At 41.0% G+C, this 72,089-nt stretch overlaps 1 protein-coding gene across 2 annotated transcripts; it reads left to right on the forward strand.

Annotated features, from left to right (window-relative positions):
• Positions 1-7,988: 7,988 nt before the first annotated feature.
• Positions 7,989-46,583, forward strand: ISOC1 (isochorismatase domain containing 1). Of its 2 annotated transcripts, none has more exons than XM_063454160.1 (5): positions 7,989-8,511; positions 28,982-29,101; positions 29,213-29,416; positions 30,697-30,813; positions 46,328-46,583. In XM_063454160.1, exons 1-5 carry the CDS (start codon positions 8,161-8,163, stop codon positions 46,472-46,474), a joined length of 939 nt encoding a protein of 312 aa, XP_063310230.1. In that variant the 5' UTR covers positions 7,989-8,160; the 3' UTR covers positions 46,475-46,583. The 2 variants fall into 2 exon arrangements, with proteins under 2 accessions (XP_063310230.1, XP_063310231.1); XM_063454161.1 differs by lacking the exon at positions 7,989-8,511 and adding an exon at positions 10,837-11,397.
• Positions 46,584-72,089: the final 25,506 nt, after the last annotated feature.

Here is a 72,089-nt window from a genome sequence, read left to right on the forward strand (position 1 = left end):
GAATGCGTGGAGTCACAAACGAGATTGTTGTGCGCAAACTCTGCCCAAGGAATCAAACCGACCCAATCGTCCTGGTGTTCGGAAACAAAACAACGTAAGTATTGCTCAATCTTCTGGTTAGTTCGTTCAGCAGCTCCGTTAGACTGAGGATGATAGGCGGACGAAAAATTCAATTTGATGCCTAATTGAGAACAGAACGACCTCCAAAAACGTGAAACAAATTGGGAGCCTCTATCAGAAGTGATCTCCGAAGGAATCCCATGCAAACGAAAAATCTCTTTAGCAAAGACCTCCGCCAATTCAGGAGAAGTCGGGAGTTTAGGCAAAGGTACGAAATGTGCCATCCTGGTAAACCTATCGACTACGGTGAGGATAACAGTGTGCTTTTTAGAAACCGGCAGATCCACAATAAAGTCCATTGCCACACAGGACCAAGGTTTGTCAGGAATCTCCAGCGGTTGTAGAAGGCCACAAGGAAGCGTATGCGGTAGTTTGGTTTTAGTACAGACCACACAAACCCCGATAAAATCCTTAATATCCTTCCGTAACGACGGCCACCAGAAATCCTTGGAGATCAAAGAATACGTCTTGCGAACACCCGGATGACCAGCCACCTTACTCTCGTGAAGACACTGTAAGAGCTCCAATTGAAGTTCAGGGGGAACGAAAAGTCTGGAAGCCGGAGTCAGTCTAGGTGCCAGATGCTGCAAGTTCCTTATCTGATCAAGTAGCGGGGAATGAACTTTGAGAGTAGTGTTAGCGATAATGTTACACTTGGGTACTATAGAGGACAAAACCGGCTCAGATACGGCAGCAGGTTCATATTGGCGAGATAAGGCGTCGGCTTTAGAATTCTTAGAACCTGGCCTATATGTGAGTACGTAGTTGAAGTGAGTGAGAAATATGGACCAACGAACCTGTCTAGATGATAGTCGTTTAGCCTCCCCAATATAGGATAAGTTTTTATGATCTGTCAAAATAGTAACAGGATGCAAAGTACCCTCCAATAAATGTCTCCACTCCTTCAAGGCCATTATAACCGCTAGTAGTTCCCTGTCACCAATGTCATATCTGCTTTCAGTACCGGACAATTTTTTGGAAAAGTATCCACAAGGATGTAATGGTTTATCTACCCCCAACCTTTGGGACAGAACAGCACCTATACCTGTCTCAGAAGCGTCAACTTCGAGTAGGAAAGGTAGAGTAGTATCAGGGTGAACTAAAATTGGTGCGGAAGCAAACAGCTCTTTGAGTGTCTCAAAAGCCCGAAGAGCTTCAGTAGACCAATTCTTAGTCTCAGCCCCTTGTTTGGTCATGTTGGTGATGGGAGCAATGATAGAGGAGTATCCCTTAATGAAACGTCTGTAGTAATTAGAGAAACCAATGAATCTCTGGATAGCCTTGAGACCCTGAGGTAAAGGCCAGTCTAATATGGATTGGAGCTTCTCCGGATCCATTTCAAACCCTTCCCCAGAAATCACATAACCAAGAAACGTAGTTTGGGATTGGTCAAAGCTGCATTTCTCTAGTTTGCAGTACAAGCCATGCTGAAGAAGTTTGTGTAAAACCCTCCTGACTTGTCTGTGGTGAGTCTCAATATCCCTGGAATGTATAAGAATATCATCAAGGTATACAATTACACAGTCATCTTGAAACTCCCTAAGAACCTCATTAATAAGGTCCTGAAATACTGCCGGAGCATTGCAGAGACCAAAAGGCATTACAGTATACTCATAGTGCCCATATCGAGTATTGAATGCAGTTTTCCACTCGTCACCGTCGTGGATTCTCACCAAATTATAAGCACCTCTAAGGTCTAACTTAGTGAAAATTTTAGAACTTTTTAATCGGTCAAAAAGCTCGGTGATCAAGGGAATCGGATAAACATTTCTGATGGTTATCTTGTTAAGACCCCGGTAGTCAATGCAAGGTCTTAAAGAACCATCCTTCTTTTTAACAAAAAAGAATCCAGCCCCAGCAGGGGAGGAGGATCTTCTAATGAACCCCTTGTCTAGGTTTTCACGAATATACTCTTCTAGAACTAAGTTTTCATTCGTGGACAAAGGGTATACATGACCCCTGGGGGGCATGGTACCAGAAAGTAAATTAATTTTGCAATCAAAAGGCCTATGTGGTGGTAAGGTATCAGCCTTTCTTTTGTCAAAAACTGCCTTTAAATCTTGATACAAGGACGGTATCTGTACTTTGGTAGAGTCAGTAGCGTTATTAAGTGAGTTGACACTACAAAGAGGTGACACTTTCTTTAAACAACTCTCTTGACAATTCTGGCCCCATGAAACTATTTCCCCTGATCTCCAATCTATAACGGGGTTATGTTTCTTAAGCCAGGAGTATCCCAGGACTATGGGAACAGAAGGGGATGAAATGAGTAGTAGGGATATTTCCTCCTTGTGTAGAATACCAGTAGTTAAGTAAAGAGGTGTGGTCTCCCGGGAAATCACAGGCTCAACTAAAGGTCTACCATCAATGGCTTCAACAGCCAAGGGTGTCTTCCTTAACTGGGATGGGATAGTGTGTTTGGTGAGAAACTTTTGGTCGATAAAACTCTCAGCAGCGCCGGAGTCTATCAATGCCATAGTTTCTAAAGTTCCCTTCTCCCAAGTTAAAGAGACCGGTAATAGGAGTCTATGTTCTTTGTAGTTATGAGTAGAGGACAAAATCGAAACACCCAAGGTCTGTCCTCTAGAGAAACTTAGGTGCGAGCGTTTCCCGGACGGCTGGGACAGCTCAAACGTACATGACCTCTGAACCCACAATACATACAAAGTCCCTCTCTTCTCCTGTACTGTCTCTCCTCCTCTGAGAGACGAGTAAGGCCCAACTGCATAGGTTCTGAAACCTGTGGATCTTTGGTTTCAGAAACTTGAAATGATGGTACTAGTCTAGAGAAAGATTTAGCGGTTCTATCTCGAGTATTCTGTCTCTCCCTTAGACGTTCGTCAATACGAGAGATAAAGGAAATTAAGTCCTCCAGATTCTCGGGAAGTTCTCTTGTCGCTACCTCATCAAGTATTACATCAGATAATCCATTTAAGAATACGTCTATATAGGCCTGTTCATTCCATTTTACCTCTGCCGCCAAAGACCTGAACTCTAGTGCATAATCCACAAGTGTTTGGTTGTCTTGTCTAAGGCGCAACAGTAATCTGGCTGCATTGGCCTTCCTGCCAGGAGGGTCAAAAGTTCTTTTAAAAGCAGCTACAAAGGAATTATAGTTATAGACTAATGGATTATCATTCTCCCACAACGGATTCGCCCATCTCAGAGCTTTCTCAATGAGTAAGGTAATAATAAATCCCACCTTTGCCCTATCAGTAGGGTATGAACGGGGCTGTAGCTCGAAATGAATACTGATCTGGTTCAAAAAGCCACGACACCTCTCAGGAGAACCAGCATAACGTACAGGTGGGGTAACTTGGGAAGAAGCACCTACAGTAGCTACCTCTAACCCCGAACCCACAGAAGAAGCAGAAGTGTTACGGCTCTCCTCAGGTGGATTAATAGGGCGAGACAGCAGCGCCTGTAGTGCTAGAGCCATCTGATCCATCCTATGATCCATGGCGTCAAACCTAGGATCAGGAGAACCAAGCTGACAATTTGTACCTGCAGAATCCATGGCCCTGTCGTAATGTCAGGATCGGGTCAGGGATCCAACACGCAGAGTACAAAGAGTAGCTGATACGTATACCGGTCCTTAGAATGGCCGGACTAACGTAGAACTACAATAGAATGGTCAGAGACAAGCCGAGGTCGAGGATAACAGAGGACAGGTAAGCGAGAGACAAGCCGGGTCAAGGATAACAGAAAGGCAGGAGAGTAAACAACAAAGCCGGGTCAGAACCAAAAGACAAGTGAATCACAAAGCACTGTGTGACTAGGCGGACTAGAACCACGACAGGGCAATGAGTGAATGAGAGAACCACCGTTAAGTATCCTGGCTAGGGAGAGGGGACACGCCTCCGGCGAGTCCTGATTCGTCTCCCGAGATTTGAGTGGCAGGATGTTTCGGGTTAGCGTCATGACGTCTACCTCCGGTCCTTCTGTTATAAAAGGAAGTGACTCCCTCGCGGCCGGCGTTAGCAAGACCGAGTGAACCGCGGGAGACCGAGGAGACATGGCGTCCGGACGGATAACCTTCTAAGTCTCTACCTCTCTCAGAGGTAGAGACTCCAGGTACCCTGACAATTGCTTAGGAACCCGGGGGTGGTAGTGGGTACTTTGTAGATCGCACCTTTCTCCTGCAATGTGCGAACTTCTTCTGATACTAGGGTTCTGTCTTGTGGTGAAAATATAATCCGATGTGGCGCGTAGTGTTGGATTGGGTGTTGTGTGAGTTCTATGCGATAACCTAGAACGGTCTCTAGTACCCAGGCATCTGAGGTTATTTTGTGCCAGACATCGTGAAAATGCAACAGTCTGCCCCCCACCAGTGATAAGGAATGGGTACGTACTGGGAAATGACTCACAATTAGGCCGACGGCCATAGGAGGATCCCCTGGGTCCACGTGGGTGCCATGACCTGCCCCTGGTTGGAAAGAATGGCGACTGTGTCCTGGGTTCGGGAGGGTGGAGCCTCTGTATCCCCGGTATGATGGCCGGGAAGTGCGGCCGGACAGACGGCCCCGCTGTCTGCCGGCCCCACCAAAAACCTTTTGTGAGAACACTCGCTTCATATTATGCTGTGCTTTGTCCAGTGCCATGAAGGTGCTGACATACGTACCCAGGGTCTTAACAAAGTCGTCTCCGAATAGGAGACCTTTTGCCTGTGTGCCAGGCTCTGAGATTGCAAAATGAATCAATGTTGGCTCAATTTTCATTAAAATGGCTTTACGCCGTTCCGTAGCCAATGCAGTATTGGCGTTTCCAACTAGGCAAATGCCTCTCTGGATCCACCCCCTGATGGCCAGCAAATCAATCGGGGTCCCTTCAGTAAGGGCCGTTTCGACCATGTCGAAAATTTTAGCTATAGGCCCGAGAATGTCAAGGACCTTGTCCTGGCAGTGTTTGAGGGAGTAGTCCAATCCCTTCTTGGCCTTCCATCCCGACTTGCCCAAGAACTGGGCGATCTTGGGATCTACCTCGGGAGTTACGCAGGCCATGTCTGGGACCATGGGGCGTGGGCATTACGCCCTCAGTTTACTCCTGGTGGCCTTATCAAGGGGTTTTCGCACCCTGGTTGCGATATAAATGGCCACATGAGATGTGGGATACCATTCTGCTGAGCGCGGATTATGCAACGTGTCAGGGTCGAAGAGGGGTTCCCCTTGGGGGTCTAGAACAGCGGATACATCCGCTTCTTGCTCAGCGTCTATCGCTGGATGTGCAGTCTCGCTGCGTTCAGGGGATGAATTATCTGAATACATCAGGTCGATTGCTTCGGACCCATCTGAAGCCTCCTCTGAGTCCGAATCCGAGTCGGACGAATCAGGTAGGGCTTTTGCCCTCTTCCAACTCCGGGGGGCTCTCTTACGTGGGGGAACCACGTCCTCAGTTTCAACAGGGCGCAACCTGTCCGTCATATCAGTTTTGGAGGCGACCCCTGTTAGGTGGTGTGATTTGCACGTAGCCTTGCGGCCGCTAGGGACCTTTGGCTTATTGTCAGTTGGTATAGGGGGTGCTGAACCGGGGGTTCTGCCGGATGCCATAATGGCGGTGGAAATTGTATGTGACAGGGTATCCGACATCACTCCCATGGCATTAAATATAGCCTGCGTCACTGACTTGTTCATTGTAGCATCCAGAAGCGCCTGGAACTCTTCCGAGTTCACGTGGTCCTGGGATGCTTCCTCACCACCTCTAATGGCCGCAATGCCTGTAAGCAGAGCTGTTAAAATCTGCTTGCTAGGGGTAGCAGAGGTCTTGGGGGCAGAAGTCTGTTTGTCAGTTTGAGACTGCATACTGATTTGAACTACAGAGCTTACTTTGGGAACAAAACCCAGGTACTCCACAGTGTGGTGGGAAAGGCACAGTGTAACTGACACTTTTTAAAATGAGTACTGATTTATGGCACTACTGAACACCAAAAACGCTGTCTGCACATCAACAAAAAGAACTTTGGTAACAGGCAGACTATAAGGCACTCTATAGGCACTGAACAGCAGATATGCACAAATAATATGGCAGCTTACCAAGTGTTCCCTCAGGAATGACACCTGGGGGGCACCGGTAAGCTGCCCAGCAACTCCCTCAACCAATGAGCTCGCGCCCCTCCCTTAACGAGTGACGCGAGCGCCGGGTGAAAACGGCGGCAAATCCGCCAATCACAAGATGGCCGCCACGATGCGCGGGAACGCACTGCGCATGCGCGGGCGGCCGAATCACCGGAATTATTGGACGCGATCCGTCGGGCGGCTAGCTTGCTCGTTAAGAGCAACGAAGTGGAGGGGAAAGTGGAGGAAGGTGGGGAGGTGAGGAGGAGCTGACAGAGAACCGGGTTATAAACAACCCGTGCGGCAGTGCCGAGTGGAGGCTTGCCGCAGGGGAGGGGCAAGTACTCAGCACTGAATGAACAGATAAAAACAAACAGTTTAAAATCACAACATAACAAACATCAGTAATAATTACGAAATAAATGAAACACTTCAATATATATCAAATTTTTGTCAGAGTAGAAAAATATGGTGGTACTTAGCTGAGGCAGCAGCAAAGAAAGAGGGAGTGGCTTAGGTCACATGAGGGGACATAGTATAAGGAATGATCCCATTGGCTAAGATATCTGGAATGTTATATGGTTAACCCTAAAGGGTACTTTTTGTTTTGTTATTGCTATATTAAAATACCAATATCCTTTCTTTGCTGCTGAGGAATAAAAGAAAGAGATAAGCCTAATACTCGCCTCCGTGTCCTTTAATAAAATTAATAGCTGTGTGGTGCTGCAAAGTGTCCCTGGAATTTTTTTTCAAATGTTGGGAACTATGCACCAGCCTAAATATAGGTGTCTCTCCATACCCTATATGCTCTACTCTCTCTGATTAATCAAAACAGTAGAACTAACAGAAACCCAGTGTTTAGTCACTAAAAAAAACGAATTTGGGATACCTAAAATTTAAAAATTGATTGCTTTAAAAAAAAAAAAAAAAAACTCAGGACAATGTTTGCTATTTGTTTTTTTCCCTTTTAGGTGAAAATCTACCATTTTAACTCTTGGCTCATAGAGAATAATGAAAGTTACTACTGAGCATGTGTAGCGGCCATCTTGGTACACCCCAAACGGAGAGAATTTCCGAACCTAGCCCCCAGCATTCCCCCAGAGGTTATATCTGTAGCTACAGAAAAGATAACACGTTAATTCGGCTCTCCTGGCACTCATGCCCCCAAACGGCATTTGTGCTCCAGAAAATGCTCCAAGAACGATTCGTTTTATGAATAACAGCTTTTCTAATATTAGACTGACAGATTAGCCCATTTCTTCCCCCTTCAGTGAAGTGGTTGATTGCTGTCTTCTACAGTTACCAGAGAGACATAACTCTTACTGGGGAGCTATATACTGAACATTCTATATGATGGCTCATAAGATTAAAAATAAATGTTATGTTAAACATAGATCTGTCACTAGACTGCAAACTTAGGGGGGGGAGGGGGGCACAGGATCAAAGGAAGAGAAGTCCTATAAACCACCCTAATAATATAAATAATTACCTATCCTCTTCTGATTGGGCAGAGTTAACCCTTTAGTAATTTCTCTAATGGATAGATCAGGAAAACACATTGTTAGCTATGCAGTTAAATTAAATGTTTACATTTTTATTTATTTCGTTTTCTTTCTATTTTTTTGGATACCTAATATATGAAACAACAAGTATACAAGCAAAATGCCTTGCTTCCAATCAGGGATGGCTTCTCAGTTACTAATCACAGAAAAGCTCCCTTATCCAATCTGTTGCTGGCAGGAGGAGGAGAGACAGAGGGAGGGGGTGGTCTAGTCTAGTGAGTGCTCCCTGTGAAAGGGATAGGGGCTGTCACCGTAACCTGCCCTCCCTTCGACATCTTTCTGTCCACCTCCTCTGGAGGAGGTGACAGCAGGGGGAGGGGCAGCAACACTATGAAACAGGATTTTTGCTAAAAGAAAGAAGGGGGAGTGAAAAACAACCAAGGAAAAAACACATTTTTTTTTCTTATTCTGCAGATCAGTTGGTGAACATGGCTGAGCAGCCAGTGTGTACAGGTCAGGGGAACAGCTGCCCAGGCAGTAAGAGCAACAACAACTGTATCGGTGCCCTGGGGGGAATTGGTGGTATTGGCGGCAGCAGCAGCAGTGTGCCAGTGCTCTTCTGCTTCTCAGTGTTTGCCCGGCCGTCCTCGGTGCCCCACGGTTCGGGAAATGAGGTCCTGATTCAGAAGTTCCTCAGCCTGTACGGAGACCAGATAGACATGCACCGCAAGTTCGTGGTGCAGCTCTTCGCAGAGGAGTGGGGTCAGTACATTGACCTGCCCAAGGGTTTCGTGGTGAGCGACAGGTGCAAAGTCAGGCTGGTGCCCCTTCAAATACAGGTCAGTGCTGGTTTATGGGTAATCAATGGGCAGCACAAGCATGGCATGAGACACATACCAACAAACGTTCCTGGCACTCCAGCATTTGCTCAGCGTAGCAATGACCAAGTGCATAACTAGGATCTACTTGGACACTGTACAAAAATGAAGGAAGGGCACCCTTCATTGCACCACATAATGCAATGCACCTGAGTAGAATTTGTATGGTGTGTGGGGGGATGGCTAAATATGATTGTGATTGTGGAGATGGCTGAATGAGTTATTGTGTGTGAGGGCTGGCTAAGTGTGATTGTTTGTGGAGTTGTGTGGGATTGAATAAGTGTGGAGTTTGATTATGTGTGTGGCTAAATTAATGTGACTTTTGATAGGTAGCTGAGTGTGATTGTGTGTGGAGTTGACTAATGTATACAGGACAAATGCAACACATTCTATATATGATACATTGTACAAAAGATAAATTGTATACCAGACACATTGTATACATGATACATTTTATACAGCCTTCCTGTTTCCACAACTCCACTGTGTTGATTGGCTAACGTTTGGCACTTTTTGTAAACTGCATTTCACATAATTATTCAGCCTGTCATTGGAACTACCAGAGTTCTAAAGGTCGCTTTTATGACTAGGCTGTGAAATTTCGCCTGTCAATGGGTCAAAGGCCAGAGGGGCCATTAGAAAACTGTTGTTTAGTATATTTCCAATTCGACAAAATACCTAATAAATTACAATAGCGGGAACTTTAAGCACACCCTCGCTGTTCCAGTGCTCAGTGGATGAGTCAGAGCGCTGCCCCGGGTTATCGTGGCAATGCTCCGACTTATTGCGCAAGAGCCGGACCGGAAGATTTCTGCATCTGCTGGATGTGCGGACCACATGCTCCCTAGCTGGGCCTAGATTTGCTGCAAACTATATATATATATATCTCTGGATGTCATACAAAACTATTGGAATTTAGACAATTACTAGACACTGAATGGAGTCCAATTTTTAAAAAAATATATATAATATATATATTTTTTTTAACCCCTTAAGGACACATGACATATGTGACATGTCATGATTCCCTTTTATTCCAGAAGTTTGGTCCTTAAGGGGTTAAACAAATTGGACTCCATTCAGTGTCTAGTAATTGTCTAAATTCCAATAGTTTTGTATGACATCCAGATATTTCAGGGCTGATTTTATTTGAAGACACCAGTATGCTCCAAATTGTATCTGCACTGTATTTTGGAAGTAAAATCTGAACATGCCTTAAAAGCACTTTTTAAATTAGGGTTGCATCATTATTATTATTATTATTATTATTATTATTATTATTATTATTATTATTATTATTATTTATATAGCGCCAGAAAATTCAGTAGCGCTGTACAATGGTTGGACTAACAGACAAGTAATTGTAACCCAAAAAATGGACGCACAGGAACAGAGGGGTTGAGGGCCCTGCTCAATGAGCTTACATGCTAGAGGCAGTGGGGAATCGTGACACAAAGGGTATAAGTAGGGGTAATAAAATCGGTTGCTAGAAAAGTATTCACTGGGAACTTGGAAGGTTATTTTTGACAGTTGCAGGATAGGGGTGGGGGGGAATGAAAATCTGCTAACAGTTCAAATGATATGTTTTCCTGAAGAAGTGTGTTTTCAAAGATTTTTTGAAGGAGTGGAGACTGGGTGAAAGTCTAACGGAGAAGATCCACCGTGATTTACACTGCACATATAAATTCATTACGCTAATGGCAACACATGAAAATTGCTGACCTGCAGTAATGTACTATATAGACTGCAAAATCCCTTATTGACAATATTCATATATGAGAGAGAGTCTGATATATCAAGTTCAAAGAACAGATAAAAAAAAAAAAAAAAAGTAATCATGACGCTAATCATGGAAAAAAAAAATGTTAGAAGCCTCAACATAAACACATTGTACTATTCACAAGATAAGATAAAGACAAAACTATTTTTAAGTGGTCTCTCAGCACCCTGAGTAATCTCCATTCTCCAGTGCTTAAAGAAAAAAAAACAAGAACTAGTTGGAGGAACATGCTGACCGATAACAGCGTGTTAGATATAATGGCTTGCCCTGTGAATGCAATCTGTTGTCCGCAGTGAATTTATATGAAGTATTTTCATTTTTATTTATTTATTTTCTTGATAGCTAATATATCATAAAGCAAGAGCACAAGCCAAAAACCTTCCAATCGGAAATGGCTTCTCAGTTACTAATCACAGACAAGCTCCCTTATCCAATCTGCTGCTGGCAGGAGGAGGAAAGCGAGGAGAGGGAGGGGGGACGGTCTAGTCTAGTGAGTGCTCCCTGTGAAAGGGATAGGGCTGTCACCGTTGGCCTGCCTTCCTTTCCACATCTTTCTGTCTGGCCTCCTGTGGGAGAGGTGACAGCAGGGGGAGGGGCAGCAACACTATAAAACAGGATTTTTGCTAAAAGCAAGAAGGGGTTAAATAAAAAGGCTAAGAGAAAGACACGCCCTTTTTCATTTTATTTTTTCTTCTTCTTGATCAGATCAGCTGGTGAACATGGCTGAGCAGCCAGTGTGTACAGGTCAGGGAAACAGCTGCCCAGGCAGTCAGAGCAACAGCTGCGTCGGTGCCCTGGGGGTAATTGGTGGTATTGGCGGCAGCAGCAGCAGTGTGCCAGTGCTCTTCTGCTTTTCAGTGTTTGCCCGGCCATCCTCAGTGCCCCACGGTTCGGGAAATGAGGTCCTGATTCAGAAGTTCCTCAGCCTGTACGGAGACCAGATAGACATGCACCGCAAGTTCGTGGTGCAGCTCTTCGTGGAGGAATGGGGTCAGTACATTGACCTACCCAAGGGTTTCGTGGTGAGCGACAGGTGCAAAGTCAGACTGGTGCCCCTTCAAATACAGGTCAGTGTTGGTAATCAATGGGCAGCACAAGCATGGAATGAGACACTTAGGGACAAACCTTCCTTTGCCTCTGCTGGACTGAGTTTCCCAGATTGGCAATGGCCAGGGGAGTAAGTAAGAACTACTGGGTCCATCTTATTTTGCGGGGTTTGGTTGAGTGGGATTATACATATGGAGCTGACTTAGTGTCATTGTGTGTGGAGATGCCAGGGTGTGATTGAGTAGTTGCCTGACTATGTGAGTTTGACTGAGTGTGATTGTAGGGCTGGCTGATTTGTGAGTGTGTCTGGAATTGTTTAAATTATGATTGTGTGTGGATTTGGTGAGTGTGGAGATTTTGTGTTTAATATGAAAAATAAAATGTTCTTTGAACTCTGCACCTTTTTTATGAACCCATTTTGGCTCTTAAAGCTTAAATGTTTGGCACTTTCAATTATGCTTTTTTCCCCAAAAAAGTTAGGTTAAACCCTCTAGTCTAAACAAATGCTATTCATTCTGCAAAAAAATAAAATACTTAAATGCAATGCAAACAAAATGTCTGGCACTTCCTTGACAGGTGAAAATTCAGGGCTGTCTCAATAGCGACCTTTCTGATCCTGTTGTTAACCATTGTTATTGCATGCTAGGTTATACCTTATTTATTTTTTTAATTTTGTTTTTAGTAACACTTTAGGCACAATAACAGCTTAATCTAAGTAGAATTGTTATGGTGCCAGGAGGCTTCTGGTGCACTCTTACCTCAAGGGGTTAAACTGTTTTCTAACGGTTTAACCACAAAGTTGCCTCCAGCTTCGATCTCCACTCTGCCCCCCTACTCCAGACGGCATAATGCTTTTGAAATTTCATTTTCAGAAAACACAGAGTGGCGGTGGTAAGGGGTGCTGCTGATTAGCTGAGAGTGGTCAGCTGACGCTCTTAGTGATTTATTGACTTCACATTCACAAAACTGGCTTGCAAAATATAAGTTTATTTTGTTTCTTTTTGTTATGCTGCCTTAAGTTGACTAAAATGTCCCTTTAACCACTTCATATGTTTAATTAGGTTGGATTAACAGGTAGTGGTGAAACTACCAGGATTGCAAAGGTCGCTATTGTGAGTTACACTTGATCTTCAGGCCAAATAGGCACCACTCCTTTTGAACACCATCATTTAACATATTGCCAATTTGGAAATACACTAAGTAAATAACTGCAGGGAACACTTTTAATGCTCCCTGTATTAGAGCGCTGTCTCTAGGTTACCATAATATTCTGACTAATTGCATATACGCCCGAGTTGAAGAGCATGCATATGGTAGAACCACAGGGATCACCATCAATCATACTCCTTTTGGAAAACAAAAAAGGGGGGGGGGAAGGGGGGAGGAGGCTCTCTCTTCCTCCCCATATCTTTTTTTTCCATGGCAAGACAAACCGGTCCACAGGTGTACCACAGATCAGTAGAAGCGAGGATCTACCACACCAGGCAAGACCCAAGGTGCAAACTGTGCATAGAGGCCTCTAAGACAATCCAACACATAGTATCTGTGTGCAATATGTTAGCAGGGGCAGCATACACTGAGAGGCACAACCAATTTACTGGGATTGTGTACCGAAATATCTGCATACAATATGGGTTGGATCTGTCCAGGCCAAGATGGTAGATACCATAAAGGGTAGTTGAGAATGACTAAGAGCCTGTGGAACTTTCAGATCCAGACAGACAAGCAAGTAGTGGCCAACCAACCTGACATTGAGGTGGTAGACAAGGAATGGAAGACTGCAGTGGTGGTGGATGTGGCATTACCATGTGATTAGAACATCAGGGAGAAGGAACATGAAAAGATGGACTGAAAGAAGAATTAGAAAGGATGTGAAAGGTGAAGGCAGTGGAAGTTCCAATTGTGATAGGAGCACTCGGGGCTGTTACTCCTAAGCTGGGGGAGTGTCTTCAACAGATTCCAGGTGGATCATCTGAGATCGCTGTCCAAAAGAGTGCAGTTTTAGGAGCAGCTAAGATACTGCGCAGAACCTTCAGACTCCCAGGTCTCTGGAAGAGGACCCATGAATAAGAAATAAATATACCACTCAGGAGGGGTGAGAAAATAATTTATTTATTTATAAAAATATATCTCATGCCATTTAATTAATCTAGATACATTTCTTGATAGCAGATAGTTAAAAGTATATATCTAGTTTAGCAAAAGTCAATTTCTCAGTTATATCAATTATATATATTTGTAAATAAAATTCAAATTTAATTTTTTTGTGCATTATTTAGTTGTGAATATGTTTGTAAGTTAACTTTTTTGGCCCTCCCATGGTTTACCCTAGCTTTGTGGCGGCAGCCATTTCTAATCCTCTTTGGTTGAAAGCACCAAATATCCGCTTGGACTATATGCAAAATAAAAGTCTGAAATCATCCACAATTATGTATTTTTACATGACCGCTGATTGCACATGTTCTCAGGACTGTTTAACACACACCAGCAATTTCCTCTGCAAAAGTTAATTACTTCAATATCCTCATAACCTTACTCTCCCGCGAACCCAAACGACAATTTCACACATTTTACTCTCTTCTTCGCCCTGCTGTTCCTCCTCCACCTAGTAACTTGACCGCCTCAGACTTTGCAACTCACTTCGCTGACAAGATCTCTACAATCAGAGAAGAGATCTCTCATCTTTCTTCTTCCCCTAACTTCACTCCCTCTGCTGTTCTATGTTCATTCGCACACGCTACATTGGAAGAGGTTTCTGCTCTGCTCCAGTCCTCCCGCCCCACCACCTGCTCCCTAGTTCCAATTCCCTCACATCTCATCCGTACTCTGTCTTCTTCTCTCTTCTTCTTCTTCTCTCTTCTTCTTCTTCTCTCTTCTTCTTCTTCTCTCTTCTTCTTCTTCTCTCTTCTTCTTCTTCTCTCTTCTTCTTCTTCTCTCTTCTTCTTCTTCTCTCTTCTTCTTCTTCTCTCTCTTCTTCTTCTTCTCCTTCTTCTCCTTCTTCTCCTTCTTCTCCTTCTTCTCCTTCTTCCCCTTCTTCCCCTTCTTCCCCTTCTTCCCCTTCTTCCCCTTCTTCCCCTTCTTCCCCTTCTTCCCCTTCTTCCCCTTCTTCCCCTTCTTCCCCTTCTTCCCCTTCTTCCCCTTCTTCCCCTTCTTCCCCTTCTTCCCCTTCTTCCCCTTCTTCCCCTTCTTCCCCTTCTTCCCCTTCTTCCCCTTCTTCCCCTTCTTCCCCTTCTTCCCCTTCTTCCCCTTCTTCCCCTTCTTCCCCTTCTTCCCCTTCTTCCCCTTCTTCCCCTTCTTCCCCTTCTTCCCCTTCTTCCCCTTCTTCCCCTTCTTCCCCTTCTTCCCCTTCTTCCCCTTCTTCCCCTTCTTCCCCTTCTTCCCCTTCTTCCCCTTCTTCCCCTTCTTCCCCTTCTTCCCCTTCTTCCCCTTCTTCCCCTTCTTCCCCTTCTTCCCCTTCTTCCCCTTCTTCCCCTTCTTCCCCTTCTTCCCCTTCTTCCCCTTCTTCCCCTTCTTCCCCTTCTTCCCCTTCTTCCCCTTCTTCCCCTTCTTCCCCTTCTTCCCCTTCTTCCCCTTCTTCCCCTTCTTCCCCTTCTTCCCCTTCTTCCCCCTTCTTCTCCCTTCTTCTCCCTTCTTCCCCCTTCTTCTCCCTTCTTCTCCCTTCTTCTCCCTTCTCCCTCCTTTCTTCTCCCTTCTCCCTCCTTTCTTCTCCCTTCTCCCTCCTTTCTTCTCCCTTCTCCCTCCTTTCTTCTCCCTTCTCCCTCCTTTCTTCTCCCTTCTCCCTCCTTTCTTCTCCCTTCTCCCTCCTTTCTTCTCCCTTCTCCCTCCTTTCTTCTCCCTTCTCCCTCCTTTCTTCTCCCTTCTCCCTCCTTTCTTCTCCCTTCTCCCTCCTTTCTTCTCCCTTCTCCCTCCTTTCTTCTCCCTTCTCCCTCCTTTCTTCTCCCTTCTCCCTCCTTTCTTCTCCCTTCTCCCTCCTTTCTTCTCCCTTCTCCCTCCTTTCTTCTCCCTTCTCCCTCCTTTCTTCTCCCTTCTCCCTCCTTTCTTCTCCCTTCTCCCTCCTTTCTTCTCCCTTCTCCCTCCTTTCTTCTCCCTTCTCCCTCCTTTCTTCTCCCTTCTCCCTCCTTTCTTCTCCCTTCTCCCTCCTTTCTTCTCCCTTCTCCCTCCTTTCTTCTCCCTTCTCCCTCCTTTCTTCTCCCTTCTCCCTCCTTTCTTCTCCCTTCTCCCTCCTTTCTTCTCCCTTCTCCCTCCTTTCTTCTCCCTTCTCCCTCCTTTCTTCTCCCTTCTCCCTCCTTTCTTCTCCCTTCTCCCTCCTTTCTTCTCCCTTCTCCCTCCTTTCTTCTCCCTTCTCCCTCCTTTCTTCTCCCTTCTCCCTCCTTTCTTCTCCCTTCTCCCTCCTTTCTTCTCCCTTCTCCCTCCTTTCTTCTCCCTTCTCCCTCCTTTCTTCTCCCTTCTCCCTCCTTTCTTCTCCCTTCTCCCTCCTTTCTTCTCCCTTCTCCCTCCTTTCTTCTCTCTTCTCCCTCCTTTCTTCTCTCTTCTCCCTCCTTTCTTCTCTCTTCTCCCTCCTTTCTTCTCTCTTCTCCCTCCTTTCTTCTCTCTTCTCCCTCCTTTCTTCTCTCTTCTCCCTCCTTTCTTCTCTCTTCTCCCTCCTTTCTTCTCTCTTCTCCCTCCTTTCTTCTCTCTTCTCCCTCCTTTCTTCTCTCTTCTCCCTCCTTTCTTCTCTCTTCTCCCTCCTTTCTTCTCTCTTCTCCCTCCTTTCTTCTCTCTTCTCCCTCCTTTCTTCTCTCTTCTCCCTCCTTTCTTCTCTCTTCTCCCTCCTTTCTTCTCTCTTCTCCCTCCTTTCTTCTCTCTTCTCCCTCCTTTCTTCTCTCTTCTCCCTCCTTTCTTCTCTCTTCTCCCTCCTTTCTTCTCTCTTCTCCCTCCTTTCTTCTCTCTTCTCCCTCCTTTCTTCTCTCTTCTCCCTCCTTTCTTCTCTCTTCTCCCTCCTTTCTTCTCTCTTCTCCCTCCTTTCTTCTCTCTTCTCCCTCCTTTCTTCTCTCTTCTCCCTCCTTTCTTCTCCCTTCTTTCTTCTTTCCCCCCACCTGGTATATTTCCATTGCCCTTCAAACATGCAACTGTAACCCCAATTCTAAAGAAGCCCAATCTTGACCCTAACTCCCCATCCAACTATCGTCCTATCTCGCTACTGCCTTTTGCATCCAAGATCCTTGAAAGAATTGTGTATGCGAGATTGACAGACTTCCTCGAGTCCAACTCTCTGCTAGACCCGCTTCAGTCTGGTTTCCGCACTAAGCACTCTGTGGAAACGGCACTGACCAAAGTATCCAATGATCTACTCGCTGCAAAATCTCGTGGTCACTACTCTATCCTAATTCTCCTTGACACTGTTGATCATCAACAACTTCTTCTCATCCTCTGCAGTTTTGGTCTACAAGATATTGCTCTCTCTCCTGGTGCTCCTCCTACCTCACCCAGCACTCTTTTAGTGTCTCTTTCTCAGGCTCTGCCTCTTCCTCCCAACCTTTCTCTGTGGTCCCCCAAGGTTCAGTCCTTGGTCCCCTACTGTTTTCGATCTATACTGCCTCCCTTGGTAAACTAATCAACTCCTTTGGCTTCCAATATCACTTCTATGCAGATGACATGCAAATCTATTTGTCCTCCCCTGATATCTCCCAGTCCCTCTTGACTAGTGTCTCTGACTGCCTCTCTGCTATTTCTAACTGGATGGCTGCCCACTTCCTTAAACTAAACTTGACCAAAACTGAAATTCTGGTCTTTCCTCCCTCAAGTGTTGTTACTCCTGTGTCTGCCTCCCTCCAAGTCAATGGTGCTACCATCAGCTCCACCACGTAGGCTCGCTGCGTAGGTGTTCTCTTTGACTCCGACTGCTCCTTCAAACCTCATGTTCAATCGATCGCCAAATCCTGTCATTCCCATCTCAAAAACATTCCACGGTCCTTTCTCGCCTTGACTACTGTAATCTGCTTCTCAGTGGTTTTTCGTGCTCCCAACTGGCGCCGTTACAGTCCATAATGAATGCAGCGGCGAGGCTCATCTTCCTGTCCGCCCGCACCTCCCATGTCTCACTCTTCTGTCAGTCCCTACAATGACTTCCTATAAAATATAGAGCTCAATTTAAAATTCTGGTTCTTGCTTTCAAATCTCTACATATTGCTGCTCCCACCTATCTATCCTACGGCGGCGAGGCTCATCTTCCTGTCCGCCCGCACCTCCCATGCCTCACCCTTCTGTCAGTCCCTACAATGGCTTCATATAAAATATAGAGCTCAATTAAAAATTCTGGTTCTTGCTTTCAAATCTCTACATATTGCTGCTCCCACCTATCTATCCTCCCTTATACATAAGTATGTCCCATCTAGGCCCTTACGATCTGCTGAAGACTTCCGTCTATCTTCTGTCTGTACTCCCATCTCTGATGCTCGCCTTCAAGATTTCTCGAGGGCTGCACTGTTCCTGTGGAACTTGCTTACCTCCTCCGTTAGATGCTCCCCCAGTCTCCACTCCTTCAAAAAATCGTTAAAAACCCACTTCTTCTTAAAAGCGTATCAATTAAACTGTTAATAGCTCCTGACTGATTCCTCTTCTGTAACTGTCACTAGTCTAATACTATCCTTACCTTTTGTGTCATTTTACCCCACTCCCTCTAGCATGTAAGCTCATTGAGCAGGGCCCTCAACCCATCTGTTCCTGTGTGTCCAACTTGTATGGTTATAACTACATGTCTGTTCGTCCACCCATTGTAAAGCGCTGCGGAATTTGATGGTGCTATATAAATACCATAATAATAATAATAATTACCAACAAGATTTTTGGTCAAATGAGCAGTACTTCCACCTGCATGGGACATAAAGATTGGCTGCCCCTATCGAGTAAGGGTAAGGCAAGAGATGCACAGAAAAAGAGGTATAAACTTAGAGGGACACTATAGTCACCAGAACCACTACAGATAAATGTAGTTATTGTGTCTGCAGCCTATCCCTTCAGGCTTTTTATGTAAAACACTGCCTATTCAGGGAAAAGGCAGTGTCTACATTGCTGCCTAGTGGCAGTCACTCAGACAGCCACTGAATGTGACACTAAAGGTGCTTCCTGTGTCACTGCTGGTGTTCACCGACTCCTCGCTCTGCATGGAGATGCTGAACATTCCCCATAGAGATGCGTTGATTCACTGTATCTCTAGGAGGAGATGCTGATTGGCGCAGATCTATGGGAAAGCATTGGATTGTCTGAGATTTTCCCTAGAGAAGGCGGGGCCAGTTGTGTTGAGATCTGCGTGGTGTGGGTGAAAATGTAAGTAAATTCACCTTTTTGCTACAAAGTGAGTTATTTTACCACTATTGTGTCAGGAATACTATAGTGTTCCTTTTAAGTAATTAATGAGACTATAACTGTACTGTCTGCAATAATGACTTGAATTCTTTACTATACTGACAGCAACAAGCGTTGGAAAAATAAAATGTATAATATCTACTGCTATAAATTTTGCTTTAAACTGTGGGCAAACAGATTTGTATTCCTGGCATTATACTATTCCGTTAATAGCTAATCTGGTTTATTAAAGGGACACTGTAGGCACCCAGACCACTTCAGCCCATTAAAGTGATCTCGGTGCCAACTCCCATTACCCTTAACCCTGCAAGTGTAATTATTGCAGTTTTTATAAACTGCAATAATTATTGTGCAGGGTTAAGTCCTCCTCTAGTGGTTGTCTACCAGACAGCCACTAGAGGATGGGTGTCCCAACCTTTTGGCTTCCCTGGGCTGCATTGAGCGCAGAGGAATTGCCTTGGGCCAAATCTATAATATAATCAATTTATGTAAGAACTTCAAAACCCCTTTTCTTAATTTTGATATTTCAATTGTTTAGTAGATAACTCCCTTATTTGTTATCCTTCTGTGGGATTGCCATATATACACATGTTTATGCATATGCACACATAACCACACACACACACACACACACACACACACAATTGCATACACCCATAATCACAGAGAAGCATATAATCACAGACCTATGCGCACAATCACAAATATAAACACATTCACAGACCTATACACACACATAATCACAGACATACATATACAATCACAGACCCACACACGCACATACAATCCTGTACCTATACACACAATGACCATCTCTTGACCCGCCCTCCCCCTCTATTGTCCCATATACCTGCTCCCTTTTTCCTCAAAGCTTCTGTAAAGACTTTACCCATATGTCTCACTTCCTCAATTCCAACTCTCTCCTTGACCCTCTTCAATCTGGCTTCTACTGAGACTGCTCTTATCAAAGTTACTAATGACCTAATCACAGCTAAATCCCTAACTCTTCTTGACCTCTCTGCTGCCTTTGACACAGTTGATCATGCTCTCCTTCTTCAAACTCTTCAATCACTCGGTCTCTGACTCTGTCCTCTCTTAGTTTTCCTCTTATCTCTCCCAACGCTCATTCAGTGTCTCCTTCACTAATGATACCGCCTAACCTCATCCTGTCTCAGTTGCAGTCCCCCCAGGCTCTGTCCTGGGTCCTCTTCTATTTTCTCTTTATACTGCCTCTCTTGGCAAACTTATTACCATTTTTGGATTCCACCAGCACCTGTACGCTGATGACACCCAGATATATCTCTCCTCCCTGGACCTCTCCCCTGCTGTCCTACCACATGTCACTGCTTGCCTTTCTTCCATTTCTGACTGGATATCCTCCTGCTTTCTGAAACTCAATCTCTCTAAAACTGAGCTCCTTGTCTTTCCTCCTCCTAATACTGATCCTCCTGTTTCTCTCTCCCTTCAAGTTAGTGGTATCCACATAAGTCCATCCTTGCAAGCCTGCTGCCTTGGCGTCATACTTGATTCTGGCCTCACATTTGACCATCACATCCAGTATGTTGCCAAATCCTGTAGATTCCATCAACATAGCCCACATCCGCCCCTTTCTTACACAGGATGCTACCAGGGGTCAAGTCCTGGGGAATAAAGTGTGGGAACTCACTCGAGTTCCCCCGTCACCCCACCACCAGAAAAAAAAAAACTTGCATGCATATATAAACACGTACACACACACACTCAGGTGCACACACACACTCACAGACACACACACACTCACAGACAGACACACATACTCACAGACACACACACATACGTACATACATACACTCACAGACACACACTCCCAGACACACACACACAAACACACCCAGACACATACACACACACACATACACACTCCCAGACACACACACACTCCCAGACACATACACAGACACACACACACATACACTCCCAGACACACACACACATCCGCTCACCGACACATACACACACACACACATCCACTCAAAGACACACACATACACACACTCACAGACACATGCACACAATTACTCACAGACACATACACACACACACTCACAGACACACTCCCAGACACATACACACACACATCCACTCACCGACACATACACACACACACACATCCACTCAAAGACACACACATACACACACTCACAGACACATACACACACTCACACTCACAGACACACTCACATACACTCACCGACACATACACACACTCCCAGACACATACACACACACACTCCCAGACACATACACACACACACACTCCCAGACACATACACACACACACACACACACACGCACAGACATACACACACACTCACAGACACACAGACACACACATACACTCACAGACACATACACAGACACACACATACACTCACAGACACACACACACACTCACAGACACACATGTTAATGATGATTCATGACATGTTAAGTGATGATTCAGTCAGTATTTGTTCAGTGAAGTGGCGGCAGAGCATCACAGAATGTGATGTATTTTGTGTGCAATAGCCCTTAAGATCATCATATACTAAATGCTTCCAATCATGTGAAATAAGAAGGCAAGATAGTAATTTTGTGAATTTTGTTGCATAAATTACTGTACAGCGATACCTTCAAATTTGAATTTACAGAATAAATGGAGCACAAGAACAGAATTTGTTGCGGATTTAGCTTTGTATTTTCTAACTCTATTCTCTGCTCCCTCTCCTGATGGGAAACAAATCATCTGTGGACCAGAGGGGGGCATGAAGAACCCATGCCTCATCTGGCACAGAGCTCATAATAATGGTTATCGAGGGGCTCAGGAAGTAATGGTAGTTTTTCCTGACACATACACTCACAGACACATACACTCACAGACACATACATACACACACACTCACAGACATACACACATACACTCACAGACACATACATACACACACACTCACAGACATACACACATACACTCACAGACACACAGACACACTCCCAGACACATACACAGACACACACACATACACTCACAGACACACACACACACACACTACCAGACACAGACACAGACACTCACAGACATACACACATACACTCACAGACACATACACACACACACACTCACATACACAAAAATAATTTGTATATTTTGTTTTAAATTTAAAAATGTCCACCCAGCCTCCCTACCTGGAGAGCTGGCGTGGACCTGTCCCTGGGGTCCAGTGGGGCTTCAGTGCGGCCGGCTCTTGTCTCTCACTGTCAGACGCGGCGAGGGAGCTGTGTCCTCTCTGCTCCCTCTCGCCGCGCGGGCTGTCTGCTGATGCCGGGAGCCGGAAATGACGTCATATTCCGGCTCCCAGCATCAGCAAACGGCGCGGCGAAAGGGAGCAGAGAGGACACAGCTCCCTCGCCGCGTCTGTCAGGGAGAGACAAGAGCCGGCAGGGGGGGGTCCTTCAGGTGGCCATTAGGCCACCTCTTGGGCCCCCCCATGACAGGGGGAACACGGGGGGCATTTGGGGGCGGCATTTTTTGCCGCTCCCTGAGTGCCTGCAGGACCATAAACGGGAACGGCGTTCCTGCACTAAAAAAAGTGCAGGAACGCCGTTCCCACGCGTTCCTGCAGGACTCGAGCCCTGGATGCTACCAAGGAGCTTGTCCATGCTCTTGTAATTTCCTGCATGGATTATTGTAACACTCTCCTAATTGGTCTGCCCAAAAGCCGTATTGCCTCGCTACAGTCTGTAATAAATGCTGCCGCCAGACTGATTTTTCCACTCTAGTCAGTTCTCTCACACCTCACCCCTCTGTTAATCCTTGCATTGGCTTCCTGTATCCTATAGGAGTCAATTCAAAGTGCTAACCATACCTATAAAGCACTGAACAATTCTATACGAAGAAAATTAAAAGAATTAACCTAGGGCCAAAATTTAGATATCACAAGCTAGAGGGCACAAAAAAGGGGAGTAACCCCTAAATGATGAATATCATAGAGAATAAAAAAAAAAAGATGAAAAAAATGCCATTCTACCTGTGTATGATTTACTGAGAAGATTATAGGCTTAAAAAGTAACTTTTAATAAATAAATCTAAACTAAAAATATAGAAAAGAAAAATAATATGAACTGCAGGAGTGAGTGTAGACTATACAGCGAGTAAAACTCTGGCTACTTATATAAGCTGTAAAAGTGTAAACATAACACTAATGCTGAAGCAATACTGTTTTGCTACAATATAATATTATATTGTAGCAAAACAGTATTGCTTCAGCATTAGTGTTATGTTTACACTTTTACAGCTTATATAAAATAGAAACATAGAATGTGACGGCAGATAAGAACCATTCGTCCCATCTAGTCTGCCCAATTTTCTAAATAATTTCATTAGTCCCTGGCCTTATCTTATAGTTAGGATAGCCTTATGCCTATCCCACGCATGCTTAAACGCCTTTACTGTGTTAACCTCTACCACTTCAGCTGGAAGGCTATTCCATGCATCCACTACCCTCTCAGTAAAGTAATACTTCCTGATATTATTTTTAAACCTTTGCCCCTCTAATTTAAGACTATGTCCTCTTGTTGTGAAAGTTTTTCTTCTTTTAAATATAGTCTCCTCCTTTACTGTGTTGATTCCCTTAATGTATTTAAATGTTTCTATCATATCCCCCCTGTCTCGTCTTTCCTCCAAGCTATACATGTTAAGATCCTTTAACCTTTCCTGGTAAGTTTTATCCTGCAATCCATGAACCAGTTTAGTAGCACTTCTCTGAACTCTCTCTAAGGTATCAATATCCTTCTGGAGATCTGGTCTCCAGTACTGCGTACAATACTCCAAGTGAGGTCTCACCAGTGTTCTGTACAATGGCATGAGCACTTCCCTCTTTCTACTGCTAATGCCTCTCCCTATACAACCAAGCATTCTGCTAGCATTTCCTGCTGCTCTATTACATTGTCTGCCTACCTTCCTCAGATGTTGAGGTTAGGACTCTATCAAATATTCTGTACTCTGCCCTTGGGTTTTTACGTCCAAGATGCATTATCTTGCACTTATCCACATTAAATGTCAGTGGCTGAGTTACAGGCAACAGAGGGTTGGAGTCAATGGAGTATATTCGAAGCTTGGGCTTGTCACCAGTGGGGTACCTCAGGAATCTGTACTTGGACCCATTCTCTTTAATATTTTTATTAGTGATATTGCAGAAGGTCTTGATGGTAAGGTATGTCTTTTTGCTGATGATATAAGTAGTCAGAGTTTTACTCACTGTATAGTCTCCACTCACTCCTGCTGTTCATATTATGTTTCTTTTCTATATTTTTATTTTAGATTTATTTATTAAAAGTTACTTTTTAAGCCTATAATCTCAGTAAATCATACACAGGTAGACTGAACAATTCTAGCCCCTCATATCTCTTCACAGATCCATAGGTATGGCCCTTCTCGGTCTCTCTGCTCTGTACGTGACCTTCTCCTGTCCGCTGCTTGCACCCGTACGGCCAACTCACACTTGCAGGACTTCCCAAGGGTGGCTCCCTTCCTATGGAATAGCCTGCCTACCGCCATCAGACTCTCACCTAGTCTTCAATCGTTTAAGAAGTGCCTTAGAAATCCATCTCTTTAGGAAAGCTTATGGCCTCCCAGAGTAACCTGTACCTTGCATACCTGTATCTTGCTCTCTCCCAAAGGGCAGTGATCTACTCTCTCCTCCAGCTCCTCTTCACTCCCACCTTATTTGATTGCTATTTCCTGTCCTAAAGTGTTTTATAGACTGTAAGCTCACTTGAGCAGGGTCCTCTTCAACCTATCGTTCCTGTAAGTTTTCCTGTAATTGTCCTATTTAATAGCTAAATCCCCCCTCTCATAATATTGTAAAGTGCTAAGTGAATCTGTTGGCGCTATATAAATGGCAATAATAATGACAAATACACACACACACACACATATAGTCACAGACCTATACACATAGTAACATACATACATACATGCATAAACACATAATCACAGACCCACACAAACACAGATCCACACACATAATCACATACATGCACACAAAAAAATCAGATCCATACACACACATACAATCACACGGACTGCAGGTTGGACACCTCTTCATGATGACCTCCATCATCGCCGGAATCCCAATAGGGAAGTCTAATGAGCGCGCGGCTATTGCCGCGCATGCAAATTATGTCTCCCCCACCGGGGGATGTTTTTAACCCTTCAGCGACGTTGGATGGGGGGCAGAGGGAGAGGGGCACTGCAGGATTCCCCATTGCCAGGAAAATGGGTTTGTTTTCCTGGCACTAGAGAATCCCTTTAATTTTGTGCACTAGAAACCCTTCATTTAATTATGAGGCAGTTCTAAGAAAGCAAATATTGAAATATAAATGTATAACTCTAATAATATAAACAATAGACATTTTTTAGTTATGTGTTGTGTGCAGATTGTTACAGGTAAACAGTGAAATTCTCTTTCTAATATTTCCAAGGTTAACGTATGCTTCATTCTTGCTTTGGCTGTTCTCTGCTGTAAGGGTGATTGAAGACCCTAACATGAATTAATTAGCTGACATTCTAACTGCTCGCTTTTTCTGCTTTGCAAGATAGACCTAGAATTCAAAACAATAATGGATGCAGAGGTCTCAAGGAGATACTGTGTTCTCCTGGATTATTTTCATGCACGTTTGTGATAACAGATGGCCAGATTTTGTACAGACAGACAGACTGTGCGGGTGAATGCAAGCAATCAGCGATACTGGACATGACAAATTCAATTAAAACTAGAAATCTATATACTTCTTCATCCTGCAACTGGGTGCTTCAATCTTGGTTCCATCAATCATTACAATAAGCTTTGTGACTTGCACCTAGCATTCGGCATAGAGAAAGCTTAGTGAGAAGAGGAATTATGGATTATGATATGAACTGCTAAATCTTTAATATAAATTTAAAAGAAAAACTAACATCTCATGAAAAAGGGTTCACACACGGCATAGTATCAATGTTCTATTCAATGGTGAAAATTCCAGAGAAGTGACAGTCCTCCTTTCAGTAATTCAACAGATTGTGTATTGATTTCATCACTTGGTGGCTTCTTACTAATTACTTGCTAATTATTACCTGTGCACTGGGTTCTTACTGTTTAAATCTCTTATGTGTAAAGAGAAATCAATTTCTTCCGGCTAGCTATTGTCAGAATCCCTCAGGTGGATCAGAACCCATTTAGACACCTACACCTAGGTGCCTGTAACTTCTCAATAATATTTACCAAAAGCACACCTGGAGCCTTCATATTGTAGTTTTTTTTTAATTTTCTTTTAAAGTGGGGGGCTGAAACTACAGCACAGGAATACCTTAAGGTTAACCTTTTATTGTTTTTGATTGCCAGAAACATAAATAATGTAGTCCCTCAGCCCCCAGATAGAATGTTAATTTCATTTTATAGTCATAGTCTGTTGGCTGACCTCAGACTGAATGACAATAGAGGAAGGAATTGTTGCCTCAAGTGACTACCCTACATAATGACCAGGCCTTGCGAGTGTTGTAGAGCCTAGATAACCCAGTTAAATGAAGAAATGTTAAGGTTAGAAGTGTAGAAGGTATTGGTACTGTAAAAATGTATTTCTCTCTCTCTCTCTCTCTCTCTCTCTCTCTCTCTCTCTCTCTCTCTCTCTCTTTGTTAATTTCTGGAGACTGTTTACTTCTTTTTTTCATTAGCAAGTTAAAGGGATACATCTTGATGGAGTGTTTTGGGTTCTTTATTATAACAAGCCTCCCAACCAACTCTGAGAGAGTTGTTCCATGGTGTCCCACTTTTGTGGACAGCAGGAAACTGCCCAAAAAAGTGAAGCACGAGTCATTAGATGTGCTTGCTCTACACTCTGTGCACTAGGACCATGTAGTGAGTACTGAAACAGTGCTCCCTGCATGGTGTTACTTAAGTGGGCTTGCCTGATTGATTGGTAGGCCGCCTGGTGCATTCATGCCTGGCTGACATGCTAGTAGTTTGGACGGTCCAACCCCCTTTCTGGTCAGGTGTGCCCCCTTTGGGCCTTTGGGCCAAGCCAGTGATGCAATCACATAACTGGCTGCCCCCTCTACCCTCTCCCACCGGTGTCCTGCTTCTGAGGGACACAGATGTTGGGGGGCGGGGGGTGTCATGCTCTTGTAATAAAGATCAGCAACTTTTTAAAGTATAATTTTAAAATGCAATGAGTGTCATTAAGCGGTTTCATTTACATTTATTTTTAATTTTTTTTTAGTCTCTGTCTGCGGACTCAAGTGTGTATATATACACATTTATTTTAAGATTGCTATTTCTTTTTCTTTCCACAATTTGCCTTTATGCAAGCAATATAATTTTGATTACTTGAGTATTGTTTTACAACATACATTGATTGATGTTTACTTTTGAACATCTACAACGATGGCAGTTGCTTAAACAAAGCAATATTATGGTAGTATAGTACAGCTTGTTTCCTTTGAAGCATTAAAGTGTTGCTCTGTTTCAGTTTGGGCTTATATGAAAAAAAAAAATATCTTTTTCTCCTGCCCTGAATATTTCTCTGTGGGTGTCTCCACAAGGTGATTAGACCGAGCAGGAGCTCTCATCGCTAGTCTACAAGTAGAATCAACTGTCAGAAATGTAGGTTTTCTGAGATAAATATGCTTTATTTATTTTTTTGCTGTTCTGTATTATAAATGGTTACACTGCTGACGTTCAACCTATACACTTCCAGATATGCGTTAAATTTGCTTCAATCCTATATTTTCTGATTGCTCATTCTTTTAAAATTTTGTTTTAATTCCATGCTAATTAAATGCCAAAGAAGGCATTCCAAATCACTTGTGATAGAAACATAAATGTTTGATTTATTAAAACCTGTAAGTACATCTATAAGGGCAGATTTGTCAAGGATATATGTTGTCATATGAACAGAATTCTCTTAATCACCCTGAAGGTTTGTGTGAGCATAGGAGATGTAAAAGTCTGCCTCTTGCTTCCTTAATGTTATTTGGAATAGGCCAGCTGGTAGTCTAAAACTGTACAATATGTTCTATTTAGAGCTGTCAGAAGCCATAACCCATCTTCCTGATACAAAATGAATTTAAAAAGAAGTATGGCAGGGGTCTCCAATACTCCACCAGCTTTCTCGTCCCCCCCCCCATCCCCCCCATCTAAAGTGAATTGTTCAAGATTTTAGTTAAAAGGTCAGTCTCAGCAGTATAGCAACTTTGCATTATTGAGAATGCCTTGAAACTGAATTGATTTGTGCAAGAAAATAAAAAATAATCACTGCAGTTGCCACCCCCACACAGCTGTCAATCACGCAGATGGGATGTTCGTCATGCGGAGTTCTCTACTCCTCTGAGAGCAGAACTGCAAATCACATATGCAGTCTATTGCTTATGCATTAGAACTAGAGGGTGATTATTGTTTAAAACGAGTGCTACTCAATGATTCCTTAGTTTTTGGGGAAATCCTGAAATAGTGGGTGCCAGTTTCCATATTAACCAGGGAGGACTCAAAAGAGTGCTCTTCCACATGTGTGAGGTAATGGTTTAATATACTTGGAAAATACCACACAATGTTTCTGTTACTTCCTTTCTCGGTAGGAAGATGATACTATTAACATCCTGCCCATGGCATAGCTTGGCATAGCAGCCTCTGTCCATCCTGTGCAAAAGAGCCAGAATTCTTCTGTTGTGCATTTAACAGTTGCCACGTGTAAGAATGGAAATGAGGGAAGGAAGCCACATTTACCTGAAGCCAGGAAAAGTAATAAACACATTACACGTCTTAGCCAGTTCTAATAAGTAGCCCGTTATTATGCTTGGAACCTTACCTCCTGCACATATTGTGACAGAGGAGAAGATTCATTATTTGGCACCTCTCTTATTATGAGGGGGCTTCCATACTAAACAGAGCTCTCCAGGCCCCATTAACCCCTACCGTGGCTTGGGTAATATGATGTGAAATTCTGTATTGGCCCCACAACTTTTGATGGCAATGGTGAGCTGAGAGCATAATCAGACAAGATTAATAAAACTTAAAAACAAAACCTATTTACTTTATTAAATGAAGATCTTTATTTGAAAGGACCAGTCTTTTGTTTAATTTGAGATTACTCTCAAATACCATAAAGTCAATTGTGGGAACTCTTGTGTTTTTCTCCTTGTTTATATAGTTCGTTTGTTTTTTAACCATTTCAAATATTTATTTGCTATGCTGTTTGTCTGTTTTTTTTTAGTTAACTACACTTGGAAATCTCACACCTGCCAGTACCGTGTTCTTCTGCTGTGACATGCAAGAAAGATTCCGACCCGCAATCAAATATTTTGGAGACATAATCAGTGTAGGACAAAGATTGGTAAGCGCTCACGTGACAGTTATCACAGATTAGGATAATGGAGATCAAAAACTTTGAATGTGTTTATGGACCGCCATTTAAAATGTTTTTTTTTTGTTTATTTTATTTTAGCTCCAAGGTGCACGCATTTTAGGAATCCCAGTTATTGTTACAGAACAGTATCCCAAGGGACTTGGAAGTACTGTTCAAGAACTTGATCTTACAGGGGTGAAACTTGTTGTGCCAAAAACAAAATTTTCCATGGTCTTGCCAGAAGTGGAAGCAGCATTAGCAGAAATCCCTGGAGTTCGTAGTGTTGTTTTATTTGGAGTGGAGGTATAAACAAATATATTTTATCTTTTTATCTTTGTGTTTTTTTTGGGTTTTTTTTTTTAACAACTTTTCTTTCTTCCCTTTGGTGCCCATTTCTGACAGGTGAAAATAGCTGGAAATTCCACGTAAAATTCACAGTAGAGGCCAAAATAGCCAAACTGATAATAAATTTGCCTTTTAAAAAAAAAAAAAATAAAAAAAATGTTTTTTATTATCTCTCCAGTTCAACTAGATGTGCCTATTTTTTTAAAAAATGTAATTTGAATTTCTAGCAAGTCTCACTTTAGTGAATAAGCCTGTCAATATTTTATGGCCAAATATGTCAACAATTTGGTTTCTCTCCTGGTTTATATAAACAAAATCTTAAACCTAAACGCTGACACGATTATTTCACCTTAAAATAAAATGACACATTCAGATATGGTTCATTTAAATTTGATTTTACTTTTCCATTATTTATAATATATTGTTATACATTTTAAAATAATTTTTACATCATCTTGTTTTAAAGTGTATTACTTATGAACATTGTCCAGAACACTGTATCTTTTCAATAAATGTTGAAATTTCCATGCATTCAGTTATTAAAATTGCTGTTTGTCACTCTGTGCATTAAAAATCTCAGAGCCGAATAAATGTCTGCAATTTCAAATGGATTGTATTGCTTCAGTAAGATTCACGTTGAAGTAGTTCAAACCATTTCAACGAAACTGCAATCAAACTGCAAATGAATTTCCTGGCTAAAATAAACAAACAATGCCACTAATGTTAAGAGTAGATTTTGGAAGGATTTACATTTGAGGTACCCTTATAGGATTAAGGTGAGGGGAGGGGGTTTGGGTGGGATTAACCCCTTAAGGACCAAACTTCTGGAATAAAAGGGAATCATGACGTGTCAGACATGTCATGTGTCCTTAAGGGGTTAAGGTGATATAAGATTAGGAAGGTTTATAGAGTTTTAAGTACAATTCCCCAGGACTGTATTTTGTGAATGAGAACAACCACATTAAGGTAATTCAGTTGCAATGTACTTGTGAGTAGCTAAATCTTATAGAGATTTGTCTGATTTCAATAACCAAAATTGCCTTTTGTCAATAGCCGAATATATTAAAACAGCTGCGTTTTGTTACTAAATGGTAGAGGTTTGGGATTTGGTGAATAGACTCCTATACATGTATTTCTTGTAAATTACTGATTTGTGTAGCATTTACTATTTATAACAAGCTATTCAGGTTATTAATTTTCTACATTTGTTTTTTTTTTTTCCAATCATCCTTGATTAGACTCATGTGTGCATTCAGCAAACTGCATTAGATCTGATCGGTAGAGGTGTGGAAGTTCACGTTGTGGCTGATGCCTCTTCATCAAGAAGCATGATGGATAGAATGTTTGCCTTGGAGGTAAGATCAAAGGGCTTAAATAATTTGTATTTGTTCATCATATTTGTTTTATTTCGCTTATAAACAAGCAAATTAAGAACAGTCTCTCTATAGTCACAAACGTCATATTTCTTGTGGTCTTTTGCACCACTCATTATTGACAAAACAATGGACTACATTTCAATCCAATTTCATACACTGGCTTTTGTGACTTAATAGTGACTTTTTTTCTTTTCTTCCAGTATCCAGCATCATTTATCAAAGTGGTCATAATCCCGATTTTACTAATGCTTTCATGCTGGAAATGCTGCTAAAGTTTGAAAACCTTGTCTTAAAACCTAAACTGATCTTATTTTTAATTTTGTGATGTTTGCTCAATAGGCCACCAAGAATTTGTGCTTAGCAAAAAAAGTTAAATCTTCAGGCTTTGCTAATATATTACATAGTCAAGGTTGCAGGTAGCCAAGTGCATTGATGATGCTATTATGTGAAAGATGTGTCATTAACCTATTATGTTCTATATGCATACTGAATTGTGTGTGTTGTTTGTGTTCTTCTAAACAGATATTTCAGATATTCCCGTGGTCAGGGCCGGACTGGGACAAAAGTTCAGCCCGGGCAATTAAAGGCAGAGCAGCCCACTATTAGGGGCGCGGCCAGAAAGGGGGCATGTCATGTCACCACCATTGACACGCACACCCCCTTCCCCCCCACCAAATGAGTATGTTAATGTGACGCTCCTCCAGAGGATCCAGTGCTCCTGGCTGAAGTAAATGCCATGAGTTTTTTTGGGGGGGGGGAAAGGGAGATTGAGTTTGTGCAGCATTTGCTGGCGATTTGTCTCTGGTGTCCTCAATAGTAGGATACCAGAGATCAAAACAGGAACCGGGCTGTTAAAGAGTGTTGTGCATGTGTGGGGATGTTCCTTGTGTTGTTGTATATTTTTGGACGTTGCATGTGTGTAGAGCAATTGTGTGTGTGTGTGTGTGTGTGAGAAGGGGTCTGTTTGTGGCGTACTGCATGTGGCTGTAGTGTGTATGTAGGGGTATAGAGTGTAAAAGAATAGAGAGGTAGTGGTGTGGGATAAATCCCCACCAATATCTCTAGAGAGGTTACAGGGGCTATTAGGGGCTTGACCCCAGGGCTCGAGTCCTGCAGGAACGCGTGGGAACGGCGTTCCCGCACTTTTTTCAAAGCAGGAACGCCGTTCCCTTTAGAAGTCCTGCAGGACCTGCCCTTTGTAGCAGAGGGGAGCCGACTTAGCAGCAGGGGGCAGGCTCCCAGCAGGAGAGGGAAATTGGAAGAGCTTGCGTCTCAAATTAGGCAGGGGGGACAAGCCTGCATTGAATGACACCTGGCTAGTCACCAGCATGCAATTAATGACCCCAGCACTGGACCCACCTCCTGTCACCAGTGAGCACACAGCCCCCCCTGAGCATTAAACTTATTGTACAGCACCCCTCCCACTCACCATGGGACAGGGCCAGGGCAACTGCAGCATCTGAGGGGTAAGTCACTGATAACTATGGACTGTCCTGGTCTAATAGATCTTGTTTTATTAGTTATAACATCCCATTACCATAGGCCTCACTAATCTTTATAACTGGCATCAGAAGGATCTTACCGAGATTTACTGCATCTTATCTCTGACTGGGGTCAGTTCACCTTTTAAGGATTAAATCCTCCATCAATTTTTGCAGAATTGTGTATAAGATATAGAACATCATTTTTTTTTTCTTAGTAACTTTATGTTGGGGGGAAATACTGATACAGTCCTGCTGTTGTGTCCTGTGTTATACAGCATTTCTTTTGAACAATTTATTTCTTGGTCTATTAACCTCTGCAGTGCTGGGGGTAAGTGCATTGCAGACAGTAAGTGCATTGCAGACAGTAAGTGCATTGCAGACAGTAAGTGCATTGCAGACAGTGCGTGCATTGCAGACAGTGCGTGCATTGCAGACAGTGCGTGCATTGCAGACAGTGCGTGCATTGCAGACAGTGCGTGCATTGCAGACAGTGCGTGCATTGCAGACAGTAAGTGCGTGCATTGCAGACAGTAAGTGCGTGCATTGCAGACAGTAAGTGCGTGCATTGCAGACAGTAAGTGCGTGCATTGCAGACAGTAAGTGCGTGCATTGCAGACAGTAAGTGCGTGCATTGCAGACAGTAAGTGCGTGCATTGCAGACAGTAAGTGCGTGCATTGCAGACAGTAAGTGCGTGCATTGCAGACAGTAAGTGCATTGCATGGCTTGTTTGCACCCAATGTCTGCATGCAGTTGGTGTATATGCAGAGCAAGGCTGCAGACTGCAATCAGACAATATATTTAATCTTAAAAGTATGTATGTGTGACATATCCGAGTAAATAATGCGAAACATGACTGCTGTTTATCTCACTATGCACAGCTTGGGTGCTTTTAACCAACACACACAGCCACAATATGCATAAATGTTTACATATTCACCGTGCTCCCTTATCATGTGAGCTATTCAAATGTTTGTGTGTGTCTGTCACATATAGCAATAACTGTATTTTTATATATGCTTTCCAAAATGGCTTTATATTTTTTTCTATTATTTGTAGTGAGTTGTAAGCTCAGGTTGATGTTCATAGGGGGTATGATATATCCTAAAAAAAAAAAAGTGTACACCAGATTTATTGAATGCTCTGCAGTTAGAAGCTAGCACATTGTATGTATATGTGTGTATATATATATATATGTATGTCTGTCTGTGTGTGAATATGTCTGTGTACCAGTATATCTGTGTGTGTGCAAGTATGTCTGTGTGTGTGCAGGTATGGTCACTGAATATGGCTGGAGCTATGATTTCAAGTCGAAAGAATCCATGTGGTGTCAGTGGCTGGTGAAGAGACTTGCTGAGACACTAAGACTCATCCCTCTCCTTTGTGGAGAAATCTCTCTGACAGGCATTGATTGTGTCTAGGCTATCTGCAAGGCCTCCATGTCTCTGCGTATTTAATTACTATGTGTGTTGTCTCTCTGTAATTGTAAGCACCCAATGGTTATCTCATTAGTCTTTTTGATATGACAATCTTTGAGCAAATCTACATTTTACTATTGACATAAAATTGTGCACTTATGCTGCATGACACACAAATGTTCTTCTATGTCTGATACTGACGCTTGTTAGCTTAGAACCTTTGCATAGACTGCTAATATGTGATGTGAGTAGGTAATCTGGGAAGATTCCAAACCCCTGGGAAAGTGGGAAGGGTGGGTGGTAAGTGCTTAGTAAAAAAAAAAAAATGGAAGGTATTGAAGTGGATTGTGATGTCAAGCCTCTCAGAGCTTGTTGGATGTGGCGGGGAAAATGGAAGGTATTGCTTGGAGTGGATTGTGATGTGACAAGAATCTAGTAGAAACTCCATAATATGTTAACAGACAAAAAACCTAACCTTTCTAAAATAAAGATTCATGGGTCAGAAACACAAACACACACAGTGTCATAGGCAGAGACACACACACACACAAAGCCAGCACACTCGTTTTCACTCTCTCTCTCACTTACAAACAGTATGGGCTGGCCTGGAGGGGAGAGCATTGGCACTGAAGTCTCTTGTGTGTAATAGTTGGGGAAACAGGGACTCCTTCCTGCTTCCCCCTCAGTGTGCTGCCGTAACCAGGAAACCGGTAGATACTGCATTTAGCTCCGCTCCTGCTGCCAATCTATTTCTGCCTCCGCTGCCACAGGCAGTCACACACAACCCCTTACTTGAAGCCAGCTTTTAAAACTCTGCACTGTCAGCCCCTGTGTATGTGCCCGGCACCCCTGCTGCCATGATGCTCTGTGTGGCCGCACAGCTTGCAAACCCCGAAGGCCGGCCCTGTGACAAGAAAAGTCCTTCATATCTAGTATGTTATCTAGACTATATATATAATATGTGTGTTTGTGTCAGGCGTTTATCATACGTTTCCTTCTGTCTTTGTGGTTTCCATTTTTTATATTTTGTTAAAGAAACACTATAGTCACCTAAATTACTTAAGCTAAATAAAGCAGTTTTAGTGTATAGATCATTCCCTTGCAATTTCACTGCTCAATTCACTGTCATTTATGAGTTAAATCTCTTTGTTTCTGTTTATGCAGCCCTAGCCACACCTCCCCTGGCTATAATTGACCGAGCCTGCAGGGGAAAAAAAACTGGTTTCACTTTCAAACAGATTTAATTTACCTTAAATAATTGTATCTCAATCTCTAAATTGAGCTTTAATCACATACAAGAGGATCTTGCAGGGTCTAGCAAACTATTAACATAGCAGGGGATAAGAAAATCTTAATTAAACAGAACTTGCAATAAAGAAAGCCTAAATAGGGCTCTCTTTACAGGAAGTGTTTATGGAAGGCTGTGCAAGTCACATGCAGGGAGGTGTGACTAGGGTTCATAAACAAAGGGATTTAACTCCTAAATGGCAGAGGATTGAGCAGTGAGACTGCAGGGACATGTTCTATACACCAAAACTGCTTCATTATAGCTAAAGTTGTTCAGGTTACTATAGTGTCCCTTTAAATAATATGATGCGTGTGAATTTTGGAGATGACTTTGTAAACTGGCACTTTACAAAAAATGTTGCACTGTATTTTCTGAGAAATATATATATGCATACGAGCGTATAATTAAAAACTTTTTTTGGGAGGGGTGGATCTTTAGTGAGTTCCCACACTTTTTTCCCCAGGACTTGACCCCTGCTTGACCCCATATACATAAATAAGACAAAAAAGCAGAGCAATAGGAGCAGGAATCCACTCACTAGATAGTGGGTGGAATCCACTCTCATTCAAAAATACCCCCTTATATAGAAAGTAACATTGGTATGGTAAGAACCTTTATTAAAGAAAATAATAATAAAGTATGGTAAAAATTACCAAAAATAAATGCACTCTAAATGTGTGTAAATAGTGATAAAGTGACAACAAATACCCTAGTTAAAAGTCTTGATAAATTGCTCCTATACACCACCTAGGTAGATAAAAGGGACAGGTGGGTTAATTATATATGAATCTCAAAAAAGGGGTCAAAGAAGAGTCACCAAAGTCCCCTGTAGATGGGTAAAACCACAGTCTGAGCTGGTTCTTATATAGCGCTCAGATTAGTAACTACATAGGTAGAAAATATGGGGTAGTCGGTGCCTGGTAGCAGTTATGGTATCGGTAAACCAAAATGGGACTAGAGTGCAGTCGCTAGTATAGGCGTCCAAGATAGTCCTGTAATAGCCAAGATAGTCCTGTAATATAGTGAACCTCCCTATGGTAGAAGAGACCGAAAACAGAAAAAGTGCTAAATAGAAAAGGAATCCTAGTCAGGGAGGAAAGGGGTTCATCTGTTCCACTCTGAATGAGGGGCAGGGTAAAATGCTCAACTACTCAAGAATATTGGCTCAAACAAGCCAAAATAGTAGCCTCCCAAATATAGACAAAAGGGAACAAGCCATATAGCACCTGAGGACGCCCTAGACTAACTAGCCCAAAAGGAACAATAAAAAACTAACTGCTGCTTCGAGGCAGCCTAACAGTATCCCTCAAAATCTATGTATATACTCCAGCGCATAACAGAACAACTGCAGACATCGTGGGAGCCCAGGTAATAGAAAGTAAAATAAAAAAGAGAAAATATGATTTAAAGGGACTCTGTAGACACCCAGACCACTTCAGCTAATTGAAGTAGTCTGGGTGCTGTGACCCTTTTGCACTTAGTGCTGCAATGTTAAACATTACAGTTCCAGAAAACTCAATGTTTACATTGCAGCTCTAAGTCTTCCCTCTGTGGATGTCTACCAGACAGCAACTAGAGGGCTTCCGAAATCTAAACGGTCTTTTGGTCCGTTATCTCACGGACCTCCAGCGTCAGATTTTCCCCATAGGAAAGCATTGAATAATGCTTTCCGATAGGAAGGTCTAATGCACGCGCGGCTGACATCAGCGGAGGAGCGTGGGCAGAGCCTGACCCAGTGCCGAAGGACATCGACGCTGGATTCAGGTAAGTGACTGAAGGATTTTAACCCCTTCAGCCCCGTGGGAGGAGGAGGGGGGCACTGTAGAGACCTATAGTGCCAGGAAAACCAGATTTGTTTTCCTGGCACTATAGTATCCCTTTAATCTTTGCACTGCTGTTTAACATGTCCAAAAGTTCAGACTCTGCAGACTACATAGCCTGTCCAAGCTATTTCCAGGATTAGACAAGGCTGATGATGTATTGTAAGAGGATTTGCACAAAATGAACAAGCTTGATTATCTTTTCTTCTTTCGGATTGGATTTCTTTATTTTTAATGCACCACATAAAAAAGGTAAGTTTCAACCTGGAATGCCCCTTTTTATTGTTGAAGCAAACTAGCAGTTGATAAATCCTTTTTTTTTTTTTTTTTTTTTTTTATTATAATTATTATCCTTCTGTAAAACATAAAGCTATTTTAAGTTAAGTATGCCTAAATATTTATGGTGTCATTTATCTACTTTTGGGCATTCTATCACATAGGTTTGCGGAATAACCTTTTATGTCAGGCAGCTAAAAACATTTTTTATCTTTGGAGATCTTGAAAAAGCCCGCTGAGTACGGGTGGAACGCGTGGATGAGTTAGAAGCCTTATATGTTATCTTTCCAGGCAGACACCTTTGGCAGTTAAGTGCTTTGTCATCCCTCCATTTGAACTTGCAGCATTTGGGCTAGATCCTTGGACATTTTCTGGATTTCTACTGCACCAAGGGAGTGGTAATACTTTTAGCACACTGCTTATCTGCTACATATCCTGGACTATGTTTGGATCCTTAGATGGAAAGTAAGATTTAAACACCATCTTTTTTACTGCATATGAGTTTTTTAAAGGATTTGGAGTTTCGTTTTTACATGATATTAATAAACTGTGTTGCACTTTCCTTTGCTTGGTTTGTATCTTTGAAGATACGTTACTGTGACCACTGCTGTTAGATACTGCTGTTGGATATCTACGGTGTCCTGATGACAGTGTGTGAATGCACACAGAGAAAAAAACATTCTATTCAAATTACTAGAATGCTTTCTGTGATTTGCCCAATATTTATCACTGCGTGTTATTCATTTTTTTTTCCTTTGATTGATCACCCAACCAGTTACCGTATTTTTCGCTCCATAAGACGCACCTCACCATAAGACGCACCTAGTTTTTAGAGGAAGAAACCCAGAAAAAAAATATTCTGAACAAACTGTCCCATAGTGTTTCTTACTATGGGACAGTTTGTACAGAATATTTTTTTTCTCCCCTGTCCCATAGTGTCCCCCCCTCCCATAGTCTTCTCCTCTCTCCCATAGTCTTCACTCACCCCCTCCCCATAGTCTTCACTCACCCCCTCCCCATAGACTTCACCCACCCCCTCCCCATAGACTTCATCTCCCCCCCTCCCCATAGACTTCATCTCCCCCCCTCCCCATAGACTTCATCTCCCCCCCTCCCCATAGACTTCATCTCCCCCCCTCCCCATAGACTTCATCTCCCCCCCTCCCCATAGACTTCATCTCCCCCCCTCCCCATAGACTTCATCTCCCCCCCTCCCCATAGACTTCATCTCCCCCCCTCCCCATAGACTTCATCTCCCCCTCCCCATAGACTTCATCTCCCCCTCCCCATAGACTTCATCTCCCCCTCCCCATAGACTTCATCTCCCCCTCCCCATAGACTTCATCTCCCCCCCTCCCCATAGACTTCATCTCCCCCCCTCCCCATAGACTTCATCTCCCCCCCTCCCCATAGACTTCATCTCCCCCCCTCCCCATAGACTTCATCCCCCCCTCCCCATAGACTTCATCCCCCCCCTCCCCATAGACTTCATCTCCCCCCCTCCCCATAGACTTCATCCCCCTCCTCCCCATAGACTTCATCCCCCCCCTCCCCATAGACTTCATCCCCCCCCTCCCCATAGACTTCATCCCCCCCTCCCCATAGACTTCATCCCCCCCCTCCCCATAGACTTCATCCCCCCCCCCTCCCCACAGACTTCATCCCCCCCCCTCCCCACAGACTTCATCCCCCCCCCTCCCCACAGACTTCATCCCCCCCCCTCCCCATAGACTTCATCCCCCCCCTCCCCATAGACTTCATCCCCCTCCCCATATTCTTCTCTCCCATACTGTCCCCCTCCCCTTGTCCCATAATTACTTACCTGTCTTGTAGCGTTGGCCGGCAGCACAGGGCGCACCGCGGTAGTGGAACTTGAATTTCATGTTCCGGTTTCCGGCGGGACTGAAAGGAAGTGCGCACTCAGCTTGTGCACACTTCCTTTCAGTCCCGCCGGAAACCGGAACATGAAATTCAAGTTCCACTACCGCGGTGCGCCCTGTGCTGCCGGCCAACGCTGCAAGACAGGTAAGTAAAGCTTCATATTCGCTCCATAAGACGCACAGACATTTCCCCTCACTTTTGAGGGGAAAAAAAGTGCGTCTTATGGAGCGAAAAATACGGTACTTTAATTTTAATGTTCAGTGTTGGTGGTGAATGGTTCAGATCATTTTTACAGGATCAGGCAGCACCCATATACCTGTATGATGCTTATTGGCAATAATATTCATTATTGTGTGATACAACTAATTGAATGATCTTCAAAGCAAAGGGTTAAAAATAAAACCTAAGTGAGAGTTAAATTCAGTAAAAGGCCAGGATCTTGAATGATCCCGACATTTGACTCACTGTGTAGATATGACTTTATGAAATAATCACAAGCTCCTCGGTTACCAAGACCACTTTCTGTGGTCCTACATTATTAATTGTCTTTATGTGTAGGTCTTTCTCTCTCTCTCTCTTTCCGATGAATGAATACATTTAATTGAAGTCCTTTAAAAAAAAAAAAAAAAAAAAAAAAAAAGGATTCTCTTCAACAAGTAACAATTATGTCATCTTTGAACATTAATTTGAGGCCATCCTTGTTTTTCAATAATGTTGCAGGAGCTGTTAAAAGAGCACCTAGTCTCAGTTTTCACCTCAACCAGAAAATAAAATGGAGGGTAAAATGTATTCAGTGCCTTTGTTGATTACCAGTGGAAACCATTTTCAAATTATGCATTGCAAACTAGTGCTTTCAAAAATATGGGGTTGTGTGTCAGTTTTAAAATGCTATAGGTTAATTTTAATATTTGAAATTAAATCTTTGAGGAGGTATTTTTTGATTAGGGGATACATCCATTACACCAAATAAATTAGCACAGAAATGAATACAGATAAGTTATAGTGGGCCAGGTTTGCAGTACTTTTCCCTTTTGAGGTACACTTAATTGCAAAGTTGTATTCTGTAATTCTAATCGTGGAAATTATATTAGGGATCAAGCAGGATAAATTGAAAAAGGTAAAGAATAAAAAGAGGCTGTGTTCTGTCATATGATGACCGTACAGCAAAAGAAAGCGCTAGTCTGACTAAAACATATTTCAAAACATCCAAGAACATTCATGGTGTTGACATTTGACCAAAACGTTGAACAAAAGACGGGCAAAATACTAAAATATGGAGGACACAAGCTGCTTACGTCCAATACACAGGTGATTACTTATAAGCCTGATTTTTTTGAGTGCTTTTGTAGTGGTGGTAGGCTGTGTGTTTGTCATGTTTTGCATTGTATCTGGTTGAAGGACTTCAAGTGTAACCTTTGATGACTCCAGTGATACTGATTGGTTTGTAATGATATTTACAGTACTCTAAATAAGTACTATATTCAACGTACATCCTTCATTTACATGTCTCTAGGATATTTCAAATGAACAGTCACATTTATCTGACATTGATTACTAGCTGATGTGTGGCTGCCTTGATGCACAAGAAGGTCACTTGTGGGCAGACATTGAATGACCCAGCTAAATTGCAATCAATTCTTCTGTTCCATGCCAGTGGCAGTTCTGTGTGCGTAGCCTTTAAATAATTGTAGAGTAATGGCAAATTAAATCGAATAACACTGTGCTGACATTTACAGAAAAGGACTTCAGGCGGCATTCATATAAACAGTAGCATGTGGGTTCTGTTTATATAATTTTAAATTCTTGCTGATGTGGCCTAAATATGTTTGAGAAAGCTTGGTAACAAATGGTGTAGTGATAACATTTTCTCATTTTGTAGTCTATATAGTTTATACAAGACAGGAACATCGTTATCCTAGAGGTTCTCTTTGAAACATTTTGTCTCGCTTGCTTGTTTGTCTTTTTTTATGATGTACCGTTGCCAAATGAAAAGCAATCCTTCAGTTTAAGTGGACTTCACTGTCCAAATTGAGGTCCAGTTGCTTTTTGTTTTGGGAAAGGAACTAGACTGTGAACAGTGTCTTCTTTGCAAATGAAAAAAAATGTTTGGACAAGAGCATACATAAATATTAATATATTTGCATTTGAAATGTGCATTTTTTTTGTATTGGATTAAAGTGTACAGAAACATGGCATTTAAACCTGCAAGGGGATTAATACAACAGGAGTCTAAAGTTTTGCGCAGGGAGCATATTAATGTCTACTCTCTTGCCCCCGTCTAAAACTACTTTGCGTCCCTCCAAAACTACTTTGGGTTTTAAAATTAGTTGATTATAACTTTGCAAGACTAATGATTGACAACCTCCTCTGTGGCACTGAAAGGGTGCCCATATCCAGTTCAGCTAGGCTTGCTAGCTAGCAATGACAGCACAAATAAAAAGGGAAGTTTCTATAAAATAAATGAATACTTGCTGTATCCAGCAGTAGGTTTGTCACTTATTAGATAATGCAGGAAGTTTATCAATTCTGAATTATGGCGGGGAGAATATACCAAGTGTTTCCTGACATTATGTGGATGTTGAAAAGTTCTATGGTAAAATTGATCAATTACAGCAGTTTCCTTTTGGGATCCCAGCAGTGGTTGGCAAATTGGAAATAACACGTAATGGCGGGCAACACACTCAAGCCCTGGCCAAGGGAATAAAGAATTGATAACCACTCATTCTTGTGTTTATTAGTCTTCCATCCTTGGCAAGAGCTATCAGCAAGGGCTATAGAGCAGCTTATATACCCTAAACATTAGCGGTAGAAGGGGGTTATGGCAAATCGTCCTGCATTAATACAGGCACATTTGTTGTGCTGTGCCTCTTTCATGTAAGGGGAACAAATGGCTTATTACTGTGATTCTATTCATTTATACTTCCATGAATCTCAATAGCTGTTGTAAACACTGATCAGTATAAAAATTAAGTTTGTATTTTTTTTTTTTTTTTTACTATGACATTCACCAATTTTGGAAAACGAAGGTGTAGTTACTATATCATAGCAAACCTCCCAACAGACACTAGGACCATGCAGGAAGCACTTCGGCAGCACTCCCTGCGTTCTCAAGAAGGCTGATGACTGGTCAAACAGCCTGTTAGTTGGCTGGCCGAACAAAAATTGCAATGCCACAGCAAAAATACCCCCAAAAAGGCAGACAAAGTAGTAGCTACACTACGAAATAAGACAATTACCATGCAACGAGACATAGACATAGAGTTGGATGGCTGGGGTATGCACAAACGTGTTGAAAACCGCATGTTGTGTATGCATAAAACCGAAGTCCTTCACAGTTTGAAGATGTGATAAGAATACTTTGTTTTTCCTTTAAAGCTAATTTACAGGAAAACTTATCTGAATTTAGGCATGAAATCACTGATAACTGAAAGAGAACTGCATATCTGTCGCAGTCTACAGGAGAACATGCAGTTGCCCATAATTGTTTAGTCGACAAAGTCCTAGAGGTCAAAAAATCAAATCAAACTGATGTTATTTAAACCCGTAGGTATGAAGGATTGTAGCCATAGAAAACCATCAGAATATGACAAAATGTTTAAACCTCTAAGCTGTTTGCATACTGACATACCTTTACATTCGCTCATGTCTGGGGTTACTTGGCAAGATTTTTTGATTGGCAGAGCTCACCAGCTCCTGAAGCCTAAATCCTTGCCTTCCTTGGGAATAAGAGATGTCCTTTAAACGAACGGAAGCCTATATTACAGGCGAAACGCGTCTTGCTACCCTAAGTGGACTTTTTACTCAGCTATCCTAAGAGGTTCAATTCATTAGCAGTTTTATACTTCTTTATTTATATTTTATTCACTACCATATTTTATCATTAAAAGGAATTATTATTTAGCCAAATATTTCTGGTGTAAATCCTTTTTTGAAGCTGCCAAAGAACACAGCATCAACTACTTTACTTGTAGGGAGTGGGATCCCTTCAAACTATCCCACAGGTGTTTATACTGAGCCATATTCATCTGGCTCTGTCCTTGTGAGTACTGAATGATGTTGCACTAGGTGCTTGTCAATACCTTTTTGTTTTCACAGTTATCCCATTTTATCTTTGCACATTTTATCTGTACCCAGGAACCAAAGATACTCCACCTATTGTGTATGTATACCTTTAAACGATCAACTACTTTTATATCAAATATGCCATTTTACACTAGGATAAAGTTGGTATTGCCTTACTTATTGCCAAAGAAGAATTACCTGAAAGGTTTCACCAACTGCTTGAAAAAATTCACATACTTGATTGACATATACCGAAAACACTTATTGAAAAATACAAAATAACATAATATGACATTGCAGGCATTAGTATGTAGAATTATTAAGGAGTAGACATATGCAGAGTGCCCATAAAACAAACATATGCACTAAACTAAATCTAGAATGACCACAGGAAAGTCCTTTTGAAAAGACTGGTGCATTAGTTGAGTATTGTATAAACCCCATTAATCCCCTCTGATGAGCCTTGTGGCGAAACGCGAGTGTCAGGGGCTCTTGGTACTCCCTTCATCACTGTTGTTTGGTTATCAGAAACTACAATGATCCTGTTCTGCCATGCTTGGGGGCACTATTGATTTGGTTTTAATACATATATAGAGATTTTTTTTTCACTAGTATGGGTGATAGAGCCTTAGTAGCTTTTTTGTAGCCAGAGGAACTATTCGATATCTAGCTACTTTCTTTTGAATGCAGTGAGGTGCCCTTAAAGGCACAGCAGGAATTTTCAGGACATTATACCTTTTTTATAACTATTTCTGCAGACATCCTGACTGAACTGTATATTGGATACCTTTTTGTTTCCTTTTGATTGAGGTTCCCTGTACTGCACAATTCTGAGAGGTAGCAACAACTGTAGTTTCTCTTAACTTGCAGCCCCTTAGTGGCTGTACTTTGGCAGGATAGCATTGCCTACAAAGTTATCTTGCAGTTTTATTGTAATATGTATGTCATATTGACCTTTTTTTTTTTCTTCACTTTTCTTTTTAGTTATTTAGTAATTTTTGGAACACACCCAATAATTTGTCTTTACACATTTTTATGTATTTATTTTGTTTTGAGATGTACATACTTGTCAATTGCATGCACCTTAGCTGATGTTCCACTTTATGTGTACAAGAGATTGCTTGGGAGCTATCTAGAGTAGCGGTACCCAACCCATTCCTCAAGTACCCCCTACCAATCCAGGATATAGGGGTTACCCAGTTGTCTCTAAGGTGCGTTTAGAAATATAAAAAACAAAAAAACACCACAGGGTAATCCCTAAATCCTGTACTCGTAGGGGGTACCTGAGGACTGGGTTGGGAACACCTGATCTAGAGGATCTCCTTTGAAGTTATGATCTTTTATAAGTATACAGCAATTTGTGGAACACAATCCGTTATTTGTCTCTAAACATTTCATTTTAAGTAATTGGCTGTGCATGTTCGTATCTGCATGTACATTTACATATTAGTAGTTTCTGATTCATTTCTATCAATTAATAGTATCTTTGAGGCAATTTATAAAAAAAAAATAAAAAAAAATTTTGGATGATGTTCCACTTTTTATGTATAAGACTACTTGGTTCCACTTGATGGTTATCTCACTAATGTCCTTCAATAACACTCCATTTTCTTTAGTTCTATTGTTTCAGATGCAGTTAGGGGTTAATGCTAACCCCTATTAGGAATGTTGTTTTAAAGATCTAGCTCAATCTATTTGGCCTAATATAACAAAGAAAAAGATCTAGCACAATCTCTTTGGCTTAATGTAGCAAAGAAGAATTGAACACACACCATGTATAGTTTAGTGATTAAACCCTTGAGTAGAAAGTGATCAAAAGATGAGTATTGAAGTGGAAAGAAAATACTGTTTACTCCGCTTTTTGCATCTCCACCAATGTGTATTAGTACCATCCCAAAGAACACATTATTTGTTTTGATTCACCACCCTTTTTTTTTTTACTGTAATTAGTGTATTAGTGTATTTCTTATTCTTGTTACTAACCCCACTTTTATAACTTTGTATCACTATCCTGTTAGTGCGCAAAATCAACCACAATGACTTTGGTTATTTCGCAGTACACAATCTCAGTATTCTGCAGAGTGTGCATATGTATAAAATATAATACACTAATCATGATTGTACATTACATAAACTTGCTTATAAAGTACTCCATATTTTGGTGTATGCTAATCTAATGATAGCTTTTATGAGGTTAACCCACTTTACAGAATATCCTATTAGCAATTGAACCCCTTCACTACAAAGTTGTTTGCAGGAAAATCACCCCCCGAATCCAAGTAATTTGGGTGTCCTGGAAAATAATGTTTGAATGGTTTTTGTTTATTTTTTTGTTCCAGGATATTTCAGTCATGTTGACATGTTGCCACACGCACACACACACACATACACAAACTGATACATATATACACTGTAATACATATGCAAATATATAGTTTGATTACATGCTCAGCTATACATACATACTCTGATATGCAAACACACTAATATAGAGCATGAGTCTGTGGTGGTGATCTGACATCATGAGTGTGTGGGGCAGGGGGGTTATGTGACCAGATGAGTGTGTGTGTATGTATAGATAGTATTTGAGGAGGCTGTATTTCCCTGTTCAGCCTTCCTGCACATTGCTGCTTGTTTTGTTAGTATGTGAATCACCTTCTTCAGCTCTTTCTCCCTCAGCCACCTTCTGCTTGCTCTGTGTGAGGTTGGATGTCACTGAGTGTGTGTGCAGGCTGCTCCTCTGCTGTTTTCACTCGGAGCTCATATTACATCCCCCTCTGAGTTCTATGTGAAGACAGTCAAAAGTGATTGAATTTCTGACTTCCCCCAATCCTCCTCCCTTTCAGCTGCTGTATCTATGGCAGAAGGAGAGATTAATTCAATCAGTCACAGTCAGTCTGTATTCATCTCTCTGAAGTTCATAACATAGCGCCTTCACTGTGCTGTGAACCTTAGGAACTTTAATATAGGCATCATTTTATTTTAAATTGCGGGTATGAATGCATACTCTGGAAATCGTGTATACGCGAGTTGCCAAGGTGAAGGGGTTAAGGTGTTGATCCCAAAAGTTGGATATACATCCTATATCATTTACAACAAAAAATACTGTTTTAGTTACCCTATATCATCTTATGTTCTGGCCGTCCCAGGGACCATTTGCCATAGTATATATCATATATGTGCTATTTTATGTATATTTGTTTACAGTTTTTTTGACCATCTATACCACAATGCCAATTCTCTCTCTCTCTTTTTTTCTTTCAAAGCGCCTGGCACGGAATGGAATTATTATTACAACAAGTGAAGCTGTGCTCCTACAGTTAGTAGCAGACAAAGATCATCCAAAGTTCAAAGAAATTCAAAACCTCATCAAAGCAAGTGCTCCGGAGTCAGGACTCCTTTCTAAAGTTTGAGAAAAAGAAAACAAATGAGGGAAAGAACTGTCTGAAACACGTACTTCCATTTTCTCAAATGCAAAACAATAAGAGTTTTGCATTTGTATTCTTTGCATTAAGATTTTTTCCTCCCTAGAAACATCAGTAAACTTAAAACAAAATTGTTTTTATGTCAAATGAATTCTTCTAAATATATGTGTAACTCACTGTATTTTCAAAGATTATTTGCAGTTTTTTTTTTGTTGTTTTTTTTTAATCATTGAAAACATTGGCACTCCGATTTGCACTAGGACATTTACATGGTTCCCAAATCTACCATTAAAGGCCCATATTTCAGGAAAGCCTTTACTTTTGCACAGGTACATTTGTTTGAGTTTGTCTGATATATTATGAAAGAAGGATTTTATTAAAAGTTGACCTTTTGGTGTAGAAGGGAAGGTTTGGTAACTATCATTGCAGGTCACGTTGTGTGAATTTAACTTTTTTTTTTCCCTCTATACACTTATCTATTAAACTGGATTATTACAGAAATTAAAATTGTTACTTTGGGAAAAAATAAGTACCATTGCAATCTGACAGTTTGTAAATGTGAGCAAATTTAGGTGCAGTCATAAATAAAAGAACTAAAATGTTGCTTATTCTGAGACCAACATTGTTATGCTTCCAGATATGATGCCATTGGAAATATTTATGAAAATACATTGTCACAAATTAGTTAATCTCCCCCTCCAGTTTTATTAATTGTATCCAGGGAAATATTTTTGTAAAAGGGCGGTTGAGATTGAATTTGTTTGATATCTTAGTTCAACAATAGAATTGCAAATGCATGCAATTTGCTCTAGGTGAGGATGATATGTGTTGCAGGGCCAGAATAATTTAAAGAAGGTTCAGAATAATTTGAAGAATGCCAAAAGCTCTTGTGAACCAGCACAAATATTAATTGACCAGTCGTTGGCCAACAGAGAATATAACACTGATTCTTGGTAATGCTTGTACAAGCTTCTAAGAAAGGCATCTCAAACTCTGCCTCCCCCGATCTTACTGAACTGCAACACCCATGATTCTCTGCCCATCTATTACATTTAAAACAATTCTGGAAGTTGTGAGTCGATAACCTCTAAAAGGCCAGAGTTTGAGGTTCTTGTTCTAAAGCGTGTCAACTTTGAACATCAGGCTCTAAAAGTCTAGAATTTACTGTGGAATAACTGTGCTTACTAACCAATATAACCAGCACAATTTTTAAACTATAAATCGAGAGCCCCATGACTAGTAGTAATACATATATTTCCCATTTGACAGAAAATACATTTCTAAAGACGGGTGATCTTCTTTTCTATATTGATTGATTGTCCAGTGTAAGTGTATGTATACCTTTTTACAGTGAAAATCCAAAATTGATTTTGTACATAAATGATCTTCTAGCCATAGCTACCCAATTAATGGATAATACATGTCTTACAGTAGAGTTTTAAACTATTACCAAGTTTTAAAATCATCTCTATTCATTCACAAATGATATTGAATGACTGGTCATATGGGCCACAGTTAAAAAATTCCTTTTAATGTTTGTTTTACCGTATGTTACAAAAAGGTAATCTTTTTAAACTAGACCAAAAAAAATAAATAAATCATTACTTGTTAGACTTCTGACATTGGTGTACAAATATTAGCTTGCCTTTCTACACTCTATGTATGCCAGGCCATGTTGGGGGATGCAGTATTGTCTTCTATGTACCAGTGTCTTTTAAAACTTTGTAATGTGAGATAATTACTTAAATTCAGTGACTTCTAATAATGTGCCTGTGTGTGCTATACCTCAGATTATGTATATCTATGAAAAGTGCAGAGTAACGTCTATTTCTTCTGGTAAAATCTTTCTAGATTGTGCATTTTGTATTTGTAAGTTTGTTTTTGATCAATAATTAATAAATACAATATGTGTCTTGTTTTTCCTTTTTTTTCACATTTTTACATCTGAATCTAAATTGTATACAGAACCGGTTTTAAATTTGGGTTGCTGCTTCACACAGAATTGATCATATATGTTGTCCATCTAATCTCATTATGACTTTAGATCTTCACATGGTGCTCCATCTGGAAGACATCAGGATGAAAGGAGGTCTATTTTGATAATGAAATTCTAGATTACAGTATAAATTGGTTAGCGCCACAGTGATTTTAAACTGAGTGACAGGTGGATAAATTGGCAGCAGATGGGGAATGAAGTCCTTGGTCGTGATTAAATGTTTTAACCCCTTAAGGACACATGACATGTGTGACATGTCATGATTCCCTTTTATTCCAGAAGTTTGGTCCTTAAGGGGTTAAACCATATCATTGCTATTTTGCTTTTTTTAGTAAAGAGACAACAATGTATTGCACCTGATTAAAAGAAGTTTGAAATTATTGTTTTATGTGTGACCTACCAGAATATTTGTAATGTATAATTACACTAAGAGTTGCTGCTATGAGCAATATTAATTGGTGCAGAGTAGACCGTGTTACTATTTCCATGCATGGATTCAGATTTTTTTCTTTCCCTATAAATAACACCAGTGATTTACATAGGAGAATATTAGTGTAGTGTTCTTATAGAGATATCAATATATTTAGGCTTACCCTCATTTTTAGAGTTGAAACTGGGACCAGTTGAAGTATCACCAGGCGTGGCACCGCACATTGAAAATATATACACATATAATCTGACTCTCCCCTAGTCTTCAATCATTTAAGAAAAGTCTTAAAACCCATCTCTTTAGGAAAGCTTATGGCCTCCCAGAGTAACCTCTACCTCACACACCTGTCTCTTGCCCTCTCCTAAAGGAGAGCACTCTACTCTCTCCTCCGGCTCTGCTTCACTCCCACCTTATTTGATTGCTATTTCCTGTCCTAATGTGTTTTATACCCCACCTCCTACAGACTGCAAGCTAGTTTGAGCAGGGTCCTCTTCAGCATGTTGTTCCCTTCCGTTTTCTTGTAATTGTAATTGTAATATACAAACCAGTGCACTTGCTTATTAACTAAACAGTGATTTCAAATCCTAAATAGTACTATTTAAAAACACCTCACCTAGGTAGAAAATAATGGGGGTTTGGTTACATTATATGATCATACATTGTATAAGCCTGCCAACTGCATCCAAGCACCCCTCCCTGTCACATGTGCCTCATTCCAGGATCCTATTTAGCATTGACTTGCAGAGAGTCCCAGTAAGGAAGCATTTCCCAAGTAAGTGGATTAATCTCATATGAGCAAGCATTAGACTGCTAGAGTAGGACCTGCCAAGAATGGGGTACTTGGATGCAGTTGGCAGGCTTATGCAATGTATGATCATATAATGTAACCAAACCCCCATTATTTTCTACCTAGGTGAGGTGTTTTTAAATAGTACTATTTAGGATTTGAAATCATTGTTTAGTTAATAAGCGAGTGCACTGGTTTGTATATTTTGTATTTTGGCCCCAGTAGCACCCTGTAATATATGCATGTTTAGGCGAGTGCAGCACTCCTGACTTTGTGTGTGTGTGTGTGTGTGTGTGTATATATATATATATGTATGTATATGTGTATATATATATATATATATATATATATATATATATATATATATATATATATATATAAATATATATACACGCACACATACTATTCGATACACAGACACATATATGGGCAATCCCAGTCAAACCAGGCTATGTAATCTTGACACGTTTGATCTTAATGGCAAACTGAATGTTGCTTTGCAGCTAATGAGACTGCATTAAGATTGTTTTGTGTCATTTATGTTAGGGCTCATACTGCTATATTGCAACCCATCTATACTACTAGTTGATCGTGGTGGGCTCTCAGAAGTATCATATTAATTAGTTAACTCTTACTTTTATGTACTGTTGCCTAAGACCTTCTAATGAAATTAAGCTTAATTCTCTACTGACCTTCAGATCTGGACATGTTATCCAGAGAAGAGCACTCTTGAGTATACTAACGGCATGGCAGGGCACATTTAGATGCATCACTCACTATTTGTTTTTAATTAGGTGCTTATGTCTATTTGTTTATGACCTGTTTTGACATGTTCAAATTTGAGAAGCCTCAATGATTTTTCTATTTGTTCCACAACATGCAAGTTTCCACATTTGAGATTCCAAATTCCTATTCATTAAAATACTTTGCTCCCACACATGTATACCAGGATGGTATGTTATTGACTGATCACTGCGACTGCACAAGCTCCATGTCTGGGCTTCTCATGCGGTCACAATATTACCAATGTTCAACCACATTATTACTGGCATTTATATAGCATTAACATATTAAACAGCATTGTAATATAATATAAAGGGTAAAATGTAACAACAAATGAGACAAACCATTACACATTTTGAGAGGAACACATCCTGGGATGACCTTGCTTGAACGAATTTACAATCTAGAGGAGGTGGGGTATAATGGCTCAATTGAAAGGGCAGTTTGAGGGATTGCAACCAAGTGACAATGACAATGTGGGACAATGACAGAATTGGAAGGTGTAAATGAATAGGAGTCTGGACCTACTAGTTATGTTGAGGGAGTAAGAGATTAGGTTTCAGAAGTCACAATTACCCCTGGAGGAAGGCCATAGGCTATTCTTCAGAGATGTGTTTTAAAGGAAATCTTAAAGGAGTGAAGAATAGTGGAGAGTCTGATGAAGGAGGCAGGCAGTGCCATAAGGATGGCGTTGCCCGCTAGAAGTCCTGCAAGCACAAGTTAGCAGTACCAGCAGCAGACCGGAAAAGGTTACCGGCAGAGTGGAATGACCGAGAAGGGGGGGTGAATCAGTGAGGAATGTAGCAGGGGTAGTGTTGTCACATTTTCTACATTTAACTACCACATGTTCTACCTTAATACACCTTTAAAAAGGCACTTTATGCAACTTTGCAAATGCATTGTAGTGGTTATGGTGCTGTCTCTCATCATCCAGGTTAGATGGAATCACACTAAATAATGCAGAAGTGTAGTGTGGCGGACCACCTGGCACCTAACAACTACTGCTTGTTTGTTTGTATCATTCTCTTTTAACTAATTATGGTCCCTGAGGAAGTTCTAATCTCATAGAAAGAAACGCGTAGGACCTGTGGCTTTTTTTTTAAATAAATATATTTTATTTTATTTTAACACCACAATTCCTGCTCCTTTTTGGTTCCTGGGTTCCTGAGTTAGGTGAATCCATACTTAACCCCCCTAAAGGATTAGGGGTGGCACCCTGAAGGCGCTTTGATTATCTTCACTCTGTGAGTGCTTCTAAAAGACTGTCTTTATACATGCTGTATGCATTTGTACACTGTGAGCTATTAATTTCTTTTTAGGTTCAGACAGCGTTTTCCCCTATCTGTTGTGTATATTTGCTCAGGACAGTAATGTTGCCTGGCACAACTTTTCCTGTCAGGACGGTAATGTTGCTTGGCACAATTTTTCCTGTCCGGACGGTAATTGCCATTAGCCACATTTTTATGTTCAAATGTATACGTGACAGGAGGAAGGACAAGACTCATCTCTCCCAGTGTTGTAAAGTTCATCAGCACCATCATCTCCGAGTCAGGCGTCGTTATCCGACTAAACAGCTGTCCAGCTCCCACTCCAGTGTAACCAGAAACGTCATGTCCTGTCTCACAGTGTTAACTGTGGGCAGATCATGTAGGGTCTCACTGTAATCGCGACTCTCCAGAACTCTCGAACTCTGGTTCTGCAAAGGCCTCCCACAATAGGACTGGGACACTGTAATCTGTATATAAGTGTATACAAGTAAGCCATCTGACTGGAATAAACAGACTACCCCCAGCATTCAGTCTCGACTAATGTGTGTGGGGGAAATCTATACAGCTATACTCTCTTAGAGGAGAGGTCTTCCCACTGGGTGCTGGATACAGGTGTTGGTCCAGGGTGGGAAGGGATGGCGAGACCCTAGCCAAGCTGTGGTGGCTAAGGGGACTACGGTGCTTATGGTGTCTGCACCATAAGGAAGAATAAACTCTTCACACCCGGCCTGACAGCGTAGTCAGGGACAGACTATGTAGCCATAAGGAAAGTGTTTTTCAAAATGGGATCAAGCATGTTGTATAGTTTTAAACAGGCAGGCTTAGGAAAAAGATACAGTGTAAGAAATGAGTGATCACTGGACTGCACACAAACTATTTCATGCAGTTCAGGTTTTCTTTGCAGTTAGAAACAGGGGTAAGGTCCCGGGGAAAAAAGTGTGGGAACTCACCCAAGATCCACCACCCCTCCCAAAAAAAAAAAATATTACACTTGTATGCACATATAAATGCATACACACACACTGACAGGTGCACACAGACATACACTCAGAGACATACACTCTCACACACACACACACACTCAAACACTCACAGACGCACACACATACTTAGACACTCACACAGTGGTGTATTTTAATTTTGTGCTGCCCTAGGCATGACTAAACCTGAGCACCCCCCTAATCTGTATTTACCACCCCTTCCTTTCAAGGGCGCACCTCTTCCTGATTAAAGGGACACTCCAGGCATCCAGACCACTTCTGCTCATTGGAGTGGTCTGGGTGCCAACTCCCACTACCCTTAACCCTGCAAGTGTAATTATTGCAGTTTTTTTTTAAACTGCAATAATTACCTTGCAGGGTTAAGTCCTCCCCTAGTGGCTGTCTATTAGACAGCCACTAGAGGGAACTTCCTGGTTTCTAGCACAGGTTTTCTGTGCTAGAGCGTCGCTGGACGTCCTCACGCTGTGTGAGGACCTCCAGCGTCGCTCTATTCCCCATAGGTGTGTCAATGCTTTCCTATGGGGTGCGCTAATGCGCATGCGCGGCATTGCCGCGCATGCGCATTAGGTCTCCTTGGCCAGCGGGCGAGATCAGTCTCGCCCACCGGCTGACGTAAGCAGAAGGAGGAGCGGCGGGGGAGGAGCAGGCAGCGACGTGGGACATGCCGCTGCCTCTGGTAAGTCACTGAAGGGGTTTTCACCCCTTCAGCAACTGGGGATTGCGGGGTGGGAGGGAGAGGGACCCTCCAGTGCCAGGAAAACGGATTGTTTTCCTGGCACTGGAGTTTCCCTTTAAGAACCCACCCCTTCCTCTTTAGACTCCACATTTTCCTGCTCCTTTTAAATAAATACTATAGTGCCAGGAAAACAAAGCTGTTTTCCTGGCACTATAATTCCCCATAGTGCCCCCCTCCCTTGTGTCCTCCCCTCCCCCACTCGACACTGAAGGGGCTAAAATCCTATGGGTATTTAGCAGATGCTGGATGTCCTCATGCACAGCGTGAGGACATCCAGCATCAGTTAGGTGACTTTTGGTGACCTAACCACCTGAAAGTCCCTTTAGTGGCTGTCTGGTAGACAGCCACTAGAGGTGGAGTTACCCCTCAAGGTAATTATTGCAGTTTCCAAGAAACTGCAATAATTACACTTGCAGGAGGCACTGCACCCAGACCACTTCAACGAGCTGAAGTTGTCTGGGTGCCTATAGTGTCCCTTTAAGCACACTCTCTGACAGACACACACGCATTCACTGACACACACTGGCAGATATACAATACACTGACAATAATACACACACTCAATGACAAACACACAGACGTCACTGATTGGCACACACTCATTCATTGACAGAGAGACACACACAAACACACTGACAAACACACACTAATAGTCACACACACACACACTAAATGTCAAACAGACTCTCACTGATTTGACACACTCACAAACATACACATGCATACACTAACAGAAGCACATACACACAAACATACACATGCATACACTAACAGAAGCACATACACACAAATGTACATACTCTAACAGACGTAAATACACTCATACATACACACATACACTAACAGACATACAAACACTCATACACTAAAAGACACACCTACACTCATACACACACTCACTGACACAAGCACACACATACACTAACAGACACACACACACACACACACATACAAACACACACTAACAGACATACACACATACATACACTAACAGACACACACAGACACACATACATACACACACTAACAGACATACATACACTAACAGACATATATACAAATTATTAATATTATTAGATTATTAGACTAATATTATTAACATTTCCCACACACCCAGCCTCCCTAACTTTTGGGAAAGCTGGCATGGATGGGTCCTTGGGGTCCAGTGGGGCTGCAGTGAGGCAGGCGGCTGTTCTAATCAGAGGCGGCGAGGGAGCTATGTTCTCCCAGCGCTGCTCCCTCATGGGCTGTCTACTGATGCCGGGAGCCGGAATATTACATCATACACATCATATTCCGGCTCCCTGCATCAGCAAACGGCATGCGAGGGAGCAGAGCTGGGAGAACATAGCTCCCTCACCATGTCTGATAGGTAGACAGGCGCCCACCCGGGGGGGTGCGGGGAGGTCCATCAGGTGGCCCCCCCCCCCTCCATGACAGGAGGAACACGGGAGGCATTTGGGGGTGGCGTTTTTTGCCGCCCCCCTGGTTAGTGCCTGCAGGGGGAACGGCATTCCTGCTTTGAAAAAAGGGCAGGAACGCCGTTCCCACTCGTTCCTGCAGGACTCGAGCCCTGGTTAGAAAGCATGTGATGGCATGCGGACATTCAGTAATGAAGACGGTGTCACATTCTGGCACCCAGAGGATAACTGGGGAGAAGCAGCCTGTCTGAGGCACAGGAGACTGAGGACCTGGTGAATAGAACTTGGCCTGAGCATGTAATAGTGTCTCAAAATGCGCACTCTGGGGCATATTTGCCAAATCCTGAAAATGGAAGGTTAAATGCTGACATTATATTAATTGTATTTAAAATCATGTAAAATGTGATGCTTTTCTTAATACGAAAATTACCAAGGCAACGATCCACACAGCACACAAAAAAAAAAGAAAGTGCCCACAGAATGCAGCCCATATCCTACCCCACATATATATGTATACACACACACACACACATCACCCACTAAACAAACATACACAATACATTCACTACACACACACACACATCATCCACTGCCCAAACACACTGTGTCCACTACACAAACACACGTACTACATACACTGCATCCACTAAACACACTGCTTCCACTACAGACATTAATTGCTAAACAAACACACTGTATCACACACTGCATCCAGTACCCACGAGATTCACTAAACAAACACACACGCACTACATCCACTACACATACATTACATCCACTTTACACATACCACATTAACTACACAAACACACATTCTGCATTCAAAATACAAGTGCTGTACCCACCACACAAATATACACTCTGTATCCATTACAGACACACTCTGCATCCACTAAACACACACACACACACACACACACACTGCATTCACTACACACGCATCCTTGTGGGCAGACTCAGGGTGAGCCCTGTAAGAGGAGTCGGGGGTGAGTCCTGGGGTCCCTAGACCATGAGCTGTGTAAAGGACAGGCAGCCCTATTTTCTCTAAACTGATAGCAACCATACCACACCAGTGTGCTGGTGCTGGCTCTGCCCCGATCTGCCTCCTTGACTGACATAATCAGAAGTGGTGATCTCAGCCAATCCAATGCTTTCCTACAGGAAAGCACTGGATTGGCTGAGATTGTCAAGGAGGCAGATCAGGGGCAGAGCCAGCACAAGCCAACAACAGCCCTGGCATCTCCTCATAGAGATGCATTGAATCAATGCATCTCTATGAGGAAAGTTCCGTGTCTCCATGCAGAGGGTGGAGACAATTAATGGCATTACTGCACACTGTGCAGCACTGCCCCAGGAAACATGTCTAGTAGCCATCTGAGGAGTGGCCAGTGGAATTATCCCCAGGCTGAATGTAAACTCTGCCTTTTCTCTGAAAAGACAGTGTTTACTGCAAAAAGCCTGAAGGGCTGACTCTACTCACCAGAACAAATACAACAAGCTGTAGTTGTTCTGGTGACTATAGTGTCCCTTTAATCCCCTGGACAAAACGTGGATATTTTTTTTTTCACTCAACCATTTTATTGTTTTAAATAAATATAGTAGATTATGGTGGACTATTGAGTTACAATATAGAACCCGAAAACTGAAAATTTCTTTTGGACAGGCTGATTAACAGCTGACATTTGAGATAATTAAAAAAAAAAATTAGTATTGTTTGTTTATTTTTAAATGTGTATTTAATAAGTATGCCCCTGTCCACAAAAAGAAAAGAAAAAAGGAAAAATGATAAACACCATAAATAAAAGCACTCCCTTCTTTTGAAATACAATCTCCCTGTTATATTTGTTAGAATATGATAGCACAACATTGCTTGATTTTTGGAACTGGAATACATTACCTATCAACAAATGTAGGCTGAGTTGATTAATTGTAAATAGTCCCAGCATGTTTGTTTCAGTGCATTATTTTTGGATTTCATGTTAATGCTCCATTTAATCCATTCAAAGGGTGATAGAGTGCAAGCAATCAAATAAATGAAAACCAGGCATACTTATTAGGAAAAAAAAGAGTATAATCTGCTTTTATTGAGTTATCTTTACTTCATATTTACTGAAACCTTTAATTTTATACAGAATTATCCTGCATTTCAATGCAACAGTGATTAAAGGTTTCGACTCCATTTTTGCAAATGATCGGGTTGTATTTCATATAACGATTTTCTATTCTTTCATGACTTTGTGGATGCATCTCTGTAAAGGGACTTTAAAGTTTTCTGGGTGCACTGTCCCTGAAACTGCAATGATTACCTTGCGGGACTAAGACTGCCTTGAGTGGCTGTCAATCAGACTCTAGGTCCCCTAAAATGCAGAGCATGAGGACATCCAGTGTCATTGAGGCAATGCTTTCCTATATGGAGGGCCTAATGCGCTAGCTGCACTCTCCACGCATGCGTATTAGGCTCCCCATCAGATGATGTCGGAGGAGTTAGAATGCCGACCCTGCACCTACAGACATTAGCGCTGGAATCGGCTGAGTAAATAATTTTTTTAACCCGTTACATGCTAGGGGAAAGGGGGTGTGAGGGAGAAAGGTGACCAGAGAGCGCTATAGTGTTAGGAATACAGATGTGTATTCCCAACCTTATAGAATCCCTTTAAGAGGAATATCCATAGCACCTACAACACATATTTGGTGTTCACTAATTTGTGTTATGTGAAACATATAAGATTGACTGAAAATATCATATAGTTTAGCAAAAAAGAAGCAATAACATTAACCCGTTGAATAATAATAAATAAAGGGTTACTCTAAGTATCATGACCATATGATGATAGGAGTACCCTGACCCAGTTCCCTGGTAAAAGGGTAAACCGTTCAGCAAGTGGTCCAGTGGCACACTTCCACCTGTGCAGAGCTGCACAAACTGGAAGCTACGATGGTCAACATTCTTTAGCTGAGCATGTCAGCTAACCTCTCTCAGCCAATGACTAACATTCTGTGCAATGAAAGTTGCACAGAATTAACATTAGTTAGCCAGGAACTCTATGGCGCTGATGGAAGTAAAGTCACACCTCTGACATCTTAGTAGTTAATCGCTCTGTATGTAGCATTTCACTTTCAAACACTGTACATTCAGATTCCATGCACCATGACCACTTCAAATAACTGAAGTGGCCATAGCCCTTTGAGTAATTCTTTAATGAAATGATCTGAGTAGAAAAAAATATATAATAAAATAACTATAGCTTTTTATTTTTACAATCTTTATTTTAGTATTTTTCAAAGTTTTTCAAAAAAGTTTTCTTTACAGAGTAACAGCTAGGAAGCAGGAAGTATATAAGGATAAAACCATTTGCATTAACGACAATATCGTGAGAGACATCATAAATAGTGTTAACAGAGTGGTACTAGTCGTCACAAGTCAAAACTGAACTTTGGCAATTTGGTGCTAATGTTTATTCAAGCATTCGGCCGCTCATGAGATGTGTTTTAACCAAGGGATCTAGAGTCCTATAGATTTTTTTGAGGTACACCTGAGTATTGCCGTCAAAGTTTCCATTTCATATATCTCCTTCACTGCTGGAGAGATGGCGCAACCAGGTGCTTCCAGTATGTCGGGATCAGGGACTTTGTGGCAGTTAGCAGGTGTTTAGTCAAGGAATTTTGGTACACTTTTAGGGACATCTCAGTGTGGTCTAGAAGCATTGGGAGTGTTGGAATTGGATGTCTGAGTCCACGATTTTTCCTAATTTGAGTGCGTATTAGTGCCCAATAGGTTAATATTTCAATGTAGGACCACCAGATAGGGAGCATATTGCCAGTAGTCGAACAGGAGCACCAGCATTCTTTGGTAGTCACTGCGTTCATGCGGTTAATCACGTCTAGTGACCTGTACCAATTGATTACCACTTTATAGCTAATTTCTTGGCACTTTAGCTAATGGAGCATTTGTGGGTCAAGGTAAACTGTTGTCCCAGTCCTGATCTGTGAGAGTTGTCTCAGTCTGCCTCTCCTAACTAGCAGTGAACTGCCTGTCTTCACCTGCTAGTAACATGGCATATAGAGTTGAGATCCCTTTAGTGATGTGTTCATGAGTGGAGCAGATTGATACCTTGTGTGGTCGTTTAGTATGTTTTGACCTGGTGGTATCAAAATGTTTGTATTTCTGTCAGGATGTTCTCTGGTATTAAGTCTGCTATGGTTTTGAGACGACTGGCGTTGCACCATTGGTGCATATATGCTCAGTCCATCATCTGGAAACCCCGTAGTCTACAGGGTGGAGACCCTCCGCGTGTTCTAGGTTGTGGGTAATTGGGGTTAGTGGGCATGGGGTGGTTGCCAGCTAATGTGAATAACGGAGGGAACACAACAATGTTAAGGTGGCATAGATTATGGGGTTACCCGTGCACATACTGAAAAATGGGTAGCTTATTATAAATTACTGAAAAAGGCAGAATGCTTCTATGGCTGTAGGGTGTATATGTTAAGAGAGTTCATATGAATCGAAACCATACTGAGTACATAAACACCAGTTAACCAAAATGTATTCATTAAACTTTAGATTTGATTAACATATAATACATTGCCTTTAAAGGGATGCTAAAGGTATTAAAACCACTTTATGTTAATTAAGCAATATTAGTGTATAGATCATGCACCTCCAGTGTCAGTGCTTAATGATCTGCCATTTAGGAGTTGAATCACTTTTGTATCAGTTTATGCAGCCATACCCACGTCTCCCTTTGCTGTGACTGACACAACCTGCATGAAAAACTATGTTAACTCGCTTTAGAAGTTTTTATCTATTACTTTGTAAATTGAACTTTAATCAAACACAGGAGGCTCATGTTGGGTATTAATGGTTATTACCAAATACAAAAAATGTACAGATACACCAAAACGTGGAAATAGACACACACTAAGTGGGAAATAGATAGAGAAAAAACTCTAAAAACAATAACCCTTGTACTACAAGTACTGTAGATAAGGACTCCTCACAGTCCTCAAAATGATATGGAAAGCAGAACATCTACAATACAATAATAACAGAGAAAAACAATAATGTTGCAGCAATTTAAAGATGGAAAGTAAATGCAATAATCACACTCACAAACCAAAATTGATTGTAGGCGTATCATAAACTTCAGGACTTGTGGAGCATCATGGCAAATATGAAGGAGAAAAATATAAAAAATAATAGCGCAGAGTATCTTAGTCAAAATAGACACTTTAATAATCATATACAATTACAAAATTGAAGTGGAAAAAAGGCACATCATTAAATTCAATCACAGGATCCCTGGAGTCGAACACCAGAAGAGCATTATCCAGAATATAAAACATATGGAAATAAAAACAAAGTAAAAATCTGCACTAAATAGAAGAGCCCTACGCGTTTCGTTCAGTAACCTGAACTTCCTCAGGGGCAAATAAAACTCCTTGTTAATGGTTATTAACAGAGATGAGAAATTCTAAATAAAACACAATGTGCAATAAATGACGTTTAAATATCAGATCTCTCTATACAGGAAGTGTTTAGGAAGACTGTGTAAGTCAAATGCAGGGAGGTGTGACTAGGGCTGCATAAACAAAATGACTACTTAAAATGGGAGGGCACCAAGGCACTACTGGTACCATAATCACTACAGTGCACTCTAATTGTTATAGAACCTGGAGTGTTAATTTAAAAAAAATAATAGCTCAAATTCAGCCACTAGCCCCTTACTAGCATTATCTAATACCAACAACACTGTACTTTAATTTTCGAAAATATTGAATATCTGACAAAAACAAAATTGAGTGAAAATATGATGTAATTTTGGATGAAACATTCTCTCATCCCTATGCTAAATTCTGTCATCACCATTATGGTTATGCCCTTCATAGTGATGACACCTACTGTTGAAAAGTTAGTAATACACTTACCTCTTACAGACAGAAACTGCTGTCAACATTATTCACCAAGCTGTCGATTTTAAAGAACTAACAATGGAACCGCAGGGCTGAAAAATTAGCGGAGTTGCAGTATTTTTTCCATTCAGCTGTTTTGTTCTAAACTTTGCGTTTTCCTTGTAACTTCTCTACAAATTTTTCATTTACTATTTAACAAATAATGTATAACACATACATCACATAATACAATCACATAATACCTGTCATCCCAACTGCTGTATACTGGTTATGTTAAGATAGTCATGGAACATCAAGGACTTGCTTTTGACCACAAAGGTTTGGCTGATCAAGATTTCACTAAACTGGAAACTGAAGAAAGTTGATCCAGGAATTTCAGACATAAATCCAAAATAAAATAGCCGATAGTGAACATGGATATAAGTCTGATCTGGATAAATATCTACATTGGACCAAAATGTAAAATGTGCTTGTATACTGATGGCATTTGTCATATTAGTGAACAATTGTCTCACCCATCACTGCTGGGCAAGCCCTGACTAAGATTGATGAGAATTAAAATCCACAATGTCTACAGTGTACACAGAGTTGGTTATAGAGTTCTCTTTATGTAATCTCTATTTTAAGGATGCAGGGTTACAGCACAGGTATGCCACTGCCCCCTGCTATAAACCATTATTACCCATAGCTCTTTAATGAACACGGTGCCATGAAAGCATCACTCAATAATACACAGTTTTAAACCTGAGTTTTTTCAGAAACTTTAACACACTAGATTCTGGTGATGGAGATTGGATAATACATTGGCTCTTACTTGCAGTGCCTCTAACCGGTGTTGTTAGAGTGTAAACCACACCACACTGAGAGAACATATTAATAAACCGAATAAATACAGTTGAAATAAGCAATATTGTAAAATGCACAAAAAGCTTTAACAATTGTTATTCATTGGTTATTATTAACAAATAATTGCACTATGATGTTTAATGCAGTTTCTAAAGTGTAGCATGATAATAACGTTTCCAATAGGTGCCGCGTTACCAAGGAAGAATTGCTATTATCCCTATAGAATATACCCATTAGTTCTTTGGGTCGACATTAGTCGTGCATAATATTTGGGATCTCAGATGAGTGTAATAGTAAGATGCTGGAACATGAAAGCCTTAACTCTAGCATGTTGGGCAGTGGCGTGTAGACTTCTGGACCAAGTTAGCAATGGCCCATATTCTGAGCAGATATTTTGGCATCCAATCCCGGCACTTGGTTATCCCTTTCAGTGTATACTTTTCCTGCTAACACATTGCACCTAGCTACTATGTGCTGTATTGTCTCTGAGATCTCTTTGCAAAGTCTGCACCTATTTTCTTTCATTAATGTTTTTATTATTTTTCCCAGACTTAGTATTATCAGTATAATGAAATAAACTGATAAAAGTAAAAGATTGTTTAAATGCATCAATGTAGAATGAAGGTCACCTTAACTACACATATGCCCACCTACCTAAGCACACCTAGGTGTTTAAATCAGTCACCTGCAGCTCAGCATTCAATCTTATCTCATTTAGGGATGCTGATGTGTAAATTAATTGCTTCTTCAATCATACATAGAGTGAATGTGCCATCTGTTACAGAATACCAGTGTCAGTTGACACATCGGGTAGAGGCTTCTGTGGTTTGAAAAACAGATGCAGCTTACTTTGAAAGATTGATTTGTTGTTCATGAAATTATATATCACAGGAAGGAATCTGAGAATGCCAGTGTGAAAGCTGCAGTTCTATTGTAAAAACAATGATAATATGTATTGGTATATGTTGTGTGAAATACAGTAGTTATTCACAAAACAGTGAATTACTTTGCATATAAATGTAACATGGGCAAAAGAGCCACTTTGAGTATATAAGTGAATTGGAGAATTTTCCAAGCTTATCTATTCTATAAGTTTTATAAATGTGGCTTTAAGTTTAAATGAACACTCCAGGCACCATAACAACTTAATCTAAATTGAGTTGTCATCGTGCCAGGATGCCCCTGGGCACACTCTTACCTCAAGGTAAATTTTGTGAATAGGGAGTCGACTGATTGGCAGAGAGAGTCAACTGAGCTAGCGGCACTCACCACTTCCTGAAACTGAAATTTCAGACGTCGGATGCCGTCTGGGGGGAGGAGGGGGGTTTACATCAGCGCTAGAGGCAACTTTGGAGTTAAACCATTCAAAAATGGTTTAACTGCTTGAGTAGGGCATTTTGGCATGATAACAACTTCATTTATATTAAGTTGTTATGGTGCCTAAACTGTCCCTTTAGCTAAGTTCACCATTTAGTGAATAAATCTCTCAGACTGTGTAAAATTTGCAGAGAATTTACAGCATTCCTTATTTTTTGCTCTGTAACACTTTTTCCTGGCTAATGGCAGCATATACATCATGGGTTTGCTCCGCCCCGTACAGCAGATAGGACAGGAAAAACACCAAAGGCTTTAAAAGGAGGCTCCATTCCTAAGGTTCTCATTCTTTTTCCTGTTCTACAGGCCTTAGGGTGTGAGCATTTTGCTCCCTTTACTTATGGACATGTATGTTTTTTCTCTTCAATACTGTATTTGTTTTTGCTATTTTAGGGTGCCCTTATATTATGGTGCCTTTTATATTAGGGTGCCTTTATACTGTTTTTATACTTCATATGTACTTGTAAAGAGGCCATACTAGATTTAGTGTTAACAAATTGAGATTTCATATCAGAAATTACTGTAGGTGAAAGTTTAGGATCCAGTGATCATCAGTCAGTGTGGTTTAATATAAGAACAATGGCTGAGTCACACCACACAAAAACAAACGTTTTAGACTTAAGAAAAACAGACTTTTCTAAAATTAGAACATGTGTAAAGAAGTCATTATCAGACTGAAGCAATTTAAATTCAGTCCAAGAGAAATGGGATTATTTAAAAGTTGCACTGCTGACGGCAACAGAAAATTTCATTAGGCTTGTCAGTAAAAGCCAAAACTGTGGTACTCCGCAGATGTGGCCAAAATAGTAAAAAAATAAAATAAATTAGCATTTAGTAATTATAAAACAAAAACAAAGTGAGGAACATAGACAGATCTATAAGATTAGGTAGAAAGAGGCTAAGCAAGTTATAAGAGCTTCAAAATCACACACAGAAGAGAAAATAGCACAGTCAGTAAAAAAAGGGGACAAAACATTTTTTAGATACCTAAATGAGAAAAGGAAAGTAAAACAAGGTTTAGTTACATTAAAAACAAAAGAAGGAAGGTATGTAGAAGAGGATAAAGGTCTAGCTGACTGCCTCAATTAATATTTTTGTTCAGTATTTACAGATGAAAACGAAGGAAAGGGGCCTCAGTTATGAAACGGGACAAAAGAGTTATTTGTTACATGTGAGTTTACAGAGGAAGAGTTTCTATTTCAACTGTCAAAAGTAAAGACAAATAAGTCAATAGGACCTGATGGAATACACCCAAAGTTATTAAAAGAGCTTAGTGGTGTACTAGCAAAACCATTAACAGATTTATTTAACCAATCATTGTTAACAGGAGTAGTCCCAGAAGACTGGAAGTTAGTGAATATTGTACCCATTCACAAGAAAGGTAGTATGGAGGAGTCGGGTAACTATAGGCCAGTAAGCCTTACTTCAGTAGTGGATAAAGTAATGGAAACCATGTTAAAGGATAGGATTGTTGAACATCTAAAATCACATGGATTTCAAGATTAGTTTTCTTCAGGTAGATCACGCCAAACTAATCTTATTGTTTTTATTGATTGGGTAACTAAAATAATAGATCAGTGTGGTGCAGTAGACGTTGCTTACCTAGATTTCAGTAAGGCTTTTGACACTGTTGGACATAGAAGGCTTATCAATAAACCGCAATCTTTAAGTTTGGTTTGCAATACTGTTGAATGGGTAAGGCAGTGGCTGAGTGACAGGGAACAAAGGGTTGTAGTCAATGGAGTATATTCAAAGCATGGGCTTGTCACCAGTGGGATACCTCAGTGATCTGTACTTGGACCCATTCTCTTTAATACTTTTTTTTTGTGATATTGCAGAAGGTCTTGATGGTAAGGTATGCCTTTTTGCTGATGATAGTAAGATATGTAACAGGGTTGATGTTCCAGGAGGGATAAGCCAAATGGCAAATGATTTAGGTAAACTAGAAAAATGGTCAGAGTTGTGGCAACTGACATTTAATGTGGATAAGTGCAAATAATGCATCTTGGACGTAAAAATCCAAGGGCAGAGTATGGAATATTTCATAGAGTCCTAACCCCAACATCTGAGGAAAGGAAATTATGGGTAATTATTTCTGCTGACTTATAAAAGAGCAGCAGGAAATGCTAGCAGAATGCTTGGTTGAATGGGGAGAGGTATTGGCAGTAGAAAGAGGGAAGTGCTCATGCCATTGTACAGAACACTGATGAGACCTCACTTGGAGTATTGTACGCAGTACTGGAGACCGTATCTCCAGAAGGATATTGATACTTTGAAGAGAGTTCAGAGAAGGGCTACTAAACTGGTTCATGGATTGCAGCATAAAACTTACAAGGAAAGGTTAAAGGAACTTAACATATATAGCTTGGAGGAAAGACGAGACAGGGGGGATATGATAGAAACATTTAAATACATCATGGGTCGTCAACCTGGTCCCTACCACCCACTAGTGGGTGTTTCAGGATTCCAGGTGGGCGGTAGGGATTTCGGCGGCTAAATCCTCTCTTTGAGAGGATTTCTCCTTTTTAGAGTGGGCGGGCGTGAGCGGCTTGGTGGCGCAAGATTTCAGTGACCGGCAGGAGGGAAGCGCTCCCTCCTGCCAGGCCACCTTCTGGACCCCCCGGCATGGCAGAGTTCTAATCCGAGGCGGCGAGGGAGCTCTAACCTCTCTGCTCTCTCGCGCGATGTTTCCTGATGCCGCAGGAGCCGGAATATTACATCAGATTCCGGCTCCTGGCATCAGTAGACAGCCCGCAAGGGAGCAGAGCAGAGAGGTTAGAGCTCCCTCACCGCCTCTGATTAGAACTCTGCCGCCCGTGTCTGTAAGTGTGTGGGTGAGTGTGTAAAAACAAGGAGTATACTAACTAATTACAAATAAAAAATCTATATAGTAGAAGGGGTCCTAGGTGAACCTCACTGATCACCCAAATAGTGAGACAAAAAACAACAAAGTGGAACCCACATCTAATAAGCATACAATATATGTATACAACCTGGGAATTAGACCAGAGTGAAATATTCTATATACAATGATGATAGAATCTAGAAAAACACAAATTGAGAATCATAGCATAACACTGTTATATGTAATGAGTGAATACGTGGTAGTGATGTTAAACTCACAAACGAAGGTAGAAATCAGGCCTCTCACCCCCTTGGGGTATATAAGGAGTATGGACCTTAGTAGCCGCTTCCGATGCACAATTGGAGAAGGTATGTATCTTAAGAAGTGGATAAGAGAAAACCATACATGGTGAAGTATGTAATAAAAATTGTAAAAAGGATTTATTGGATACACTTACAAACAGAAGGCAATTCTGAGCATATCTCCACTCTTTGTGGAACTCCAGAGCAGCATGGAACAAACAGCACGATTCCAAAGAGGAGTAACACGACCAAGGGAGATCAAAATACAATATAAAATAAAAATTAAGAACAACTTGAGTCCATATATCCAACGCGTTTCGTCCAGATAAACTGTCAGGGACTTCTTCAGGGATATGTAAAGGATCGTATGAAGGAGAATCTTCTTATACCCGTTGCAATTCTTCATAATGCCGATCACCGGCGGCGTGCGTTTCAGTGTGGAACGCACCAACATATTTCCTGTGACGTACATCCGCTTGTTGAGCGCATGCGCGCTAGGAATCTAAGAATAAAACGCTCGAGACTCGAGCATGTATAGACACAAAAGGTGGAGATCAAAACACCAGAGATCTAAAAAGCCCATGAATATGTCGTTTGGTAACCACAACATAGTAAGAACTATACAGAACCCCAGAATTAGAATACATGAATAGACAGCATGTCTACTAAACAGACATACAATGAATCCAGCGTCAATTCAAATGTGTACATGGATGCGCAGGCAGGTTAACAAAACACCCAATATACGCATCCGTGTACAAAATGGTGACGGACTGGAACAAACTGGATAATAGAATTACAAAACAACCGTCTGAGTATGCATATATACCTCATAATACAAATAAAGCAGAAAATAATATAAATATTATATACATACATGTATCAATGAATGAACAAGAAATGAGGAAGTATAAGAGGAAAAACAGTCTATACCAATGACCAGCAATCAAAATATCTATATAAGACCTTGAAGATCTATTTCAGCATTCAAGCCAAAATGTAGCGTCTTTAATGTATAAATCCAAAAGGCTTCTTGTCGGATTAATAGTTGGAGCTTATCTCCTCCTCTGCAACCCAGTGTGATATGTTCAATGCCAAAGGCCTGGAAATTTTCCCAACGAAAGAGGGGACATGAATTACAATGTTTAGGAACACTGTGATCCAGAGTACCCCTCTTAATGTTGTTAAAATGCTCCAAAATTCTGATGTGGAGTTTTCTGGTGGTACGACCCACATACTGGGCTCCGCATCCACACTGGAGTATATAGATAACAAAAGTGGTAGAACATTGTATATGTTTTTTGATTACATATGATTTTTTAGTCTGAGTACTGACAAAGCTAGTGATTTTTCTTTTTTGATGTTTACACGTGGAACAGTGTCCACAACAATAAAAACCTTTAAGGGGTTGAAGAAAAGAACCAGAAGTAGATGAAGGAAGTGCAGGAAGAAGACTAGGAGCCAATTTATTTTTTAAATTGGCCGCTCTTTTGTATATAATCATGGGCTTATCAGGAATAATCTCTTTGAGTACGCTGTCACGTTGTAAAATGTACCAATACTTATTTAGAATCTTTTTAATTTTATTAGCATGTGGGTTGTATTGGGTAATGAATGCAAATTGAAATTTATTATTGTTTTTAGTATGTTGTTTTTTATGATGATTTTTCAAGAATGTATTTCTATCTGTAGTCAATATATTTTGTATATCTGTGTTGATTTGGTCCTGATTATAGCCCTTTTCCAGATACCGTGCCTTTATTACTTGAGCTTGTTCTACAAATGTGGCATTATCTGAACAATTCCTCCTGAGTCGAACTAACTGGCTTCTTGGCACATTAGAGAGCCAGGGGGGGTAATGGGCACTCGACAAGTCTATGGCATTATTACAATCAGTTGGTTTAAAAAATGTCTTGGTTTGAAGCTGATTTTGATCTATATAGATAGTAAGATCTAAGAAATCCAAGGACACTAGACTAGTGTTATAAGTGAATTTAAGATTATAATCATTTGAATTGACATGATTAAAGAAAAGATCTAGACTTTCCATGGAGCCCTCCCAAATAATGAGCACATCATCTATGTAGCGCCGCCATAGGACCAGATTGCCCCCCAGTTGAGGGCCTAGATGGATATGACGCTGTTCCCAATGGGAAACATATATATTGGCAAAGCTGGGGGCAAATTTGGTACCCATGGCGACGCCACATTTCTGCAAAAAGTACTGACCATTAAACCAAAAAAAATTCTTAGTCAATACAAAGGCCATGCACTGTATTAGAAATTCGATTTGAATAGGTGAAAAACATTGATGTTTAATGAGTACATCTTTAATGGCCTGAATGCCCTTATCGTGTGGAATGTTTGAATATAGGGCTGTGATGTCTGTAGTGGCCAAAACGTATGTAGATTTCCAATGGATTGAGGAAATATCCTGTAAAATATGTTTGGTATCCCTAATATATGAATCAATACGGGAAACGTATGGTTGAAGAAAAAAGTCAACATACTCCGACAGGTTACAGGAGAGGGAATTGATGCCACTGACTATAGGGCGGCCGGGAGGTCTTTGTAGGTTCTTATGAATCTTGGGTAAAAAATAAAAGGTAGCTAGTTTGCAATTAGAATTATAAATGAAATCATGTTCTTTCTTAGTTAGAATTTCTTTTTCAATACCCAAGTCTAATAGTTGTTTCAAAGATTGTAAGAACCTCAGGGTTGGATTCTGTGATAAAATTTCATACGTATTAGTGTCGCTTAGAATGTTATATGCCTCTTCCATATAGTATGATCGATCCATTATGACTGTACCACCTCCCTTATCGGCCTCCTTAATGATTATATTCGAATTTTCAGTTAACCTTCTCAAGGCATCTCTTTCCTTTTTATTCAAATTAAGATGGTATTTATTATTAGTTAGTTTATCAAGGTCTGCTTGCACTAATTCATTAAAAATATCCAAATATTTGCTTTTGGCAGACCAGGGATAGAAATGAGAAGTGGATTTAAAAGGGGTATGCATAATATCTGGTATAGACTTAGAATCCTCATTAGGTGTCTGATTTGGTTCTTCCTGAACTATTGTGTTAAGTTGCGAGTTACCGCTATCTTTATTCTGAAAAAATCTTTTTACGGTTAGTTTTTTTAAAAATTTTTGGTTGTCTAAATATAAATTGAAACTGTTAATGTTAGTTGTAGGGGCAAATTTCAGTCCCCTCTTTAAGAGGGTTAGTTCATCTGATGAAAATTCAACCTGTGAAAGATTGAAAATGCCTTCAACCTGATTTAATTTTGTCTGTATGGGATATGTACTGATGTAGTCTGATCCTCCTCTACCTCTGAGTGGGGTCTTTTCTTTATTGGGGATCTGAGTGTTTGAAACCTGTTCTGAGTAGGGAATGTGTATATTCGATCTGATTTTTGGTCTCGCCCCTTGTCTAAAAAAATATCTTGGTTACCATTCTGAAGATGTGAATGGGTGGGGGAACGAGGGGGACTCCGTGTCTTAGAATTAGATTTAGAATACGAATTAGAATTAGAATAAGAATAATTAGAATTCGAATTAGAATTAGAAATAGCAGAACGTGTACGATTGAAAGAATTAGAATTAGAAGAATTACGTCTGGCTTTAAAACCATGGCCAGCTGGGTTATGGACTCTTAATTGTGGTTTCTGTTTATTGTTAAAATGATCTCGTTGTTTAGATTGAAAATTAGATTTGGACCAATTTCTTTGATTACCCTTTTGGTAATCGTCTTGGTCTCTTTTAAATTTGGTGGATTTTGTTGTTGAGATTTTCTCATCAACAGTCTTTATTTTCTCCTTAAGAATGTTGTAATTGTTCTCTACGGCTTTAGGTTCCCTGCAATTGGAGATATCATTCTCTAAGATTTTAATTTCATCCTCTAATGAGGTAAGAGATCTCCTTTGATAATCAATCAAGCTAACCATGTATTTCTTAGAACATTCATCGCTAGCTTGATGCCAGTCTTTCATTAATTGGTGGTCTTCCAGACCAAAAGCTGGAACTTTTAGAACTCTTAATCCTCGAGGTATAATATTTGAGGCTAAATATTGCTCTAATGAGGTAATTTCCCACCACTTGCGGGTTTCCTTTTCCAAAAGGTGTTCTAATTGTACAAATTTACGGTTTAATGAGTGTTCAGTAGGAGGAGGACCTCCTTTAAATAGGGAGTCAATCCTCTTTTTTCTCTCATTTCTTATTTCATCATATATATTTTTGGAAGCCATAGTTAAATTGTAGTGATATAGTGTATTAGTAATATACAAGTGAGGAATAAACGTAAAATGCAAAAACAAGGAGTATACTAACTAATTACAAATAAAAAATCTATATAGTAGAAGGGGTCCTAGGTGAACCTCACTGATCACCCAAATAGTGAGACAAAAAACAACAAAGTGGAACCCACATCTAATAAGCATACAATATATGTATACAACCTGGGAATTAGACCAGAGTGAAATATTCTATATACAATGATGATAGAATCTAGAAAAAACACAAATTGAGAATCATAGCATAACACTGTTATATGTAATGAGTGAATACGTGGTAGTGATGTTAAACTCACAAACGAAGGTAGAAATCAGGCCTCTCACCCCCTTGGGGTATATAAGGAGTATGGACCTTAGTAGCCGCTTCCGATGCACAATTGGAGAAGGTATGTATCTTAAGAAGTGGATAAGAGAAAACCATACATGGTGAAGTATGTAATAAAAATTGTAAAAAGGATTTATTGGATACACTTACAAACAGAAGGCAATTCTGAGCATATCTCCACTCTTTGTGGAACTCCAGAGCAGCATGGAACAAACAGCACGATTCCAAAGAGGAGTAACACGACCAAGGGAGATCAAAATACAATATAAAATAAAAATTAAGAACAACTTGAGTCCATATATCCAACGCGTTTCGTCCAGATAAACTGTCAGGGACTTCTTCAGGGATATGTAAAGGATCGTATGAAGGAGAATCTTCTTATACCCGTTGCAATTCTTCATAATGCCGATCACCGGCGGCGTGCGTTTCAGTGTGGAACGCACCAACATATTTCCTGTGACGTACATCCGTTTGTTGAGCGCATGCGCGCTAGGAATCTAAGAATAAAACGCTCGAGACTCGAGCATGTATAGACACAAAAGGTGGAGATCAAAACACCAGAGATCTAAAAAGCCCATGAATATGTCGTTTGGTAACCACAACATAGTAAGAACTATACAGAACCCCAGAATTAGAATACATGAATAGACAGCATGTCTACTAAACAGACATACAATGAATCCAGCGTCAATTCAAATGTGTACATGGATGCGCAGGCAGGTTAACAAAACACCCAATATACGCATCCGTGTACAAAATGGTGACGGACTGGAACAAACTGGATAATAGAATTACAAAACAACCGTCTGAGTATGCATATATACCTCATAATACAAATAAAGCAGAAAATAATATAAATATTATATACATACATGTATCAATGAATGAACAAGAAATGAGGAAGTATAAGAGGAAAAACAGTCTATACCAATGACCAGCAATCAAAATATCTATATAAGACCTTGAAGATCTATTTCAGCATTCAAGCCAAAATGTAGCGTCTTTAATGTATAAATCCAAAAGGCTTCTTGTCGGATTAATAGTTGGAGCTTATCTCCTCCTCTGCAACCCAGTGTGATATGTTCAATGCCAAAGGCCTGGAAATTTTCCCAACGAAAGAGGGGACATGAATTACAATGTTTAGGAACACTGTGATCCAGAGTACCCCTCTTAATGTTGTTAAAATGCTCCAAAATTCTGATGTGGAGTTTTCTGGTGGTACGACCCACATACTGGGCTCCGCCTCCACACTGGAGTATATAGATAACAAAAGTGGTAGAACA

This window comes from Pelobates fuscus, chromosome 5, assembly GCF_036172605.1.
Source record: "Pelobates fuscus isolate aPelFus1 chromosome 5, aPelFus1.pri, whole genome shotgun sequence".
NCBI lineage: Eukaryota > Metazoa > Chordata > Amphibia > Anura > Pelobatidae > Pelobates > Pelobates fuscus.

Coding starts and splice junctions, on each gene's coding strand:
- ISOC1 (XM_063454160.1), top strand. CDS start 8,161: ATGGCTGAGCAGCCAGTGTGTACAGGTCAGGGGAACAGCTGCCCAGGC. Junction 29,102..29,212: donor TCAGTGTAGGACAAAGATTG/GTAAGCGCTCAC, acceptor ATTTTATTTTAG/CTCCAAGGTGCACGCATTTT. Junction 30,814..46,327: donor ATAGAATGTTTGCCTTGGAG/GTAAGATCAAAG, acceptor TTTCTTTCAAAG/CGCCTGGCACGGAATGGAAT.